Source organism: Setaria viridis, chromosome 3, assembly GCF_005286985.2.
Source record: "Setaria viridis chromosome 3, Setaria_viridis_v4.0, whole genome shotgun sequence".
Taxonomy (NCBI): Eukaryota; Viridiplantae; Streptophyta; class Magnoliopsida; order Poales; family Poaceae; genus Setaria; species Setaria viridis.
In genome coordinates this window covers 1,337,626-1,396,682 of record NC_048265.2, presented here as the reverse complement: position 1 = coordinate 1,396,682, position 59,057 = coordinate 1,337,626, and the positions used below count along the sequence as shown (strand labels likewise).

At 49.6% G+C, this 59,057-nt stretch overlaps 5 protein-coding genes and 1 non-coding gene across 6 annotated transcripts; 2 read left to right on the top strand and 4 right to left on the bottom strand.

Annotated features, from left to right (window-relative positions):
- Positions 1 to 2,479: 2,479 nt before the first annotated feature.
- Positions 2,480 to 7,311, bottom strand: LOC117850844 (probable receptor-like serine/threonine-protein kinase At5g57670). The gene is made up of 7 exons (XM_034732723.2): positions 6,564 to 7,311; positions 6,211 to 6,468; positions 5,962 to 6,119; positions 5,790 to 5,869; positions 5,533 to 5,668; positions 5,288 to 5,437; positions 2,480 to 2,829 (listed from the first exon to the last, which is right to left on the bottom strand). The coding sequence occupies exons 1-7, from the start codon at positions 6,739 to 6,741 to the stop codon at positions 2,629 to 2,631; spliced, it is 1,161 nt and encodes a 386-aa protein (XP_034588614.1). The 5' UTR covers positions 6,742 to 7,311; the 3' UTR covers positions 2,480 to 2,628.
- Positions 7,312 to 24,967: 17,656 nt separating this feature from the next.
- Positions 24,968 to 29,731, top strand: LOC117850386 (plant UBX domain-containing protein 7). Its single transcript, XM_034732211.2, has 10 exons — positions 24,968 to 25,186; positions 25,294 to 25,427; positions 25,501 to 25,632; positions 26,796 to 26,958; positions 27,691 to 27,768; positions 27,852 to 27,920; positions 28,071 to 28,214; positions 28,349 to 28,451; positions 28,977 to 29,254; positions 29,331 to 29,731. Exons 1-10 carry the CDS (start codon positions 25,082 to 25,084, stop codon positions 29,493 to 29,495), a joined length of 1,371 nt encoding a protein of 456 aa, XP_034588102.1. The 5' UTR covers positions 24,968 to 25,081; the 3' UTR covers positions 29,496 to 29,731.
- Positions 29,732 to 36,216: 6,485 nt separating this feature from the next.
- On the bottom strand, positions 36,217 to 39,122 carry LOC117847332 (uncharacterized). The gene is made up of 2 exons (XM_034728523.2): positions 37,773 to 39,122; positions 36,217 to 36,970 (listed from the first exon to the last, which is right to left on the bottom strand). Exons 1-2 carry the CDS (start codon positions 38,614 to 38,616, stop codon positions 36,624 to 36,626), a joined length of 1,191 nt encoding a protein of 396 aa, XP_034584414.1. The 5' UTR covers positions 38,617 to 39,122; the 3' UTR covers positions 36,217 to 36,623.
- Positions 39,123 to 40,563: 1,441 nt separating this feature from the next.
- Positions 40,564 to 40,636, bottom strand: TRNAA-CGC (transfer RNA alanine (anticodon CGC)). Its single transcript has one exon. It is a non-coding gene; the product is annotated as a tRNA-Ala (tRNA).
- A 4,604-nt stretch (positions 40,637 to 45,240) lies between these two features.
- Positions 45,241 to 48,423, top strand: LOC117848048 (uncharacterized). Its single transcript, XM_034729351.2, has 3 exons — positions 45,241 to 46,719; positions 46,799 to 47,131; positions 48,362 to 48,423. Exons 1-3 carry the CDS (start codon positions 45,903 to 45,905, stop codon positions 48,421 to 48,423), a joined length of 1,212 nt encoding a protein of 403 aa, XP_034585242.2. The 5' UTR covers positions 45,241 to 45,902.
- Positions 48,424 to 55,689: 7,266 nt separating this feature from the next.
- On the bottom strand, positions 55,690 to 58,484 carry LOC117850302 (probable adenylate kinase 6, chloroplastic). Its single transcript, XM_034732127.2, has 4 exons — positions 58,079 to 58,484; positions 57,323 to 57,463; positions 56,597 to 56,869; positions 55,690 to 56,175 (listed from the first exon to the last, which is right to left on the bottom strand). The coding sequence occupies exons 1-4, from the start codon at positions 58,391 to 58,393 to the stop codon at positions 56,032 to 56,034; spliced, it is 873 nt and encodes a 290-aa protein (XP_034588018.1). The 5' UTR covers positions 58,394 to 58,484; the 3' UTR covers positions 55,690 to 56,031.
- Positions 58,485 to 59,057: the final 573 nt, after the last annotated feature.

The window sequence follows — 59,057 nt, the reverse complement described above, 5'->3', positions numbered from 1 at the left end:
GATGCCTCAAGGGAGGGGGGGCGACGCTACTGGCGCCGTCGTCGTCCGACCAACACAGTCAAGGCTTTCACCCAGAAGCTCACCGTAGGGGAGGGAAAAGGGGAAAGAATGACGCCTTCAAGAAGGGAAGCGGCGCCCGAGGGCGTCGACGTCATTGACCCGCAAGCAGGCATAAGACTTTCGCCTGCACCTCGTTCCCTCCCCAGAAATCACTGCTGCCACCAGGAGCACGGGGACCGTCGGGCGCGAAGGAGTCGAAGAATGCCATCACATAGTCAGGTGCCCCCCCCCCTCGCCAGCGGAAAATGGTGCAGCCACCAGAGAGGGGTTGGGGGGTTGGGCAGCCACCTGGCCGGTCATGCGGCACGAAGCGCTGCTCCCGACAGACCCGACAGCCAGGGAGGGACGCAACCACCCTCGCCGCTCGCCCACCGACAGGGAAGGGGCGGCAAGAGGAGGGACGCGAGTCCGGCCGCCGAGGAGGCGGCAGCCTCCCAGCCGTGGTCTCCTGTCCTTCGGACGGCGGAAGGGGGAGAACGCGCTGGTCATCTTTGGGGAAGGGACCCCACGTTAGGGATGTGTAGATCCAGGCTCAGGCAAGGTGGATCTGCCAGCAGCGGTCGGCGGCTGGCAGTGAACCCAGGCGACCGGCGATACCTAGGGTTTGCGGAGTGGGAGTGGAGAGGGAGAGAGGAGGAGGGAGGGGGAGGGAGAGAGCGCGACGCGGGAGCCGACTTCAACGTTACCACAAGTCGCCGCCGCCGCCGTGCGGCGGCGGGTGCCGGAGTCAGGCGGGTGGGCGGGCTGCTGGTGTAGGGAGCGGGGTGCGAGAGGCTCGTTATAACGGGATGCACCACTGCACTCTGCATAAAAATCCCATGTGCTCGGCTGATCGAAGTGAGATATGAAAAGATCGGAGACAGTAGCCTATGTTAAGAACAGAAGCCATGCACCCCGTACCGTGTACATGCATTGCATGGTACAGTGCTACATCAGTTGTAGGTATGATTCATCACTACCAGTTTAAGACAGGCTGGTCCTGGTGCTGGTAACAACGGTATAATTCGACACAGACAGCACTAATGTCTTGGACCATTACGGCGTCGATCATGGCCAAGGAGGCAAGGAGCCCCAGAACTCAGACCAATGAGCACTGCGTCTTTTGCGTCATGGCAACGTTAGGTGTTGGAGGAGTCAGGACCATACAGACTAGACTACAGAGACCACTGTTCAGTTCAATCCTCGGTCTGACGAAATGTGTTGTCTGCGTATCAGTACATCACGTAAGCCCAAGCAGATGCAACTGCTTCCCTGTTCATGCTTCATTGGAGGTGTCTTGCAAGGCAGCGTTTGCAAGCACGCACGTAGCCGATGGCCCAGCCTTTTGGCCCTCCAGTTTTCGTCCTTCCTTCGTGTGCTGCTTGGCCATTGACGCGGTGCGTGGCCGATCGTGATCCATCGAGCATTCGAGCTGGTGCTGGTCCTCGGCTTGTGTTAGTGTGCTACAGTGTGGGAGAAAGCTTATGCGCGTAGATCTGGCCGGATCGGAGCTGCTGGCAATGAACGAGTGGCCTAGGTTAGCAGCGACTCATCATGCAGCAGGGCGGCAGGCAGGTCCATGCAAGAAATGGGATCATGATGCAGCTAGGAAAGCCTTTTATTTGTGAACATAGGTAGTAGCATGGTGTATTTGTATATATGTAAATCTACAAGCAAATTATGTGTGTTGTTGTTGTACAAGGGCTTTAATTTGATTAGAAGTACGCCGCCATGGCCTTATATAGCTGATCATGGTTGGTGACTGAGAATGATCACTTATCCGTTGTCCCTGATGAAGTGGACAAGCTGACGGTTAGAGAACACCACTAACAGTAGACTAGTAGTTACAAATTGTCTAAATAGGGGATAAGTTTCACCAATCTGGCCGGTTTCAGTCATGCTATCTGGCTATCATTTGACTGCGAATGAGTACACACGCCAAACGACATAGAAAAAGAAAACGGCCTCTTGGCTGACAGAGCGACTTGCTTGATCTGTCTGAATTTTGCTCAATGATCGACTCCTTGGTTACCTCACTGATCACCTCACTGTCTGGCAGGTCCCTCCCCGAACAGCGGAGCAGTAGGGGCCCGCCCCAACTGCACTTGAGCATGCTAACCAACGGGTTCCCAGCCGTAACCCACCTGACATGCCTGCCGAGCATGTGGATGCAAGCCAGCTCGTAGCCAAACTGCTGCTGCAGCTCAGGGCTCTCTGCATCATCCATAAACTCGCCCACAGAAAACCGCGAACCAACGACAGTTTCGGATTTGTTGGGAACGCGCGGCCCTGCCCCGGCATGCCAAACTGTCAACTGATTTGGGCAGAAACCAGCACGCAGCCACGCACCCGTCACTGTCAGACGCTGATCAGATCGGCTGCTGGAGTTTGAGACGGCTTATTAAGGGGAAGATTCCTGCTGCGATGGCGACACCAAAACTGAAAACCATGGGCCTGAATCTTCTTCTCTTTTTTTGGGTTTTTTTTTCAAGATTGCTATTCTCTAGGAGTGGTGTATGTACAGACTGGTATAATCGCAAGGATCATACCCGCTCGATTAATCTACTGACAGATGCAAATATTTTGGGGTTAATCATTGGGGTGGATGCTGCACGCCGACGAGGAGATCGAGGGGGAATCCGATTCATCGTCGTAGTTGTCATAGTCGTCGTCGTCGTCTTCCTCGAAATCGTCGAGATCGTCGAATTCCCACAGCTCGTCTTGCTCCTCCTTCTCGGGCATCTGCCATTGATCCTGAGAAATCTCACCGGACTCTAATAACTCCAGAACCTGCCCATGGGCCATGGCCATGTGAATCCAGTCAGTTAAGTACTCACAGTTGCAAATTAATAAAGAGCGCTGGCACTGCAATTGACCGGTCCATGAGTAACCTCTGACAATTGCAGCAAGCTAGTGATACAGGCATACAGTGATACAGTACATTGGATTTTTACACTTAATCGTTTTTAAAAGAAAAGGCAAGCCCTAGAACGAAGCACTGAAAATACTGCACGTTTTATTGCTAGAAAAATGACAGTGAGTAGGGTTTTGGAGATAATTCATTCAACTTGGATAAGTTACATTGAACAGCTCAATCATACACAGGGCACTGCTAAGACACTGTCTATAGCCAGCTTCTGAAACAAAGCATCCATCTGATAGTTGCAACGAGCGTACCAGTGTTCAGTAGGGAGATTGTTTATGCGCCGATGGCACAATGAATTATGAATAAAGTAATGCATGATTAAACTTTGATTAGGGTAGACTTGGTCTTTTATATAGTTGTTGGGGTGGCATGTTTTGTACGTTTGCCCCAAGGTTTGTGTTCTTGAGCTGTCCTGTGTCCCCCACACTTCACCTCTTCCCGTGAATCAAATCAAATGGAGAGAAAGAAAGGGTAGGGGAGAAGGTAGGAGGCAACAGAGCATCCTATGCCCCATTCCACAACCAAGAAACCGGCCATGCTTCAGATGTGACCAAACCCTTGTCTGCTTCTAAAGTTTCTAGTAAAGTATAGTAGGGTTCCTATGTCCTACTCCTACTATTCATTTCTCAGCCAATCTCATTCTGATCCTCATGCAGAAAACACAAAATGCTTTTTATATGATTCATAAGTTTGAGGTCTAATTTGAACTTTTAAGAAATAATTTTAGGAACATGGAAAACAAGGTCAATACCGAGATATGTACTGATGATGTGTTCAAGCCACCTTCCCATAAGTTCAACTCAGTTGATATATGCATATGATTTCCCCCATCCATAAGTGGATGGCTATGCTTCTGTATTGTACTGTACATTATCAGTGCGTGAGCGCCCACACACAATACACTAGTACACTGTGGGGGATCCTAGTGGAGCAGATTCAGTTAGCTCCACATTAAAAATTGAGATCTCACCACCACACTGTGATAGATGAAGACAAGCTCTATGCAATCAGGTTGGGTGCAGTGTTACTTGCCAACTGGTCGGTAGATGCCAGTGTGCTAAACAAGAAGCAAGGCGTGCTGTCACAACAGACACGGCAGACGGCACACCGTGGCAGTATTTAACAACCGTAGCAGCCAAGTGGATGATACAGATATACTACTAATATGTGATGCTAGTATTTAGGCTGCTCTCAAATGTCTGGTTAGACGAAGCATATATGGATAATCTGGTTTAATAAGCCCAAACAGACTACGCAGAATTGTGCCCAAGTGAGATAGCTACCTAGCACCAGACATGCATGATAAACTAATGACTGAACCATTACCTCATCTGATTGGATTACTTCCAATTCATGCTATGAAAAACAGTGGTGTTTCTGAGACCACATACTTGGAACATTTTCTGCACCAGCTGTTAACCTCTTCTCTGCTGCCGTTGTTCATCCGATTATATATGGTAGTACTATGATAGAGCTGTTGGACCTAACCGTACGCACTTCGGTTTTGCTAAAGTGAGGGAAAAACTCCTATGAAAATCTAGGCCACAAAATTCTATTAAAAAAGGATGTATTATTGATCTTTTTCTGTTGCATGATTAACACTCCACTTGAAGAAACCTAAAGCTGTTACCAATTTCAGTGCAATGGTATCATTGTCCTTTGCTCAAACCCAGAGAGTTCTATTGTTGGGTTTACCGGAACAAGCAACAAATCGATTAGACCGCCAAATGGGCCGGGAATTAAAGATGTCCCTGACTTTTGTCCTCTGTGATGATGGTTGGACAATTTGATTTTTCAAAAGACGAGAAAAAGGAGATGAGATGATGGTTGGAGATTTTGATCTTTAGAGGACGAGAAAAAGGAGATGATGCTTGGAGATTTTCTTGGTGCTGGCCGAGGCGTTGTAACGACCGGGATGCTATGATCTGTCAGTCAGACCCACCCTAACATTCCAAAGCTACCAGGTCTTTGTACACTCTAGCAGAATTAGGTCACCCACTGTCGAAAGCTACTGTCTGCACTGATGCAGTAGATTACATGGTTGTTTTGACTTTTCTAAATTTATGGATATTATTATGCATATATACATACACTGTATCTAGATGTATAATAATATCTATGAATCTAGAAAAGCTAAAACGACCTATAGTTTGGAACGGAGGAAGTACTTTTTTTTTCTTTTTGAAACGAAATAGTACAGTGGGCTTTTGCTTCTTCTCTTTTAATTCTAAATTGAACTTGGTGAATTCTGACATGTGCGTAGCGTAGGCTTGCACTGAGGACACATCATGTGCAGAGAAAGTTGTCTGTTTCCGTACGCACCTGTGTCATGGTGGGGCGCCACGCCGCGGCGGCCCTGACGCAGAGCGACGCGACGAACATGAGCCGCCTCAGCTGCCCGGCGTCGTAGCCATCGCCGAGCCGCGGGTCCACGAGCCCTTGCACGACGCCGTCGCTCAGGTAAGGCTTGGCCTGCACACGTTTCCAACCCAAAATTAGACGGCCGTCGGCGGCGGTGGCAGAGGAGCCAGGCGGTTGCTGTGAACTGGTTGGTAATGGTAGCTCACCCACGCGATGAGGCTCTTGTGGGAGCCGTCCACCGGCTTGCGCCCGGAGATGAGCTCGAGGAGGAAGACGCCGAAGGCGAACACGTCCGTCTTCTCGTCCACGATGCCGTGCGTGAAGTACTCCGGCGCCAGGCACCTGTCAACCACGTACAGAACGAAGCCGCGACGCCGTCCATCGTGTCAGCGTCGTCGCCAACCACGGTCTCACAAAGTCCAAGGAAACGGGGCACAGTACGTGAAAGAAAAGCTTGGCTCACCCGAACGTGCCCTCGATGGGCGCGATGGCGTGGTGCGTCCACTCCGACGGCAGCCACCGGGCGAGGCCGAAGTCCGAAATCTGCGCGTCGTCAGAGAGACGCGGACGGAGTTAGCCATGGCATCGACGGACAAGGCCACGAAAGCAGAGGACGAGCGAGCAGAGTGCCGCACCTGAGGCTCGTAGTCGGCGGTGAGGAGGATGTTGGACGCCTTGATGTCGCGGTGGATGATCCGGCGCGCGCAGCCCTTGTGGAGGTACCGGAGCCCCCGCGCCGTGCCGACGGCGATCCCGTGCCGCTGCTTCCACGACATCACCGGCAGCTTCAGGTCTGCGATTCCAAATTCCCAATCGTAAGCTCACTCTTACACCATTGGGCAATGCGGCAATGCTAATGAAGCAGCGCGCGGACGACGACTTGCCGTGGAGGTTGGCGGAGACGGAGCCCCGGGTGGAGAACTCGAAGACGAGGTGGAGGCCGCGGTCGACGCAGCATCCCAGGAGCGCGGACACGTTGGGGTGGCGGACGTGGCCCACCGTGCCCAGCTCCGTCAGGAAGTCCTTCTCCTTCTTCTCGTCCGCCGCGGCCGTCGGCGCCAGGCGCTTCACGGCGACGGCGCGCCCGCCGTCGAGGACGCCGCGGTACACCTCGCCGTACCCGCCCTTCCCCACCATGTTGTCTGCGGCAATGCCAAAGCAAATTACTACTACTCTGAACGCGGCAGCAGCATGAATGGCATCAGGACAGAGGCCATGGTTTTGTCTTTTACTGTACCTTGGTGGAAGCCATCGGTAGCCTGGTGGAGCTCGTCGTAGGAGAAGCACCGCCAGGTGGGCTTGTACGGCGGCGGCGGGTCGGCGATTTCGGCGCACTCCTCGGCGGACTCCTCGGCGTTGCTCCGGCGGCCGAGGGACAGGAGCCGCTTCAGGCTCCGGCTCCTGAGGTAGTTCATCTTTCTTCCACCGAGGAACCAACCAGGAAGAACCCAGAAAGAAATGCCCGGCGGAAACCGGAAGGAAAGACTGAAGGAGCTCAGCAGAGAAACTCCATGAATGGCTAATGAATCAATCCCCCTCTCCTCTCGCGTGTGAGCGACACGCAGCGCAGCGGTCGTGTACTGAAACCGGCGTGCACAAGCACGTACGAGTAACAGTGACACGAGGCGGGGGGTTAAAGGAGGGGAGGTTTCTCAGTCAAGAGGGGGGGCATTGAATGGCGCGGCTCGAGCCAATGGCGGAAGAGCTCCCCGCTTCCGTTGTGCAGGAGCGCATTGAATTGGACCCGCCCGAGCAGAAGCAGAGGGAGGGAGGGAGGGAGTAACTGCCGCTGCCGTGTCCGCGCACGCCGCGCTGCTGAGCAGCCCTCAACTGCACGCGCGAGAGGCAGAGGTAGGAGGGGATGTCACTGTCGTTGCCCGTGCCCCGCAGCGAGCAGAGAGGCGAGGCGGGAAAGCGAGGGAGCAGCGGGAACGGAGGCGAGCAGCCAGCCACAGACAGGGAAGCGAGCGAGAGCGAGCGCGGCCGTCGCTGCGGCCGCTTCGTTTTTATGCGCTCCTGGCGCGGGACGGGCACGACACGAGTCGGGGCCCAGCCGCCAACGGAGGAGTGGGGGGCGCACGCGGCACGCATATGTCTCGTACTCTTGGCACGGGATCGGGATGGCGGCCTCTGTGCGTGGATGCATGTCCGGGCGCTTCGGATCGGGGCTCCTCGCTCGGCTCCATCTCTCTCTCGTCAGCCATCATCACTGCTCGCCCGTGTCCTCCTCCCCTTCGCTGGCCGATGATTGCCGTGCGCCACGCCAGACTCCGAATCGCCGATCCGTGTCCGCGCGCCTGTGACTTCGTGAGCGAGTGGCACGCACTGGCAGTGGACGCTTGTGTGTGGGGGGTGAGCGTGACATGTCAACCGTCTGTCGCGTCCCGGCGGGGGGCGTGGGACGGCTTCATGGCGCCCGTGCCGTGTTCATGTGCACACGTGATGCGTTGTTTTGTGACTTTGTGTTGCGACGGATCTGGGCGATGCGAGGGGACGGTTCGGTAAACAGCAAATGTAGATGTGGCTGCATTTGCATTTTGCAGGCAGGGATCCATGGATGTAATTTACGCAGAAGAAGAACAGCTTGGTAGAGTTCATGCTTCGATTTTCTGGTACGTGTGCTTGCAGTTGAGCTGTGTCCTCTCCAGCGGTTGTGGAGCCAACGGACGACAGGGAGGAAAGGAAAGGAGCGCCCAATCTACTGACAGATAAGGCAGGTGCGAGGTCGGTTGCGGATCAGGCGGTGTGGCCTGGCCTGGCCTTGGCCTGACACGGTCGTCGTCGTCGTTGGCCGGTGCTGCTGGAGGATGGGGATGGAGCCGGCGCCTTCCATTCGGGCGCGTTTGGCAGCCGACTGCCTCAGCCAGGCCCGCGAACCAAGCCCGAGTCAGCCCAGCTAGGCTCATGGGATGCAGAATGTTGATTAGCAAATCTGTAGCTTATGATGCTAGTTGGGCTGAGATAATGTTTGCTAGGCTGGATGAATTGATATATATACCTTAGCCACGGGCCAAGGTACAGTTACCCCACCTCCCCGTCTCCCTCTTCGCCTCCATGCTCCTATTCACCGTAGCCGCCACCTCCCACAACCACCACAGTGCGTCGGGGACCCACGCCCACCTCCTCCACCACCACGGACATGGCCACCACCACCGCTCCTCGCGCGCTTCGACACCGCACCATCCATGCACCAGAACCACATTGAGTCGGAGTCGGAGAAGAACCACCGGTCGCTACGCATCCTCGACCCCTTCTTCACCCCCGTGGCGGTGGCATTGCGGCGGCGGTGGGACGACATCACTGCGGCGAGAGGACGGCGTCGCGCCGGCGACAGGACGTCTTGCCCCTTCCTCTGCTTCCTCTTCCACCTCGTGCGTGAGGAAGACCGAGGGTCACGCTACCAGCTCGCGAGCATCCCTCCGAGCCTGCATCGCATGGAATGACCGATTTTGGCGTTCCACATGGTGCAGCCTCTGTAGTACTTTGAGAACCGTGTGATACAACCACATGTCCTGGTTCAACCTACCAAACATGCCATGTTGCAGCCCTGACCCGAAAGCTCATCCGGCCTAACAATTTGTGGGCTATGAGACCGCCGGCAGAGAGTTTCTAAAACAGGGCCGGCCCGGCAGGCAGCATAGAACGCTTCAGATTTTCAGATGAGAATCAAGTTTCCGGAGCTTTTTTTTTAGATAATATACAAACACAAGCCTTCGGGTGTTAACACAGATGCCATACTGTTAGTAGTACTCTAGAAAATTGTTCATATAACCATCAGCTACTATTAACTTTTCTTCAAGTGCCTCACAGTTGCCAGGTGGAGAGCCTTATTAACAAAAGGCTTACTGCCCAATTAGACGCAGTTCGGGTGTGAAGATAAAAGACATGAACATTTCTTTCAGCAAATGCAGAAGAGAACTCTCGGATTGTTCGCCTGTCCAGACTTGTACTTCATGAACCAAATCTCGGTGACACAACTATCTTAGTTAATTATCCATGCTGCAGATCGTGATAAAAGCATCAACATTTCGCTTAAAGAAATAAAAAACAACAAAATAACAATTACATTCAAATTGCAATTTCTGAACGCAGAACCCGATTCCCCCCCCCCCCCCCCCCCCCCCCCCCCCCCCAATTGTATGGTCCAATCAGGCGAAGTGGGGGTTTCTAGGCGACGGCGCCATCAGACTCTCTGACCACCTCTTGGCTTCCTCCCCGTCAACATCTCCTGGCTGCCACCACGGAAGCATAGCTTGCCCCATGTCTTGAAGGCGCGGATCGGCCAGGGAATTAAGCTGACTGGTCACCGTGATCCATGGCCGGCACACCCGCACGCTCGAGGGCGAGGGCGCAATCAGGTAACAATGTTTCATGATTCTTGAAGAATCGAAGAAACGCCAGCTCTGGTTCGCAAGACCGGAGAGCTCGCCGGCGAGGTCGGAGAAGAGCGCGGCGGGATGACGAGAGAGCACGGAAGCTCTCAGTTCTTGCTGTGCGACTACAAGCGCAGCCACCGCTGTCCGCGGGCTTCGCCTCGCCAAGCTGCATGCTTAGCCGCGGCCGACGGAGCTAGCGGTGGTCGGTGGCGGCGGCGCGAGCTCCTGCCTTGTCGCCGGCAGGAATATTTGCAAAAGTACCCTCAACATTTTACAATTAACCCCCTTATTTTGGATCGCTATTAATGGTCACGATCCCACTATATGCAAATATACCTCTACTATTTACATATAACCCCCTAATTTGGATTGCGAATAATAATCGCGATCAATTATATGCAAATAAACCCCTAATCTGAATATTTATTTCAAAAGTACCTCTGGTTCGGCGGCAGTCGGTCTCTCCCTTATCCTCCGGCTCTTCACTGCTGGTCGTCGTTGCCTTCCATCCTAGCTAGAAGCCCTGCAGACACGCTGCTGCTAGCTGCGCCCCCTCCAATGGCTAGAGTCCCCGAGCCCTGAGCATCGGTGATGAAGCCGACATGAGAAGGAAGAAGAAAGCGTCCGCACGAGGGCAAATGGACTTGGGCCCTTTGCACGCATCATGCTCGATCCGGGCCTCCCTTTGGGCCTCCGATGCCTTAAGCACCTCGTGCCCACATCTGCTCGCACCTTGGCTATTGAATAATAGGGAGGATAGATAGCGGAAATCCTATCCACCTTTCGTAAGATTTTTTTAAGTTACCTTTCAATGTTTAAGATTCGTGCTACGAATGAGATGCGTTAGATCTACATCAAACTAAACCTTAGCCTCCACTCCCTCCCTCCCCTGCACACGCCGTCGCCACCGCGCCGCTGCCGCGCGCACTTGGGTGCCGCCGGCCGGCCAGCCCCCGCGCGGGCTCGCCACCGGCCACCGGAGCCGCAGAAGAAGATTGAAAAAATGTTGGATCAATTTTTTTAAAATGTTGGTGCAACTTTTTTTCAAGAAATGTTGGTCCAACATTTTTTAAGTTAAATTTGTTAGGTTTTTGGTAGTCATGCGTTGTTGTGCTATAATGGGCTTTCGTGGGCTTTACATTTATATCTCTTACGCATCTTTCACAATATGTATAGGAGCCCCCGAACAGATGGTGAAGAGAAGTCTTCTATCTTCGTCTTTCTATCTTCGTTCCGCATTCCAATCGCCGGCCAGACTGTCTTGTCCATGCATGAGAGCCACAGTCTCCAGATGACAAGAGTGTCAGCAGATACGCATGTCTTCTTGCATTTCTAAATCAATCGGCGACAGCGCTTGACCTCGCCTCCGGGTGGCGCAACCAGGAGATGTCGCCGGACTTGATCAGAAAGAGGGGGACGACGCCGGGTGGCAAGGAGGAAGAAAGAGGCGACGGCGCGCCTGCCCTGCTTCAGGTACGCCATGCGTGTACGCCGGCCAGCGCAGGGAATATCAACCGCGGGTTGGCACATGGCACTTGCACGCTCTTGCTCCAGTTTTATCTGATGCACTGGGCTGCAAAATATGCAACGATGATGATTGACCTCGACAGGATCGGATGCAAATTAAAATGATCAACTGACATCGTCCGAGCGGAAAGGTTTCTCAACAGCAAAGTGGCTGCAAGGAGAATGTCAAATAACACACTACCCGTCCTGATCTCGAAGGTTGGGTATCGGTGTTTGACTGCTTTTCCCCGCAAAAGATTGTGCATTTTATGTTCCCCCCATAATTGTGCATTTTGTATAAAAAGTAGGAAAAAGCTGACTGCCCGATCTCATGATGTTCGTACGAAGCCCAGCCCGGAGAAACCTTGTAAAAGGAAGAAAAGAATTGCTGCAGGTCTGATACAACAAGACGCAGAAGTTGAGAACAAGAGGGGAACGAAGCAAACAAATGATTTTTTTTTCTTCTGAAAGGGTTAACCAAGCTAGCTAACAAACTGAACCAATACCGCTGGCCAAAACTCTTCTAAATGTACTTTCCCATTGCAAACTAAATCTATTTTTATTAGATGAAAAATCAAAATCAGGTTGAAGTCAGTTGAATGCTTAAGCCTCTTACCTGTTCAGATATAGGAGCAAAAGATTAAAAGACACACGTCCGTAAGAACTTCTTTCGGTTCCCTCTAACATCTTAGGCTACTGTTTCCAAGCCAAGTTCAGTGAAGGAATTAGTATCACATCGCCTCACGACCAAGTAAAGATATGTTCCATAATTCTACAATTATTTATGAAATGCAGGGAAGAGCAAAATATTTTAAATAGAGTAGTTCATAACAAGTACCACTCCGAACCACAGAACGAGCTGATGGACATTGGCTCATTGGCATTTCCCCTCTAGCCCCCTCTGTTCGTGTCATTCAGTGTTTGTAATTGCAACGCATGCTTGATACGGCCTGTTTATTCAATCTATATAGCAATGGCAGGTATGTTTACAGCTAACAATGGAGGACCAAAGCGCTTGTTGATGCCGTCCATGAACGCCGGCCACTCAAGTACGCTGCGGTCATTCTCCAGCGGTAGTACCACTAGCCCGCCGCGGCCTCCAGGTAGAAGGACGCTGTCCAGACCTTCTGGTCCTCCAGGGTTCCTTGCGAGTGGAAGAATTGCTCGCACTTGTGCAGCCAGCCGAGGGGATCTTCGGTGCTGTCATACTTGGGAAACAGAGCTTGTGGACCGACGACGGCGGGTGAGGCTGCTTGCCGTTGGCGCCAAACGAGGAGGAGGATGAATCGAACCGGCCCTGTTTCTCCAGGACTTGCGTCTGCACATTGCTGATGGATGTGGATAGGTGGCCTTGCTCCTGGCGGACGCTGCCCGCTCCACGTCCAACTTCTTGCTGATATCGTTCATGTTGGAGATCATCCTCTCGATGGCCTCGTCGAAAACCACCTGGGTGATGAACTCATCACCCATTGTTGCTGTGGAGCGATGGGTTTGGTGACGCAGGCGGCGGATGAAGGTTGAGGGCGCAGGAAGGCGAGGTCGCAGGAAGGAACAGGCTGATACTAGAGTTGATACGTCCTGTTTATTCAATCTACATAGCAATGGCAGGTATGTTTACAGCTAACTCGCCCTCTCCTTGAGAGGCTCTGAGATTAGATATAAACTACTGCCTAATCTCTCCCCCTGCCGTGAGGCAGATACATAAAGGCCTGAGCCCAACTAATTTCCTATTATCTAGCCGGCTAATCTAATCCGACCTAACAAACTCAAACAAATATATCTAAAGTAGAAGCCTGGACGGCTTTCTTCCTGCGCAGGAACTTCTTCTCAAAGGAGTCCACAACATCTGTATTGAGTGATGGACATGGGAATGGATGGAAACAAACGTGCAAATGACTTGGTCCAAATTGAAACAATTTTCAGGAACTGCAAGGCAAGCAGAAAAATAACAGCAAGCAGAGCTGCAGAGTTTCAGGGGACACGCTTGTTGCTCTGCTACTCTGGTCTAATGCCTTTGCACTAGCCATAGTAACAGAAAGGCTTACTGCCGAATTAGACGTCGTTGGGATGTGAAGATAAAAGGCCTGAACATTTCTTTCAGCAAATGCAGAAGAGAACTCTCAGATTGTTCGGCTGTCCGGGCTTGTACTTCATGAACCAATTCTTGGTGATACAACTAGCTCTGTTAATTATCGATACTGCAGATCGTGATACAAATATAAACACTTACCTTGAGGAAATCCAAAAGAACAAAAGATTTGTTCCATCTGAATTGCGATTTGTAACTGTAGAACGCGATCTTTTCTAGTTGTATGGTCCATTCAGGTGAGGTGGAGAGCATCAGTTTGTTGCTTCTGTTTTTGTCAGAGATCCATGCTGAACGCTTCCATCATGATGCCTGCCCAGCTGTCATTGGCCGTGGTTTTTAGTTGAAAGCACCATAAGAGGATAAACCTTTGCCTCCTCCCCGTCAACATATCCTGGCTCCTGAAGACGCCGATCGGCCATGGAATTAAGCTGACTGGTCAGCATGATCTTGGCTGGAACACCCACACGCTTGAGGGCGAGCGAAATCAGGTAACGAGGCTTCATGATTCTTGACGACTCGAAGAAACACTAGCTCCGATTCGCAAGACCGTAGCGCTCGCCGGATAGCGGCGGCGAGGCCGGAGAAGAGCGCGGCGGGATGACGAGAGGGCGCGGAATCTCTCAGTTCTTGCGGGACGAGTACGAGCGAAGACACCGGCATCCACGGGCGTCGCCTCGCCGAGCTTCATGCTTATCCGCGGCCGACGGGGCTAGCGGAGGTCGGCGGCGGCGGCGCGAGCTCTTGCCATGTCGCCGGCAGGAATATTTGCAAAAGTATACTCAAGATTTTGCATATAACCCCCTTGGATCGCGATTAATAGTCGCGATCCGATTATATGCATATAGATCCCTATTATTTACATATACCCCCTAATTTGGATCATGATTAAATATCGCGATCCAATTATATGCATATAGCCCCCTATTTTGAATATTTTTTTTTGCAAAGTACCCCTGGTTCGGCGGTTGGTCTCTCCCTATCCTCCGGCCCTTCACCGCCGGCCGCCGCGGCCTTCCGTCTCTGCTAGAAGCCCAGAATGTTACCATGGGCGCTCGCGCCGCCGGAGCACTATCACTCGCGGTAGGCCGAGCGCGCCGCGGATGGTCGAGTAGCGCTAGTGCTACCGCCGCTTGCTCGTCCGCGTAGGCCGAACGCGCCGTGGTGTAGCGAGAAGATGGGGATGTAGGATGTTGGCGACGGAGAGCGGGCGGAACAGTGGGCGCCCGGTGTCGCGTGGAAGGAGGGAGTTGGTCAATAGAGGGGATCGACGGCTCGACGACGGGTGTGCGTCCACGCGGCGAGGAGGAAGAGAGAGGCGACCCAGAGCATGGCGACGGTGGGGCGCGGCCAAGCTTCAGTTTGGGGGTTGGGGTTCTAAGCATGCCCTGCTTCAGGGCAGGGTCGGTGCCAATGCCATGAATGTACGCCGGCGGCGCAGGGAACATCAACGGCGGATTCCGATTGCCATTTGCCAATCCATGTGCGAGCTATGGCACAAGGCAATTACACGCCCTCTTGCTCCAGTATATCTGATGCACATGCCTGCAACGATGACGATTGACTGCGACTGGGTTGGACGCTGTATTAGTCCGAGCTTAAACTTCTTTTCCAGGAATCGCAACAGAGTGACAGCAAGCAGAGTTCGAGGCAATTGTCGCCCTGATATCGAAGGCTGTGCATCGGTGTTTTTCACCCAAAAAAAAATTGTGCATTTGTATAAGTAGCAAAAAAGTTGATTGCCATGTTAATGTATTATGAAACCTAGGCTGGAGAAACTTTTTTTTTACCGAACGGGCACGAGCTCCAAGCTGCCGCTCGCTTTTTGATTTTGGCCATCGGTCCCGGCTGGAGAAACTTTGAGAAAGGAAGAAAAGAACTGCAGGTCCTCTAGGTCGAAGAAGCAGGCGCCGGCCTCGGAGAGGTTGGGGAGGCAATCGTGCAACTCCTCGCTGTCGGCGGGGGTGAGGAGGGCCGAGCGCGGCTCCGGCGTCGGTCGCGAAGTCGGAGCCCAGCATGACCACGGAGAAGTCGCCCCCACCGCCGGAGCCCGACGCCAATGGTTTGGTTGGCTGCCGCTCTGACTCGGCAAGCCGGCTGTCCGTCCACTCCCCCGACGGACAGCTGGGCTGTGGTTAAAACTCGAGCAGACCGCAGGCCTTCTTCATTTTGTTTGGGGCCGTGACGCGATTTTTGTGGGCCGCGAAGTGGAGTGGGCGGCCGAAAGGCCTCGAGCCCAAACAGCTCTGCCGCGTTGTCAGTTTTTTTTAAAAAACGGACCTGGTCGGGTTATGGCAGCCCGCCCGCAGAGACTAGCTAGGCCCATCCTTTATTTATGGGCAGCGACGCGTTTGTGCGGTGGGGGATTTGAAGGCGGCCTTGAAAGGAAAAGACCGGGCCCGAAAAAGGCCTCGCGGTTTCTTGTCGGCTGCCCGCCCGCGCAGAGAGACCGGGCCGCTACTAGCTACAGGTCCGTCTCCGTCCTGTTTGTAATGAGCCGCGACGCGCTTTATGTGTGGTGACCGGTGGGGATTTGAAGGCGTCCTTGAAAGGAAAAAAGAGCACGAGAAAAAAAAAATGGCTGCGGCGGTGGACAAGAAGCATTGGGCCAGGCCGCTACTAGCTAGGTCCGTTCTGTTTTTAATGGGTCGCGACGCGGTTTTGTGTGGTGGGATTTGAAGGCGTCATTGGAAGGAAAAAAGAGCACAAGAAAAGAAAAAAGCTGCTGCGGTGGGATAAGAAGCATAGGGTCAAGAAGGGCCGCGACGCAGTTTGTGTGGGATTTGAAGACGTCCTTGAAAGGAAATGAGCCCAAGAAAAGAAAAGATGGCTGCGCGGAGCAGAAATAGCAAAGGAATGAAAAGTGATACAGTGGGCAGTGGCCGAAATCCGCACCCCTCCAGCTACAACAAGCTACGTGCAGCTGCACTTTCATGAAAAGGAAAGAGGAGTCCATTTATTTGCACAAGATAAAGATTGAAGACTGCAATCTGAAAAAAATATTATTTGCATGGCAGGTCAGTGGACCACTCAGGGAATCCATCGTGATCAATAAGACTTAACCACGTGAACTTAGGGGTGTTTGGTTTCACGGACTAAGGTAGTTACTGTCACATCAAATGTTTATATACTAATTAAGAGGACTACACATAAGCTAATTATAAACGATGGAGGCTAATTCGCGAGACGAATCTATTAAGTCTAATTACTCCATGATTTAACAATGTGTGCTACAATAATATATATGCTAATCATGAATTAATTAGACTTAATAGATTCGTCTCGCGAATTAGCCTCCATCTGTGCAATTAGTTTTGTAATTAGTCTATGTTTAATACTTCTAATTAGTATATAAACATTCGATGCGATAGGGATTAAACTTTAGTTCGTGGAACCAAACACCCCCTTATTTTCACGGCAAGCAGCAATCTATGTGGACAGTTAAGTACTACCGTTGCAGCTTGTGCCCAGGATGTTCTAACTGCTTGTTACTCTCTCCATCCTAAATTAATATTCGTTTTGACTTTTTTTAGTACATAATTTTTAATATGCATTTAGATATATACTATATCTAAATACATATCAAGGTGCATATATGTTGAAAAGCTAAAATAAATACTTCCTCCGTTCTAAATTGTAGGTTGTTTTGACTTCTCTAAGTTCATAGATATTACTATGTATCTAGTCATACACTATATTTAGGTGCATAGTAAAAATTATGTAGAGATTTTAGGATGGAAGGGAGTAGTATTTTAGGACGGAAGGAGCGTGTGATTCTATGTGTCCTTTTTGTCTTTTTTTGCAGGGATCCATGAACCAAATGGTTGACAGGAAACACGCTCATACGGGATTCAGAAATCATTTGCTGCAGTTCTGGAAGGACCAGGACAAGAGCAATGGTGCTGTTCAAATCCGATGCATTCTTTTTGCAATTGGGAGTGGGCGTTGGCAATTTGAGATCCCGTTATGGTAGGATGTTAAAAAGATCCCCTCACCAACTGCTGCTGCTGTTTTGTGGTCTGCATCGGCCACCAACCCAGCCGCTGGTCTGGAGTCTGATCAGAGTCACAGTCTCAAAGAGGATTTGTTCTTTGGCGACTGTATACGCACTCCGATGCGCCTCCATCCAAACCATCCAACTCCAACCCGTGAAGCCTGCCTTAACAGCGTCCCAATTTAGCTGCAGCCTGCAGAGAGAATGCGGTAAAAGTACAAAGTCTCCATTTGCATTTTCGTCCATGATCACTCTGTTCTCTGTAGTTGTAGTAAGGATGGCAACAGGTCGGATTCGGATCGGATGGAGTCTCTGGGCACAAAAACCGAAACCTGATCTGAAACCGAAATCCGCCCCGAACACCAATTCGGTGAAAATCCATCCCTGAAATCAAAACCCGCGAATCCCTGAAACCCGACGGATTATCCAAAACCCGAAACCTGCCCCCTGGTCAGGTTCAGGACGACGCAAAGCAGAGCAGAGGAGCTCGGTGGCCGACCGATTCCGGCGGCTGGGGCAACCTCCGTCGGGGGACGTAGGGCGCTGCGACCTCGCCGGGTCCGCGCGCACCTACCGGTGGCGGCGGCTTCGCCGGAGGCGGCTCAGGGCTCCTTGGCCACGCACGCCGGCGGCATGCAGCGGTGGCGGTTGCTGCTGATTGCACTCTGGCGGCGGCGGCGGCGGCTGAAGAAGCGGCAGGGGAGGTGTGGCGATGTGTGGGGAAGGCGGTGGCGTTGTTGGCTTGGGCGGAGGAAGGCTGGAGGCAAGAGGATCGGGCGGTGGCCGACGGGTGGATTTGGATCAGGTGGGGTGCGGGTGACCGGGTGAATGCGCGGAGGCGGCGGCGGTTTGGGCCTCCCGGTGCGCGGTCACGCGGGGGAGAGGGAGAGGGAGACGAAGGGGAGGGGGGTTGTGGCGGAACCGTCCAACTTAAACTGGTTTAAATGCGCCTAATTGCTGCCGACGCAGCAATTATCCGAAACGCACTTAAAACAGTATAAGTCCGGTCGTCCGTCGAGTGTCCCTAGGACTCCTCGAAAGATCCACGTCGTGTCTCATAGCCATACATCAGGATAGTATTCGCGATGGGATAGCATCAACAAATATTACATTTTTACATACATACAATAGGTACGAGTTATTACAAGACTTAGTTTGAAGCAAACTTAATAGTGCAGTGTTAGACGGAGTTCTAAGACTTAAAACATAACGGTTCAGGTGGAGATGAGCATTTTAAAATTTCTTCTTAAGGGTATTGTGAGACTCATAACAATACCCTAGGTCTTCGGGGCTTCCTCCTCGGTAGACTCCTGCGGTACTTCTGAAAGATAGCCACAAGGGATAGCCCTGAGTACGGGGTACTCAGCAAGTCTTACCCGACTAACCAATATAATAGCTTTTCTTGGAAGTACATGATAGCTTTTTGGTGTACTTGGCTGATACATTTTTGCCGAAAAGCTTACTACAAGTGATGCCTTAGTTTTATCTTTTATTTGGGTTAAGTCATTACCTAACCATTCTAGATGATGAGAAGAAAGTAAACACAACAATAGATATTAAGTCATACATCAAACATTATCAGAAGAATATGTCATTCATGAATTTATACTACGATGCTCAACAGTGATCAAGTGCATTCATAACTGAGAATTGCGGCGATCCGGATCAATTACATCCTGCAGGAGAGTACCCCAATCACCAGTTATATACGACTGTCCAGGTCGTACACCTTTCGATTAGCAAAATCAATGATTGGGAATAAGACTACCCGGACCCAGGGACGCACCCCCACATGGGCCCCCACGTCTGGCCCGATCACCATGTGAGTTTCAGGCTACGCCCCTACCAATCTCTAGCACGTCAAGCGCGGTTACGAAGTATTCCCGATCAGAGAGTTTACTAACCTACTAGGCTTTACTGGTCCCATACCCAGTAAGCGATCAGATGCTTATCACTTGATCAAAGGTTAAGACAACGAATCGAGCCTTAACCAAATTAATCTAGCAGACAGAACTACATCCCTAGCTTTTGTCCGCTTTTCACTTTCCAAGTCATCTTCCCATAAATAACATGTATGACTCAAAGTTTTTCCTAAGGTTGGTAAACCAAGCATTTAAGCAACTAAGCATTTCTAGACTTGGGATATCTACTAAGGTTTGAACAAGTGGCAAAGATGTCCTTAAAACAAGGTATGATCACGCACAAGAATAGGTTTCAAGCAACTCCTAGACTTAGTGCATACATATAGCAAATAGCTGAATAAAGGACACATGAAGTATTGACTTCAAAATAATAGGTGTAATGCACCGGGGCTTGCCTTGTTCGCTTAAAAAGTTAGTACTGTCCGACGGGTTGACCTCGCAGGGGACCAATTCAAAGACATCTTCAAACTCCGGCAATCCTTCTGAAAATTCCAAGTAATCTCCTTCTGGTGCTTCGGGGTCTATAGCACAACATATGCAGGGGTTAGGAATGCAAATTTTTGAATAAAAGACCATACAACTTTCCTTCATGATAAAGTTGCAAGCCAACAAGGACTATACAATTTATCATGATAAAGTTGCAAGCCAACACACAAAAACCCAAAAAGATTAGCACACAATTTTTATTTTCTTACCTAACCTTACTTAACGCCTTCCTTTTATTTTTCGAAAAAAAATTATAATTATTTTCTAACTTGAAAACCTAATTTCCTATGAGTTAAGAATAATTTGTGATTATGAAAATGTTATTCCATATTTTGTGCATTTTATAAAGATTAAGTATTTATTTAATTACCTTAAAAGAAAGGCATTAAATAAATACCTAAACTTTTATTATTTTCTTAGGGTATAAAAATTTTAATGCATAAAGGAAAATAAAACAAGCCTAACAAAATTGGTTTCACTAATTTTGGACGCTCCTAGAAATTTCTGTGATTTAAATGGTGAAATTCGGATTTAAACTAATTATTCTATAAAGGAAATCTAATTTTCCCCGAAAAACTCACTTTTCTCACGCGGCTCGACTCTACCCCCCTCTCACTTGCACTGGGCCCGTGGCGGGGACCCACCCCTCCTCCTATTCCTTCTACCCGCCGGCCTACTTCTCCCCCGGCCGGGCCTTACTGGGCCGATTCTCCTCCTCTCTTCTTTTCTTTCTACCGGTGACGGCCCAACGGCCCACTTTTCTTTTTCTTTTTCCTCGCGAGCGCGGCCTGTCTTTCCCCCTGGGCCTCCGGCCCTTTTTCTCTCTTCGGTTAACCGCGCGTGCTCTTGGGCCTTTAAGGCCGCGGCCCAACTGGCCTCTGCGTCCGGCCGGCCGACTCCTTCTCCCTTTCTTCCCCACTGACGCGCGGGCCCAAGGCTCCAGCGCCTTCTTCTTCCTCCCGCCAAAACTCGCGCGCGACAGGGGGCGGCGCGGCTCGCCGGCCGGCGCCCTACCGGCGGCGGGACTAGGTCAGGACAGCACCTCCGTGCCTTCACGCACCCGCACGTGGCAACAGCTCCTTGGGAGATGGCCGGAGCCACTCCCTCCACGGCGGCGGGCGGCGGCACCCACGGCCGGTCGCGGCTACGCACGACAACGGCGCAAACTACCCCAACGACTACTGCTACACCATCCTAGTATCCTAAGGACCTGCCTAAGACTACCCAAGAAGGAAGAGAACAAGCGCAAGGGGGTGCTCACCGTGAGCGGGAGGTGCGGCGACGGCGGACAGAAACGGCGGCGGTTTAAGGCGTGCCGGCGGAGAAGCTGGGCAACAAGCTGCTAGGGTTGCTGGTGGGGTGTGGGTGGAGGTGTGGATGGAGGGAATCGACGGGAGCGGCGGTGTGGTGGGAGTATTTTGCTCGGCGGCGGCGACTTGGACAGAGGAGATGGCGGCGGTAAAAAGGCAGCGGTAGAAACGGCGGCGCGGGAGCGGTAGTTATTCAAGCTTTCACCGCGCGCATGGTTGCCACCGTGGTCTACTTGTAGGCTTGCGTGGTGAAGAGGTGGCGTAGCTATTGCGCTGGCGAGCGACCGACGACGGCGGCGGCGACACGTCCTGCCTGCTGTGTCATTGTTCCCCCCCCTTTTTCTTCTGACGCCCGAAACTTCAGAGCTCCACCACGACCGATTCCAAATTCGATGGTCCCCAAGTGTCTTAACCAAAGTTGTAGATAAACTTGAACCCTTCAACTTTTATTTTGGCTCTACCCCGAGATAAACATCCGAGCACAGTGAATTTCGAATTTTCCTTTCTGCTTCAACTGAATTTCACTGAACTCAAGTTCAGTTCGTCAGTTATCTGACAGTGCTGTTTATCTCACTTTGTGATTGAGTTCAGTGATCCAAATCCTTTCCTTGTAATCCAACTTATACCCAATTGTGTTCTACTATCTTCAAGGTTTCCATTTTGCTCAAGAACACCTACTCCTCTTGATCTACATTTCTCTGAAATCCATTCCAAAGTTGACCATATGATGCTGTTTTTAGACTTAACCATTTTCAGTGATGCCATTTACAATGACAAGATGCTGACTTTAGGCTTCCATTTGAAATAGCTCCCTCTATTATTCTTGATCGACAACACCCAATTCTAGGAGTCCAAAGTCCACACTTTAATATGGTGTAGTTGTTCTGATTCACTTATTTGAAAAATTCATCAGAAATCAATTTTGAAAACAGACTCTGCTGCTGTTTTTTTTTTTGAATCCCTATTGTCGGATGGTGAATAGTGCATTTCGGTTTTACTTTCTTTCTTGATTCTTTTGAGATATCTAGGACCAATTCTGTTCCAATTTCTTGATCCTCAAGTTCTAATCACCCTTACACCTTTATTCCATATTTTTGCCGAATTTTTATGAATTTCAAATTCAAAAATCAAATTTCGGTCAAATTTGACCCGAATTTGATTTTTGGCCAATTTCTTTTTTTCTTTTCTTCGCGAATTGCTGCCAATTCTTTCAAGTCACTTTGGTGACTAAAATGGCAGGTATTACAGGGGTGGGGATGCGGGCGGCGCTGATGCAGCAGCATCGACCGGCGGGGGTGGGAGCGGCGGAGCTGTGGTGGTGCGGGAGTGGAAGCGTCGGGAAGGGCTGAAGGGGAGAGTGGACGGGCGATGAGAGGAGGCGATAAGATATTTTTGGAGTGTTAATGGGCTCTACTGTTTCGGGGCCGATGGTGCTTCGCGGGTGAAAATGGTGATCCGCCCCGAACCCGCAACCTTTAGGGTATCCGAACCCGATAATTTGTGGGTGCAAAACTATCCCCGAAACCAAAACCGCCGAACCGAACCCGATCCGTTACCATCCTTACTCTGTAGTCTTCTGGGGAGCGCGGAAGTTTTTGTTCGGGCAGGACATGAACGGAACTTTGTTTTGTTAAAGTAACATGAACATTTTTATGAGTACTACTGTAAAGGAGAAAAATTCATAAAAAAACATAGGACAAAAATTGCAGAAACCACCGTGAGGTGGAAAATAGACAAAAGGCCCACAGCCACAAGGGCCAAGCACCGCCCACCAACTTCCTCTCTTCCCTTTTTATATTTTCCCGATTTTGCAAAAAGAAAAAGGAGAATCGAAGCCACCAAACCGAACGAACCCAACGATGGAGCGGAAGCAGCGGCGAGCAACCCCTCCCACTCCTTCTCCGCCGCCGCGTGATCATAGCCATGACCTCCTCCTCCAGGATTTTGTGGGTGTCCCGTGCCGCTGCCTACCTCAGGATCTCCACATTCCCCAGGGCCTTCTCCACCGGTACATACATTTCTCTCTTAGTCTCTTCCCCTCTCTTTGTCGTTACCTTGTCTGCGTTTGTTGTTCTGTGCCGCGGTTGTTGGGATCACAGGACATTGGTGCCGGAATGTGGCACGTTCGTGATGTCTGTTCTACACAAAGATCAGATTTGGCTTCATTTAACTATCTACCGTTTTGATGGTGATTCAGTGTGATTCGGGATGTCATAGTTCAGGTGCGCTCCTCGCCCCATGTTGTTTTGTCTGGAAAAAAAAGAACCCACTTGCAGATTTCGGAATATCATGTGACGGATACGCTTGGGAAACCAACGGTGGATTAGCCGACGCTGGTTTCTTTGATCCCTTTTTGTTTTCATATTCTCTTGATGACGAATGTTGTGTCCATTGCAAAGAATTCGATGGTTACAGAGCGCGGGTGAAAACTCTTCCCTGTGCCTGTTGGCCTGCTCGCCCCTGCCTCCCTGGGTAAATCTGGAAGTTTAGCGCCTTTAGCGCCATGGACAGGATGGAGCCGCGGGTAGCCAATTTTTATTTCTCCGGCTTCATCCATCGACACCAGTCATCGGGTTTCGCGGGGCTTTCGGGGTGGAGCCGTTTCCTTGAAGGCCATTTGGTAAGGTTTCACTTGAAGCTGGTGGAGAAGCTGGTTGGAAAGCCCTACTAAACAGGTCTTAATTATCGAGTGACACATCCATATCATCGTATCATATCTTTTAACAGGGCATTAGTTAAGGGGTTAGTTGGATTCATGCCATTAAATTTTCAAGAATTGGAAATTTGCCATCGATTGTATTACTGACCAGTCACTGATAATGTCATTTTTCAAATTATTGAAATTAAGAGGTATAGAATCGGAAATTTGCCATCCATAGTATTACTAACAGGTCAGTCGCTGATAATGCCATTTTTCAAATTATTGAAATTAAGAGGCATAGCACAACGTTGGATGAACTTGCATGAAGATTAGTTATTGAAGGCGGCAATGAAACGGGAGCTGCTCACGGCGCGTGCTTTGGGAGAGCCTCTGGCGCTTGATTCCCGATAGCCCCCTCCCTTTCTCCGAACTTTCCCTTTTTGAATGTTTGATTCCCGTAGCTTTCTATTTTTGAATACCATAATTTATACACATAAATTCAACAATAATTTTATATTACAAACTTCTATATTACAAACTTCTTATGGATAATTTTTTAGCACAACGTCATGACATAGATAACTTATACGTATAACTTGTACACAAAACTTACATGTATAACTTCTTTATGATAGTTTATTACGTGATAATTTTGTAGCACAACTTTTATAATACATACAATTTATGTAAATATCTTTTGTCACAACTATTGCGAAAATATTGTTAGGCAACTTATGCACAATACCACACGAGTACAAAATAGAAAGACAAAAAGAAAATGACTGAATGGAAAAAAAGAAAAAGAAAAGGAAAAAAAATCGGAACACAGATGCGCAGGCGCCACGGGCTTTTGCGCGGGCGTGGACCCACGCGCGTGGACGTGTCGTCGCGCACCAGGAGCGCTCGCGATGAGCGCGCGCAGAATCATCATTGCGCAATGAAACGCTTGTACGCTCTGTGCCGTGGGCAAAATTAACGCAATCTCAGATAATGTCACAGTAAAAACACAATCACAGAATGAAAGAATGCTGGAGTACAAAATGCAAAGTGTGCGCATAGTAGGCAGGCATTCGGCCCAGGTTCGCGCCACTGGCGCCCATTCTGTACAGTTCCTAGCCCATTTGCACCCTAGCCCATGAGACATTACATGATGCCCATGATGCGAGCCCACTGAGGCGTTGGGCTCTTTCTTCCCCTCCAAGCTGGTGGACCAAACCCCACGAGGCCACACGACCCGCACGCGCTCCTCCGTTCGTCCGGCTCGTCTTCATCATCCCGCACGTTTCCGCCTCCCTTTCCTTACTTCCCACTCCTTCCCATTCCCATCCCACCCAACCCCCCCAACCCACAGTCGCCGTCCCACCGAACCCTACCTCACCAACAGACCGCAGGAGAAAGGGGGAAGAAAAATCCTGTCGAGGAGACCACGCCGCCATGGCCGGCGATCCCCCGACGGCCGCGGAGAAGGAGGCCCTGGTCTCCTCCTTCCTCGAGATCGCCGCCGGCCAGACCCCCGAGACTGCCACCCAGTTCCTCCAGGTTCGGCTTCCGCCCCCCGGCCCCCCTAAACCCAATTCCCTCAGCTTCTGGGCGATTCGATCCGGTCCGAGTAGTTTGATGTGATCCCTGGGGTTTCCATTCCGCAGATGACGAGCTGGCACCTCGAGGAGGCGCTGCAGCTGTTCTACATCGACGGCGAGTCCGCCCTCGCGGCGCGTCCGGCGGCCCCATCGGCCGCGGCGGCGATGGCGGCGGCAGCCGGGGTGGAGGAGGCGTTGAGGTAGGCAGGAGCGAGGTTTTCAGGATTTTGGGTTTGGTTTTGGGTGGATCATGGAGCGGGTTTCGATTTGCAGGTTCGCTCCACCCCCAGCGGCTGCACTGGGCGATCCGATGCTGCAGGGACTTGGGGTTGGGGAGGACGACGACGTCCGCGCGCCGCTGCCTGTGAAGCGGGAGACTCTCTACGGCGACGGCCCTGTGTCCGTGTAAGTAACGGTGTTCCAGACAGCCTCTTTGCATGTTAGCATTGGATCCTCGGATCAGGTTTATTCACCAATTATTTGATATCAGGCAGAAGCGAAGTTCTTATGGAACTGAATTGATGCGCTGCATTTGCATTTTCGTGCTCTGTTGCTAGATGATGATAGCTTGGCGCTTTCTGTTCTCTAGCGTAACGGACTGAAGCCTTGCATTCATTCTATTGTATTAGAAGTTCACATATATTGCGTTAAATATGTAGAGTGCACTGAGCAATAAATGTTTCCCAACAAGGTCTAAGAATGTCACATATATTCGATTGGTGTACAATGAATGTCACACCGATTTTGCTTGCTAAGAGTATAATTTAACTTAGTGAATGTCAATGTTTGGGGTTGGAGCTAAGTTTTTATGGAACTGATTGATGTGCTTCATCTGCATTTTCATGCTTTATTGATACATGAAAGTTTGGCGCTTTCTGTTTCCTAGCGTAACTGACTCAGCTTCATGTAGGTCCAAGTTAACATATATTAAGCGTTCAGTGCACCAAGCAATGAATGTTCCCAAAACAAGGTCTCAGAAATGTTCAACTGGTGTATAATGACTCTCATGCTGATTTTGCTTTCCATTAATAGGATTCAACTTAGTTGATGTCCATGTTTGGGGTGCTCATCCAATCTGTCATCTAGCCAAATATTGCCCCATTTGGTATGCTTACTGTTAGATCCATCGTCTAGCAGCAGCAACTTGCAGCAAATTGTTATATGTGTTTTTTTAATACCAAATGGGTCCTCGTATGTCTGTTTAATAGTTCATAACCAATGAAATTGTGCATGCTTATATTTGATGATGGAAATTTTAGTATTTTGTTAGTGATAGTTGTTGCTCCTCTTGTTATCCAGATATGAAACTATTTCTACATTTGTTCTTTCCTTTGTGTTAGATTGGGAATGCATGTAGTTTTGCAGTGCAAGTGCTATCATAACTTTTGGTTTGGAATGGCTTGGCTTACGCATGTGATCTTGCTTTAGAATTTAGATGTGGCAATATTTAATACATCTTGTGTTTCTGGACTATTGTTGTGTTTGAACTTTTATTATCATCACTGTTGCTTTGCTACATCTTGATTGTTTCATCAATGTAAAACAATTTGCGCCCTTCTTTTTTCCAGCCTTCGACCTAGTACAACGGTTGCATTCCGTAACTTCGAACAGGAAGCAAGACAGTCCGCTGTTTGGGATTCCGATCAGAATGCTACTTCTAGTTCTCGTGATAACCTTGCTTCTTTATACCGTCCGCCTTTTTCTTTGATGTTCAATGGACCCTTTGACAAGGTAAGCTATATATCATTTATCTTATATTTTTATACCATGTTTGTCTTTTGTCTTTGCAATGGCCATATGCAATATATGTTGTTAAAACTGTATCGACACTATTTTGGTGTTTGCACTACATATAATAGACAAACCCTTGTGATGGCTGGTGAACTTCTTGATCATCGTAGCTATAGAGCAATTAGTTTGGATGTGGTTGGTTAATTGCTCCTGAAATCATCTCGACTCCTCTTAGGCTCTTACAACAAAAAACAATGTCATAACTTTGTGTTTTAGGTTGTGCTTTGTTGTTATTATTTATCACTGAAAGTGACTTGTTGTATAGCACTGGTGGAGCCGTTATCACTAAAGGGGTTTCTGTGCATTCTCAGTTAGTACCTTGAAGCACAATTTATTTGTTAGGTCCTTTAGTTGCACGAATGCTTGTGCATGCACAATATTTCTTAAACGTTCTCCTAATTTACTGATATTTATTTCCCAACATCCTCTTTCTTTTGCGTCAAATTACTTTGTATACTACTGTTGTTTGAGTATGTTTTGCTATCATGACATTTGAGCCCCACTTGTAACGTCCATATTTGCTGTCATGACATTTGAACCCCTCTTGTTTTAATTTCAAATTTGTTGTCCTGTTTTTATGCGCATAAACTACTTTAGAGCTGAAACTCTAGCTAATCCTTCACTGTTACTAATATTTTGTTATGCTTCTGAAAAAAAATATTCCAAATGAAGGCAAAGTTAGAGGCTTCTTGTCTGGACAAGTGGCTGCTAATTAATTTGCAGTCAACAGAGGAGTTTAGCTCTCACATGGTAAGTGCTGTCTTGTCTAGCTTTATGTTGGCCCTACAATTTATCACTTCAACTTTTGACTTTTGAACCGATCTTTGTTGAAGCTTAATCGAGATACTTGGGGAAATGAAGCAGTGGCGCAGTTAATTCGGTCAAATTTCATTTTCTGGCAGGTGTGACCTTTCTGCTTCCATGAGTCTCTCCCATTTGTTTTGACACGCTAGGATTTATTATAATGCCATCAAGTTCTCTGTTAAATAGCTCACCTTTTTACACTATCAGCTGTCGGCTCTCTATTAATATGTTTTAATGTGTTCAAATAGGTGTATCATGACACCAGTGAGGGGAGAAAAGTATGCACCTACTACAATTTGGTGTCCGTTCCTGCTATTCTTCTAATTGACCCCATTACTGGACAAAAAATGCGTGGTTGGAACGGAATGGTTCACCCAGACCGTTTGCTTGAGGTATTTTTGTACCCTTCTTTCATTTCTCATACTTCACTGTAGCTCTAGGTTGTAGGATTACGTGGAAACTTTGTCAGCTGTAATATGACATAGATGCTCCTTGTTAATTCCATCTGATCATGTACTGTACCTAGGATTTGCTGCCTTACCTGGATAAAGGTCCAAAGGAGCACCATGCAGCTCAACCTCAAAAGCGCCCAAGGAAAGTTGATCAGGAATCTTCTATGGCCAAACAAGGTTGGAGTTGATTTTTTCCCCTTTCAAATCAGCAGTTATATCACTTTTTGTTCTTGTTTGAAAATATACTGACAAGGAAGTTTCAGTTTTGCATACTATATGACCTAACCATATCTTACGCATGGACAATCATATAAGTTAAAATATCCAAACCTTTCAAATTTATGGAGCACTTCTTGGGAAACTAGCTAGAAGGCTGCTTGTCGTTTTTATTTCACTAGTATCATACTGCTCTCTTATGCCTGTCTACATGATTTCCTGGACAGTTTTCCCATAGGGGCTAGTTACGATAATGTAAATATTAGTTTCTGGGGATGGCACATGCTCTTGCTAGACTTTTGTTGTTTTCAAACTTCAGGAAAGCAAATCAAGTTTTATCCATTCAATAATTCTTGACAGTTTTTTTATTTGACGGATTGGTAAAATGATTGCCCTAGCTGTCATCATCTCACTACCTGCAAGATATTTCCTACCTTGCCTGGTTACCAAAAGAATTATGTTCACAGTTTTTTGTTTTCTTTTTAGGCAAACCAACTGTGGAGGATGAAGATGAAGAACTAGCACGGGCAGTAGCAGCTTCCCTAGAGGGGAGCAAAGAAGTTGCTGAAGAATCAGGTGCTACTGATGACATGGCTGAAGCTGAACCTGAGGAAGACAATGAGCCCAGCTTAAATATCAAGCTTGATTATCCTCCTCTCCCTGAAGAACCTACTGGAAGCAGGGACCTTCTCTGCAGGGTTGCGATTCGGCTACCGAACAACCGGAGGATCCAAAGAAATTTTCTTCACACAGATCCTATTAAGGTTACACACTTACACCGCCTTCAAATGTTCTTGTCTCATTCCCTTGGTTCCCTCACTGATGGCCTCTTCACCGCAGCTCCTGTGGTCATTCTGCGCTCCTGAGGTTGAGGAGGGGGAGAAGAGGGCTTTCCACTTTGTGCAGCCCATTCCTGGAGCATCCCAGAAGCTGGAGTTCGCAAGCGATCTCACTTTCAAAGAAGCCAGGTTGGCGAACTCCATGATCAACCTGTTGTGGGACTGAGAGCCTGCCTCCATCTTGCACTTTGAAGCCGCGCCGTATTTCAGCGTGGGCTTGAAGATGGTTTAGTTATTTTCTTTCGCTTAGGATTAACTCTCATCTTTTGCTGTACTGGAGCTTGGAGCCGAGGACAAATTTGTCGTCTGGGTTATGTGTGGAAATGCTCCTTTTGCCGTTGGTTCCTGTGTCTGTAAACATCCCAGGTAGGACTCAGCTCTATTTAATGCACATATTTATCATACCCTGGTGCTAGTACTACTAAACACTGATGCAGGCCACTATGCATGCATGGCCTGGTGCTTGCTTTCCTCTGGGTCTTGTGAAATGCTGAAAGAGAGGCAGGCAGGCAGTGATGCACTGCCCCATATGCCTTGGCAGTTAGAAAAATAGACGGTGCGACGATTTGTATTTTTCTTTTTGTGATCTGCTACTTTTCGGATTGCTTCTCCAGAATGGCAAATTCGTAGCCCATGCGTGCTTTCCGTTAGATCTGGATGCGTTGTGCTGATTTCTGAGCCGCATAGGCAGGTGATCAAATTGAGCTTGATCAGGTGCGGCAGTTGCCGCTGGAACTGCGCAGCAGCAACTGAGCGTCATGTGAGGAGAGCCATCGATTTTGCAACAATGGTGATGGCGCGACTGCACAGAATCCTGGCCCAACGTTGTCATCGTGTCAGCGGTGTGCTCCGGAGTCCGGACCGACCCGAGATGTCTGGAGCATGCCCAGGACTTTCAGCACGCTGGTTGGCCTGCACTAGTAGTACTCGCTCGCTAGCACAAGTACGTCGACATCAAGCGAGGACCGTAACATGGTAACTACTGGTATAATAATTACAATAGGTCTTTGAACATGCTTTGCTAACCAACTCGTGAAAGAACACTGTACCTCAACTCATGATGGCACGGGGAGGCCGAGGGCTGGAACTTGGGCACAGGCGGCTCTGTCTCTCTCTCTCTCTCTGTGGGTGCAATTACCTCCTCTGGCTGCTGAACTGAACGGTGTGGACTGTGGAGACAGTATGTGCAGGGAGAGAGAGAGAGATGCGCAATGGCAATGGCACTTGCAATCGTACTACTCCCCTAGTGTGGGGTTACGGGGCCTGTGGGAATGGCGGAGTTTTGACCGGGCACGTTTGACTGCCCGTGTGGGCCCGCCGCTTATGATTTGCCTGCTGTGGTGCCTGCCGCTGTTGCACTGGCCGGTGCCACCCTGCCACTCGCAAACACACACTGAACTCTCTCTCTCACCCCTTCCTCCTCTCTCTCTCTCTCTGGCCAGTGTGACAGGCACAGCAACTGGCCCCGAATTATTGCACATCTCTCTCTCTCCCTCCCTCCCTCTCCTAGACTGCCTCCAGTCTCCAGTGATCCAGTCCAACGCAGCAGGAAGAGAGACTAGAGTGAGAGACACGAGTTTGGTTTGCTCGGCGGAGCGCGCATTTATAGAGCCTGCCGGCCGGTGCCGGCATCTCCGACGCACCGGCATGAAGCCGCGACGCCATTCCAATTATTTCTCCGGAGATCGACTAGCCGGCCGATCCATCATCCACCGGTCGAGCACTACTGTTCCCTCTCACACCGCACCACACCACCCCTCCTCCATGGCTGCCGTCCTGCTGACCTCTGAACCCTGAATTTATCGGCGTCCAGTCACCCCGTTTACGCCCCTGCGCTCGCGCTGCATTTGCATGCACTCTCTCCGTTCTAAAATAAACGCACGTCTCGTTTCTCGAAGAGTTAAATATTTTTAAGTTAACTAAGGATATAGAAAATAATATCAATATTTGTATCTCCAAATAAATTTATTAGGAAAGTATACTCGAATTTATTATACGTCATAAATAGTAGGGTGAGTAAACGCAAGCCCCGCAGTAGGGGATTGGACCGCCGCCCCTCTCCCCTCTTCAGAAATCAGACCCTTCAACTGTTTGGCGTTTTTCGGCCGGCCGGGTTTGTGCACCGAGCACGGCCATCTACATCGCCCAAGTACTGCACTTTTTGGCCGCATCTTTGGATCCCTTCTGGCCTTCTGCACGAGCTGACCTCTGGCCGGAGCTCCTTCAGCTGCTAGCTGAACGGAACGGAACGGAGCTGCAGTCTGCAGAACGGGACGGGATGCTGGCCGGGGATCGCTGATCGATCATATGCGGTGTGCGTGCGTGGAGGATCGTGCCTTTTACAGGTTGCATGCGCGGGCCGGATCCACTGCATGCCGCCCCGCTAGCTTTTGCAGAGGCCGGCCGGCCGGTGGCCTGAGTGGAGGGAGCTAGCATCCAATGCTGAGGGCTAGCTGCTGCGCCACCACCAGCCCTCCTGCACCACCAGTACTACCACCTAGCTTGCTCTTGCTAGTAGAGCTGTTGTACGCGCGTGCAGGGCCCACTAGCGCGGTGCGCCGATGCCGCTGCTGCTGCACTCTGAAGCACACCACTTGGCCTTTGGGCTCTTTACTTTCTTCATGAACTGTGGCAATTGTTGTTGCGAATCTCTCTGCTTTGTTTATTCTATTCAATTCTATTCAGGAGTTTCTCCTTTGTAACACCTGAGGATCTTGTGCAGGAGTACATGTAACATGTGTGTTGTTTGCACATGCGTATATGCTTCACTCAGCACTATAGAATGATTGCTGGTTGTATAAAATTTTGAGCAAAGGGGAACTGCCGACAGAAGGCCACAAGTACTACGGCGATCTCTATAATTTCTCACTTTGCCATCACCAGAAAGCTTGAAGGCGACACGGTGAAGGCGGAACGGAAGCCCATACTAGATTGCTAGTGGACACTACTATGCTAGTGCTAGTGCTACCAGCTAGTAGAAGCTACACTGCAGATAGGGGCGAGTTCACGCTTCACACTGGGAGTGAAGGGTGGGTTAGCCGTCAGAGCAGCTGTACCGTGTATGGGAGGGCAGGGGCATTTTGGGGAGAAGAGGGAGCTGAGCAGCTACGGTGTGGATGGCGATGGCATATGGCATCTCTCCCTCCGGTCAAGGACTTTGACTACGGACCTGAGAGCGGTGACAGCCGAGATTGTCAGGCTTTTCTGACATCAAAAGGACAAATCCATACGTTCACCACCGCCTGTGTCCACCCAAAATCATCACCCTGCGTGGACACCCTAATCAGGATACACCGTGGGCCGGCTTAGCACTACCTGATCCTCTCTTCTCTCAGATGTTTAGCTCCCATGTTCTAGTCTAGCTACTAGGTCATTATGGAGGTAGGGTAGCATGGAAGCTACTATGCAGACACATGTTAAAAAACAGCCATTGTTTTTTTAGAAAATGGAGATATATCCGCGGAAAAAAACAGCCATTATTAAGTCAAAACAAGCAACTATTATTCTGAAAAGAATAAAAGGTCTTTTTATGTTCAACCTGTTCACTTTTCTCACCTTTTTTAATTGCCTCAGGACATTTTAGCTCAATAGTTACTCCTTGCCAATAATTAAGCAACTATTACTGGATACCTTAGCGTGAGTGTGGAGGTATTATTACACTATTAGAAATTTAGCTTTTTGTGAAAGTGAAATATCATCGTAAGAAAGTCAAAATCGTCGTAATATCTACATATCGCCACAACTTGCGTGGTCAAAAGATTGGGTCATGACTTTTGTTTTCTTGCCATAGCTATGCTAATTTCCACGGAATGAAGCATTGCATTAGACAATGTCATGGCAAAAAAGAGAAGAAAAGAAATGAAAACTATAAAAAATTGTTATCGGTTATTCCCTCTCTTATCAACAAGAATACACTAAAAACATGACATTAGTTAAAAACGTGATGATAGTAATACTTCAATCATGGCAATAATATATTTTTCGTTGCAACCAATTTTTCGGATTATTGCAACGCTTGTAGAACGTGGCAAAATAATTTCCTTAATACAAGATATATTTTTACGTTACAATACATACCAACCACTTGCAATGGAGGTTGAATATATGGCCACACTAGATATTCTTGACAACATAATCAATATATTACCATACAATTTCAAACTGTTACAATATCACATACTTGTTGCCGCAATTTTTATGTTGTTTTAATATTTTTGTTGCAAAAGTTCATTATTTTTTACTCCCAGCGGTTTATTAGCTTGTTTAAACATGGTACGTTTAAATTCCTTTTTTTGAAACTATTGGTACGTTTAAATTCTATTAGTACTCTCAGGCCGCGCCTCCAGGTCCAGTGGAGTTGAATGGTCGAATAGCTGAACTGATCACTGAAACAGTGATCTGGCTAACCACTCCAGTCCAATCCAATCCAGCGGCGCGCGCCAACTGCCCAGCAGGACGTCCTCCCTTCTGCCGCGCGACGTGTAGCCTTGCGGTGGCGAAAAGACCGGTCTGCCCCTCCCGCCGATCCAGCCAGGGAGGAGAGAGAGGGGAGGGAGGGAGGGAGAACGGGACAAAGGGCCACCAGGCAGGGCTGGTCCTTGGACTGGGAGATGATGGGCGGAAGCCGACAATGCAGCGGTCCACCCGTCTCCAGCTCCGCCTCCGCCCACGCACCCGTCTCTCTCTCTCTCTCTTCCTTCTCTTTCCTAGTAGGAGACTAGGAGTAGTCCGTAGGCTACGCTACGACCGACGTTTACCACTAGCGCCAGCCACCGTTCCGGCGAGGGCATTTCAGTCATTGCCTCGAACGAAGACGAAGACCCTCCGGCGAGCGCGGTAAGTTTCTTTTGCATTGCATTGCATGCACGCGTGTACCGGGCTCTGACAGCGTACGAGAGGGTTGGGTGTGCCTGCCTTTCGATGCTAGCTGTAGCTGATCGATCCCTTTGGTAAAGAGAGCCAGGCGAAGTGGAGAAAAGAAAAGGAGCCGTCCAAGCTCCATGCACCAGGACAGTCAAGAGCCACACGACGAGCTAGAGATGGGGCTACGAGCTAGCATTCTTCCATGCATCCATATCATGGAAGACCTGAGCTTTCTTGCTCCAAGTAGGAACTGTGAAGAACCTTGTGATCTCCTTCGTTATCGTGTGTGACTATGACCCTATAAACACATGCACTGTGCTGTGTAGGAGCGAGAGCCATCATGTGGCCGTAGTAGTGTTGACCGTGTGTGTGTCCATTTAGCTATAAATGTTTTTATTTGCAATAACAAGAAACCCAGACGAGACGCGCGGGGCCGAATTAAATTACACACGCGGCAGCTCGTGCATGCGGTCATGCGCGCATGTCCCTTACGTGTCGGCGCCGCCTAGGCCGGGCACGGTCGTCGTCCACCTCTGATCCGGATCGGGCGCTAATATAAGATGCCGTGCGTGCCCTTAGCATGATCGCCTCACGCATGCACCAAAATCATCTGCTTAACTATACTATTAATTATTACTGCTGGTCTGGGCTTGATTTATTCATATCTAAGCACAGGGCACAGCACAAAGCCGGTCGCCCGCCGGCCAGCTAGACGGCGCCGCCGTTGCTGCCTTGGTGCCCGGTCGCCGGCGCAAAGAACGACGACGACGTACTCTACCCGGCCTCTACGTAGTAGTACGTACAAACTGAACCATCGTGGCAGCTAGTGCCTCTGTCCGTGACTTTGGTACGGCGCAACTGTTGGCGTAGTGCCTGCATGTGTGGCCGATATAAACGTGCGCACAGTACCAGCGCTATACGTACAGCGCGGTTCTGTTCATGAAGCAGCATTGCGTACAGTAGTTCCATCGATTGCAAGGTACTTTACCAGGCCAGTAGTGGCAATACTTGTAGCAATTCATCAGAGATATTTTTTTTAACTCTAATGTAACTTCACTACAAATTAAATGAACAAATCTAGTACAGATTGACTGTAACTAGGAATCTCGATGTCGTTAGATGCCACTTTAACAAATTTCGATCTTTTTTCCTCCATGTATAGGAGTACATTCTTTTTTCAAGCAATCTACCGTAGGCGAAGATTGCCGACATTCCCTCCATGGATGCTTGGGTAAAGAAAGCGAAAAGAAGAGGAGGGATAGCTAGAGTAGACCTTGCCTTTTGGTACCACTGTCCTTGGCGATAATATACGTACGTTGGAGAAGACGGTACAGAGATCGACCTGGTGCCTAAGATCTAATACGAACGTGTGTGTGAGTGGCGAGAGAGAGGACAGGTGGCGAGAAATAAAGCACTAGCCGGGTTTTTTTATAAAGAATATATACTAACCGGGTTGAGGTAGAGATCGAGTACAGGAGCGATCGACAAAGGTGCGTGGCTAGATATGGTACGGGGGATATACAAGTCGTGTCGCTAGCCAGACGTACGACGGCGGTGGCGGTCTCATGAGCACACACGTTGAACGATCATCATCCCATCTAGGTAGAGCCGTAGAGATACGTACACACGCCATGCATACACGAACGAGGGGCGGAACTGCCATTATTCATTGCACGAGAGCTAGCTCTAGCTAGCTAGCTAGCTAGTACTTCGTTCCAAGCCAGAGCAGTAGAGCTAGCATGAACTTTGATTCCATCGTCCAACGCGAGAGGAGGGCGAGAAAGAAAGCCATGGCAGGCGGCCAGGCGCGGAGCAGTGGAGTTCTGCACGCCCCGCAGCAGCCAGCACCCAGCAGGGAGGAGATGGAGGCCCCACCCCACTGCGGGCGATACGAGCCGAGGAGCGAGGAAGGCCACGGCCTCGGGTCTCCTCTCTCCTCTCGTCTCCTACCCCCCCTGCGAGATGCGTGCGCCGCTAATGATCGTCGCCCGCGACAAACCCAGAACCCAAGAAGCACCATCAGGTACGAGCAGGCTCGTCGATCATAATGAATACCCCCACACCATTCCACAACACCAACAGTAACAACAGTGTCAAGTCCACTGCTGCTGCTCAGTACTTAGCCCAGGAGATCGAAGACGAACTCATCAAGCCGGCCAGAGGAACAAGACACCCAATTAAGCTAGGACATGTACATGCATGCCGCGATGATGCCTGCATGCATGCGACCCACCAATCTCCAAAAAAATTTCTAGTCACAGCCTCTCCAGTGTCTCCAACACAATCAATCATCATCATCCACCTTATTTACATCTGATGCCTCATCGGTCGTCGTCGTCGATCAGCCGGCCGGATCGCACAATGCGAGAATGCTAGGCTGCTAGCTAGGCATGAGGGCATGCACGACGACGGCGATCGGCGGCGGCGGCGGTCACCGGGATGCGGAGTCGCCGCTGCGGTGATCGGCGACGAGAGCGTGGATGGCGCTGGAGAGGCTGTTGACGGCGGAGATGAGGCCGGCGAAGCCCTGGCGGCGCACCTCCGTGCGCTGCTCCTCCAGCCGCAACCGCCGCTCCTCCAGCTCCAGGACCTCCCGGTGCCGCCGTTCCCGCTTCTCCTCGCACGCCACCAGGGTGCGCGCCAGCACCGTCGCGCTGCGCACCACGCTCGATCCCAGACGGTTCAGCCGCCGCCGCTTCGGCTCCGGCTCCTCGCCGTCCTCCGACCCCTCCTCCTCCTCGTCCTCCCCGGACTCCGACGACCCAGTCAGCTCCTCAGCTACACATCATCAAAACGTAACAGCAACAGCAGTAAGTTACCGTATGTAAAACGTAACAGTAACTGCAGCAAGTTAGCATATATGTTAACAATGGAATACTCGCTGATGAGCTCAACTATGTACTAACACTTGTAGGAGTTTTCTGGTTGATGAGCTCAACAATGTACTAACACTACAGCAACTAGCATATATGTTAACTACGAAAACAAGTGTCAGAGATGATGACAGCACAACCAGACCGATGCGTGCGTGATCGAGGAGAAAGAACAAAAGGTGCTTTGCTAGTTCCTTGCATGCTTGCACAGTTGCTCCAAGCTTTCAGGCTTTACAAATGAATCTTGCCGATGCCTTTTCAAAGTGATTGCAACCTTTGTTTCTTTGCAAGCCATGGGTTTCTTTCTTTTTTTCTTTTTTACCTATGCAATGCAATTATGCAAGTAAACGAAAACACCATAAACTATAAGAAAACTAGCAGGATTCGCCACCTACAGCTACAGCTTTGCCATGCATGAGATGAGCTGCACGCAGCTTTATTCTCGCAGCCAGCATTATCACCACTGCCACCCTCCCGGGAAGAACCCACAGTAAAAAATTAAAAGCGACCCCCCGGTGAGGTAAATAATTACACCAGCAGCAAGGCTCAACGCGATCTCCCCCAATCATAACGGCCTGGGTCTAAGCTTAAATAAAACTCGTCGCGATCTAGGGGCCCATGTGTCAGTTGAGACGAACAGTAAATGGACGGGTAGATAGATGTAACAGCAGCTGGTATTAAGTACGGGAGGCGCGCGCCGACCATACCGGAAACCGACGTCGCCGGCGGCGCCACCGCTGTCGGAAGCGGCAGTGGAGGCGGTGGCGGCGGGGCGCGGGGCTGCACGAGGAGAGGCTTCGGCGGGGATGATGGCGCTGGAGGTGGTGGAGGAGGAGGCGGCGGCGGGAGCGCGAGCTGGGGTGGCGGGGCGGCCGCGATCGCCGCGCCCCCGCGCCGCGCGGCTCGGCGGGAGAGCACGTCCGTCAGCGCGTCGAACACCTCGGGCGCCAGGTTGGTGGGAAGGTTGCGATCCTTGCGCTCGTGCCGCTCCATGCTCCAGTAGGACGGGACGGCGCCCGCGCCGCCGCCGCCGGGCGCCGCGGCGGGTGCGGCAGCGGCGGTGGTGGTGGCGGTGCGGGACTCGTAGTCGCGGACCTTCTTGTAGTCGCGGAGGAGGTTGTCCCACTTATCGTTGCACTGGTTCTGGCTGCGGAGGCAGCCATGGTTCCAGCAGTAGTTCTCCACCCATTTCCACCGCTGCTCCGCCGACCGCGGCGTCGTGGGCGACCCGTGGCCGTGGCCTCCGACGCCAGCGCCAGCGCCAGCGCGGCGGTCGTCGTCCAGCCGCTTGGCCGTGATGAGGATGAGCGTCTCGTGGAGGGTCCAGTTGCCCTTGCGGTAGTCCCGCGGCGCGGACGCCGGGGACGGCGGCGGCGGCGCGGGCCCCGACGCCGGCGAGGGCGGCGTCAGGTGGCCGGCGTGGGCGTGAGGGTGCTGCCGGAGCAGCGCCAGCGGTGACGCCGCCGCGGACGAGGACGGGGAGGGGTCGGAGGAGCCGGACATGGGCGCCGCCGCCGTCGCCGCTGCCTTGGCCATGGTGTTGGCCGACATGAGCCGGCAGCCGCGCTACGGCGTTTGCGTCTGGCTCGGCGCGCTGGCGCTGGGCATCGGGATGCGAGGGTGGAGGTGGTGTGGTCGGGTTGGGTGTGGGCGAGGAGCCGAGACCCCCCCGTATTTACATGCGACGGCGTTCGGTTCCGGAGCTTGGCGTTAAGTGAGGAGCGAGCTGCGGGGCGTTTCAGCTTGGGTTGAGTGGGTGAGTGTGCAGTGCGGAGGCTACGAGTGTGGCAGGGCGCTCCATGTGAGTGGGGGCTGCCTGCGCCGCTGAGAGCCTGAGCTCCACACCACACCACACCTCACCTCACCTCCCACGGTCATGTGAGGGAGGGAGGGTGCCAGAGCCAGGGCGTCCAGGCAGGATCATCTCCTTTCCTCCCTCCATCTCCTGCTCATTTCCCGCGGATTCTTTTCAGTTTCTGTAGTAACTTACAGCTAACTTGCTTAGGGCCTTCACGCACTAGACAAAAAAAGGGGGTTAATCAAGACGTGTAAGCTAGCCTCTAATCATTTGTCAGCACAGATTAGGCCTTAGGCGTGTAAGCTACTAACTACGCTGGTGTGATCGATTACCGATCACTCTAGCTAGCTAGGCGCCCGGCCGGCCAAGCAGGAGGAGGGCACACAAATTTGGGGCTTGTCGTGGAGCCGCGGCGAGCAGCACCGGGTGGTGTCCCGTAGCTGCCGGCGTGTCGTCCTCATTTCCGGGCAGGGCCGGGGCCCCTCTCCCGGCCACACCATTTCATTTCTACCGAGCAGGGGCAGAGTGCCCTATTCCGCCTAGGAAAAAGGACTCACTGTTCCCCGAGTGATTGTGCGTGCTTGTACATACCTCGCGGCGCCGCAAACAGTCTCCGCACGAGACCCGCTGTGATACATCTTTTGGACGTGCTCGGATATAGTTAGCCTGCACAAAAAAAAGAAGCTGAAAACAAAACCACGGTGCCGTGTCAATTGACCCAAAAATACCATGCCCTTTCCATTGAGGAGCCTCCTTGGATCACCGGCAGCCATTGTGTACATGAATCCAGCACTCGATCTCAGAAGGAAATGGTGCATGGCAATCGTGTACTTTACTTGCTGAAGTCCCCACAAGCTGCGCTACGCTACGCTTATTTTCTGAACTGGGAGTTGTGCACGGCACTTGGAGGTTGGAGCCAGCAGAAACGGAAGCACCCCTTCTAGTTCTAGCTAGGCCCAGGTCCACCACTCCGGAAATTCTACTTTTTGCCGCTCTTGTTTCCTTTTCCTTCCTCTCCATCCATCTCTTCGGGGAGTCATGCGGTGATGCCTAGCTGCAGAATGAGGGGAGAATGAATGGGAGGAAGAATGATCGCTGATCCCTAGCGGAATCGGCCTAGTGCCGAATTGGGCACCACCCTAGCGATGGCTAGATTGCTAGCAGGAGCAAGAGCAATCACTGCACAACATTCTTCACCAAATCCTGGATTTTTGCTTAGTAGGATGCGGGGCGTAGAGATAGATGCTGGCTGGCTTTGGTGGTGGTTTGCCTTTTGAGGCATAAAGAAATCTAACCAAGTGGAGGCTGAAACGCAAGCGTTTTGGGGTCAGGTGAAGCGAAACTGAACGGATGATGGACAAGGGAGTTACGCCGGGATCGCGGCCCAGCCTGTTGCTCGCCGTCCTTTGTGGTGGCGCGCATGATGGGTTGTGCTCAGTGATACATTTTTTTTTTGAGACGACACGACACGCTCTCTTTTTTTAGTTTCAGGAGTGTTGTTGTTTCCAGTTGCGACGCGTTGGATGGCTTTTCTCGCGGGATGGACGCTGGGCCTCAAGCCTTCAAAAGAACACAAGAAAGGTGAAATGCACTAGTCCTTTTGGCATTTTTCCTGTTCGGAAATAGGAAACTCGCTACAGTTGAAGTTTTTTTATATATATAAAAAAGTCACTGCAAAGGATTGAAATGGCAATAAAAAATGGAGGTGCGGGGAATCGAACCCCGTGCCTCTCGCATGCGAAGCGAGCGCTCTACCATATGAGCTACACCCCCGTTGTGAAGGGAACGTAACTTGAAAATTATATCACCATTATTTATGCACGTTGATGGAAATGATTCTACCTAATGGCTACGGGCCTCCGCGGACGAAAGGCCGAGTCCGCTAGTTTGGGCCTCCAGTTGGCCCAGAAAACGCTTCGACGCGTGGTTCTCAGTTTGGATCGCGACCGTTCCATATGGATCCGACGGTTCAACTGACCTCAGGCCTGGACGGTAAATGAAATACCACCCACCCCTGACCTCGGTGCCGCGGGACTCCTCGCCGGCGCGCTCTCCTCACCGTCGGCAGCACCGCCACGTAAATGCGCTACCTGTTCATCTTGTTCCTCCCCGCACCCTGTACCGCAGCCTCAGCGGCGCGGCGCCACCCGTCGCTGGACCGGACCTCTCCCCTTCCGGCGTCGCGCGCGCACAGCGGCAGGCCGGGGAGCACCACCCTCGCGGCCATCTTCTTTGCCGGCACCAACCGTGTTGGCTGAAACATCACCTATTATCGCCTTCTCCTCGCCTCAGCGTGCTTCATGATCGCCGCCGCAGCCGGCTGGGGGTCTGCGAACGGCCTTGACGATGGTGACCGCGTCCGTGGCCGGCACCAGCACTGGCAGGGCGCGCGGCGAACGGCGGCATGCCATCACCTGCAAGCGTTTCACCTAGAGAAGTTTTTTGTGAGAGCGAGCATGCATAGTGCCCTCGATGTATTGCAGTCTGCAGCTTTCTCAAATTCACTTTTATTCACTTTTGTTGAAGTCTCTTGAATCAGGCAAGTTGGAGATCTGATGCCCAGCTTACTGCCTCAGTGCAAGCATCAAACTCGGTTGTAAAACCTGAGCTGACTGAATCTATGCTATTTCTATCAGTTTACATACAAATTGGACGCTTCAGACTCGAGAATACGCTGAACACGAAGCAATCGTTGAAGTCAGGGAATTTGGTATCTTCAGAGGTCAGCCTCTCAGGCTCACAAAGCTGTCAAGATGCAAGAGCATGCTATGATCTAGCATTCTAGCTAGCTACCTCGCAGTGGCGGAACTAGGATTTTACTATAGGGTATGCTGAAAAAAAAATCTTATGCAATTCAATAAAACCATTTACAATTCGATAAATTCAAAGATTAAGCTAGAGACAATAACAAATCACAATATAAATAGTTCGGAATATAGCATAAAAGAAACTTACAATATTACTTGTCTGCTTTGTTTACCCGTCGCTTTTTGAATGACATGAATGTCTTGATTATATCTTCTTCATTCACTTGGAAGAAAATATCCCGCTCAATGAATCATGTTTTAAACTTTCGGGTAGAAAACTTACAAATCACAGGCTTACAAGATATGGATTTAAGAATGTTGATGGATTGATGATCCGTTCAATAAACTCACGAACTGAAATAAAAAAAACACACATATATAAATAAATAAAAATATTTAAGAATATATTTTTTGCAAATAAGAAAAAAATAGAAGATAGATTAATCTTAAACCTCCGTCGCCTGTCGGAACTCTCGGACCAATAATCCACGTCTTATCCACGTCTTAGCGAGTCAGCGGCAGCAGCGTCGCTGATCCGCAATTCGTAGACCGCCGAACTTTCCAGCTTCCGCAATCCGCAGACAGCACGCAAGCCGCAGGCGATCGCCGCACTACTTGCGCCCTAGCCGCAATCTTGCCTGGGCACCTGGCCATCCACAAGAGAATCACGAAGGCCGAGGCGAGGCGTCCACCCAGCGCCCGCGCCAGGAGAATCGCGAAGGCCTAGGCGAGGCGTCCGCCCACGCTAGGAGACTCGTGAAGGTCGCACCGCCGCAGACTGCCGCTGCCAGGCCGAATCATGAAGGCGGAACGGAATGCAGAGCGGAACGGAAGATTAATCTGACGATTGACAAATCCACGGGTGAAGCGGAAGACGAATCGTATCGACGGGCGATGGCCGAACGCAAATCGTTGTTTACTCGTTTTTGGCTCCGCGGGGTGCGCGCTATGCCCAGGCTAGGCGTATACGGTATACCGACTCGTTAGTTGGGCCCAGGGTATGCCGGGGCCCACCCGGTATACCATGTACCTTGCAACAAACAAAGAACAAACATCTGAAAGAGATGCAGAAAGCACGCGATGACGCGACGCTGACCTGAATTTAGCACAAATCTCTCTCTTTCCTTCGTTTTCTTTTCCTTTTTTTTAACAAGCCGCTGCCAACGAAAGAAAAAGAAAACGTTTGACAATCCGAGCAAGTAACTGTTTCCCAGAATGCAGATGTTGCGGCAAGCCCACAACCACGAGGTATGAAGTGATGTCTGAAGTCAAATGAAAGATGCGATTCAGGGGAACGAGGAGCTAAGGCCCTGTTTGGAGTCGCATATTTCCCGCTTATTGGTGAAAATAAGCGATAAACCCACCCAAACGCCTTGCTTATTCCCCGCTTGTCACATAAGCCGCTTAGTGGAAAATCTGAAATACAACTAGCACCCAGCTTATCTCATACGCGGGTCAGACCACGCTTCTGGGGCAAGCGGAGCAATTTTCCCCCGGGTACCCTCGGGCAACGGCCTCCAGGCGACCGCCGCCGCTCCTCCTGCAACCGCCGCCGCTCCAGATCCCGCCGCCGCCGCTCGGGTCGCCGCCTCCCTACCTTCGCCGGGCTTGGCCCCCACCGCGTCTCCCGCAACTGCCGTCGCCTCTCACCCAGATCCCGGCGCCGCCCCCCTGCAGATCCCGGCGCCGCCCCTGGGGTCGGCCGGCCCGCTTCCCTACCTCCGGCGGCCGCCCCTGCCAGGCTCCCGCCGTGGGCCGCCCCGCCGCTAGACGCCCCCGCTGCCGGACGCCCCCGCCGCGGGCCGCCAGGGCGCCGCCCCCCGCCGCCGGAAGCCCCCTCCGCCCCCGCCTGGGCGCCGCCTCCGCCGCTCGACGCCCCTGCCCCCTGGGATCCGGCCCCGCCGCCGGACTCGCCCGCCGCCTAGGCGCCGCCCCGCCGCCGGACTCCCCTGCTGGAGCCTTGTGAAGTTGATAGAGAAAGCAAAGGTTAGCCTGGTTCATTCAGAAGTTGGGCAAAATTCAGACATCACTGCACTCATAAAGAAACCATACGATGGAGCCCTTTTGCCCCTGTGGTCTTTTGTGCTGCTTCGGTCCGCCGTCGGTGCACGCAGCCAGGCACCCCCGGCCTTTTTCACCTGCTAATACTTGAAAGATCACGCTGCAGCTGTTTGTTGTGCACCAACGCCAAGCGCATCGCATCGCATGATAACGTCCCGGCTTTTCGTTTGATGCTGTGTCGCCTTTTGTATGGAGGAGCGGTCTGATTAGCGGCCGGTTTGTTTGACGTTCATGTGTTCCCTGCCTGATTGGAAATCCGTTTTCTAGTGACGGGGACAGAGACTTGTCAAGGTTTAGAGTCATTCGAAGACATCACTGCATGCAAACCACATCAGTGTAGCAGCTAAAATATTTAAACTAAATAATTAACATGACAACATTTCATGTGCACTAGAGGAGTTGAGGAAAGCTACTTACTAATCACAGGAATGTCCTTGCAAACTTTGTGACTTGTGATTTTGCTAAGCAGACCGATGCCAGATAGACAAGGCATGAAAACCTCAGTCAATACAAGGTCAATGTTGTTCTGCCAGATAGATAAAATCTTCCACTGCTCATGATTAACAACCAAACATGATTCAAGGGATAGAACATAGAATAAAATGGATTGGCCATGTTAACAAATACATCAAGGATACAGCTTATGTTTTCAATATCCATGAAATTTTCTTCAAGAAAGAATGTAGGTATTATTTATCCAAAAGCCATACCACAGGAACTGGTGGTTACCAGTGTAACAAACTAGTCAGGGACCAGTGGGAGGACGCGTAGAAATAAGACAGTGGCAAAAACAATCTTTTTCATTAATTCTTTTTTCATTTTGCATTGGAGTCTCTTTGGACCTATATGATGATGGAGTAGCTCATAACAATTTTATGCATGTGTGCAGTTGCTGCGAAGGATCTGGACAGCTGTAGCTGTTACGACTGCAAGGCCGCCAACAAATAGCAAGGTAAAATTTGTGTCACTTCTTGATGGATTGCTAAAATGACAGATTGTGGTTTGTATGATCAGTGAACAAGCTCGTAGATTTGTATTTAATTCTACAATACTGTAATCAAATTTTAGATGGAAAAGTCGTCAAAGATTGTGGCAAAATGGGATTCATTTGCCGCGAAAGCTTTCAATGATATTTGTGTGGAAGAAGTACTTGCTTTCAATCGACCGCAGCAATGTTTGAATGCGGTGGGATATGCAAACCTTATTAGAAAGTTTTATGAGCGTACCAAGAGGCCATACGGTGAGAGTCAAATGAAGAATAGGTGGGATATATTGAAAAAAATGTATACCCAATGGAAGACTTTGAACTTGAGATCAACCGGATTGGGAAGAGATCCTGTTACTAGTTGTATTGTGGCTGACGATGAATGGTGGGAAGAACAAAATAAGGTGAGCCCACTAACAATCATACTAGAGATATAGTTCATATACACGTTGTTTATTTTTTTTTGAATTGGAGTATAATAGCATCGTGTTTTGATGATATTTTACAGGCTATGCCAGGTTGTATCCGGTTCAGAACAGCTCCGCTTGAATATGAGGATCAGATGCGAATCATGTTTGAATCGGTCATTGTTACAAATGAAACTTCATATGTTCCAAGTGGTGATGGAAACGTTGATGTTGATGAACATGATGTTGTTGATGTTGAGGGCAACAATGATAGAGAGGCACATAAGGCCCCATCCAGTTCTGAGCGGAGGGCTTCAAAAAGGCCAGCTCCTAGTTCCCCTAAAGGAAAAAAGAAGAAGACTTTTAGAGACCAGTGCATGAAGCGGTTGGTCGATGCATATGAGTTGAAAGCTCAAAGTAGTAAACATTCAGCTACTTCACAAGTTGTTGATCATGTTAGAGATGAGATTGGAAGTATGTTGGAGCAAGTCATTAAGGATGGGGCTGAGGAGGGGAGTGATGAACATTTCTATGCCACACAACTTCTTCAAAAAAAGGAAAACCGTGATGTGTTCATTACATTGAAGACACCAAATGGGAGGTTGAATTGGCTGAGGAGGGCTTGGGAGATAAGGAAGAAGCATTAGGGTGTTGCATTAGTGTGCCATTTCTCTTTCATTTCTCTTATGTTGTGGGACACATAATTTCACTATTCTAAGTATGCTGTGTGAGACTATGAACCTTTTATTAGTTGTGTTGTAACAATAAAAATTCATCTGATGACTTGGTCAGTGCTTTTTGACAGGCTTGCATTTGTTTTGATGAGTACCTCTAGTGCAACTAGTGAATGTGAAGGCAACAGTGATTCTATTCATACCATGGATGTTGATGAATCTGATGACACTGATGATGATTACATAGTGGCAATGCTTGGTCTGGACTACATGGCATCATCTGGTATGAACAAGAAGAAGATTACTACTACGATAGCAAGGATGACTGGAATACAGTGGGTTGAGTTGCAACTACAAGATCCAGTGGAGTGCTTTAACATGTTCAGAATGAGGAGGTCAGTTTTCTTAAGCCTTCATGACACTTTGGTGCAAGATTATGGATTGAGATCAAGTAGACAATTTTGTAGCAAGGAAGCACTAGGAATGTTTCTATGGGCTTGTGGTGCACCTCAATCTTTTAGGCAATGCAAGAATAATTTCCATCGCTCATTAGAAACTGTGAGTAGAAAATTTGAAGAGGTTCTGCAATCTATCATGAGATTAGCTGTTGACATTGTGAGGCCTAAGGATCCACAATTTTCTACTATTCATCCTAAACTACAAGAACCAAGGTTTTGGCCTCATTTCAAAGATTGCGTAGGAGCAATAGATGGTACCCATATACCCGTAACTGTGCCATTAGCTGATCAACCGAAATACATTGGTCGGCATGGGTATCCTTCACAAAATGTCATGGCGGTATGTGACTTTGATATGCGGTTCACATTTGCTGTCACTGGTTGGCCTGGTTCTGTCCATGATACTCGTGTATTATTGGACACGCTTCTCACATACAAGGATCAATTTCCACATCCTCCCGATGGTAAGGACGAGTTATGTTGCAATTTATTTTTCAGGGAATATTTGCTTATTGTGATATAACATATAAATATAACATGCAGGGAAGTACTATCTTGTTGACTCTGGATATCCTAATAGAAAAGGATTTCTTGCACCCTACAAGGGACAGAGGTATCATGTTTCTGAATGGCAGCATGGTCAGCATTCGGTAGGATTGAAAGAAGTGTTTAATCATGCACATTCATCCCTTAGAAATGTGATTGAGCGATCATTTGGGGTTCTAAAGATGAAGTGGCGCATTCTCTTGAATTTGCCCAGTTATCCGGTTAACAAGCAGTCGAAAATTATAGTTGCTTGTATGGCCCTTCACAATTTCATCAGAGATAGTGCCGTACATGACGTGCATTTTGAAGAGGATTTTGCGGAAGATGATGGTAATCCAACCCAACCTAGCACAGATGGTGGTGGTGGTGCTTTAGGAGATGACATTGATATGGGTGCATTGCGTGATGCTATTGCTGTCGCTATGGTTTCATGATTCGTTGTTGTACCCATGATGGATGTTTCCATACTACACCGATCTATCGTATGAATTTCATATTATTGTAATGTAATTTCTATTTAACAAACTCCAAAAGCATTAGAATTATTGTCTTCTACTCAGATTCACAATAAAAATGAGCTATTATCAGCCTTAGGGGCATTCAGGTCAATTTACCAACCAGGACAGATAATCGACACAAAATAATCAGGATTGCCAAACACCCTGCTTATTCAGACAGCAGATTCTCCAAGCAGCAGGCTTATCAGATAAGCTTGCTTGCCAGATAAGCGAGTTCTAGAAAAGCGACTCCAAACAGGGCCTTAATTTGGACATGAAAATCAGCCTCCTGAGCCCTCCCAAGGGTGCCTCAAGAGGCGATAGCTCCGTACATCGAGGAGGGGGGGCGGAGCTCTGTCCCTGACTTCCCCCGCCCAGCTCCCGAGCTATAGCAGCCTGGCCCTTCTTTCATCAGCCCTCCCGGATAAAATCCCATGATCTCGAGCCACTTTCTAAGATCCAAAACTTCAAATCCCAGATCCCATTGTGGAGCTTTCATCCTCTGCTCTCTGGTCGTGGGGGCATGCCTCCCCCATGGGTGGCTCCCACCTTCGGGATCTGGTGGCTTGTCACCGGCCCGTGCTGCAGCAGCTTCTCCGTTGCCGCCGGAGCTGCGGGCTTGGCTCCCGTCATTTCGGCACCCCACGTACGTACGGCCAGTCTTGCGCTCCCCCCGTCGCCGCCAACCGTGGTGCTCCTTGTGATCAACCTCCGGAGATACCTCCCGCGTCCCTCTGTTGCTGTGGTCCTGTGGTGGCTGCAGGCTTGTAGTTGTTGCTCTGCTGTTGTGGGTCGTCTTTCTCGCCTCTCCGTGAGCGACCCACCAGCGGATTGGCTGTTGTTTGCCCGTGGCCATGGGTTGGCTGTTGCTTGCGGCTCTCGCTCTTCTTGCCAGGACCTAGCTTCGACCACCAAACCTCTAGGTTGTGTCACTGCTAACAACCATTTGGCGATCTATGTCGGCTATGCAGCGAAAGCACCGCACCTGATGTGCGGGGAGGTTCTCCACCTTCGCGCAGCGTAGATCATGATGTTGGCCATGGATCTGCTTGTTATTGTGTAGCGAAAGCATCGCACCCGGTGCGCGAGGAGGCCTTTGTGGTGCAACTGCCCAACTTAAACTAGCTTAAGTGCGCCTAATCACTATCAGAACAGCAATTATCCGAAACGCACTTAAAACATTGTAAATCCGGTAGTCCGTCGAGTGTCCCTAGGAATCCTCGAATCAGCCACGACGTGTTCCATGGCCATACATTGGGATCACTTCCGTGATGAAAAAGCATCAACAAATGTTACATTTTTACATACATATCAAAGATACGGATTATTATAAACCATAGATTGAAGTAAACCTAATTGTGCAAGTTAGTTCAATACTAAGAGTTTAAAACACAAACCAGTCCAGGCAAATAATTAAATAGTTGAGTTTTATTCTAGGGTATTATGAGACTCGTAAAATACCCTAGTTCTTCGGAGCTTCTCCCTCAGTGGACTCCTGCTGAGTTTCTGAAACAGCAACAAGGATCCCCTGAGTACGAGGGTAATCAGTAAGACTAACCCGACTAACCAATATAGATAGATTTCAAATACTGGATGATAGCTTTATGGTGTACTGGTTGACTCACATTTTGCGAAAAAGCTTACTATCAGTGGAACCTTGATTTTGTTATTTTATTTCAGTTTATTTTTTACCTAACCAATCTAGATGAATAAAAATTTTGAGCACTCAGTGGAACTAAGTCATACAACATATTAATTCCAGGAACAATATTATATTCAACTTGATTACACTACGATGCTTAAGCGATGATCAAGTGCATTCATAACTGAGAATTGCGGCGATCCGGACCGATTTACATATTGCAGGAGATACCGGACGACCAGCCATGCACAACTGGGTTGCACACAACAACCTTTCGATTAGTCGTACTCCAAGATTGGGAATATGACTACCCGAACCCAGGGACACACCCCCACATGGGATCCCACGTCTGGCCTGATCTCCATGTGAGTTTAAGGTTACGCCCCTGCCTTTTCATTGCACGCCAAGCACGGGTACAAAATATTCCTGATCAGAGAGCCAACTAACCTACCGGGCTTTACTGGTACCATAACCAGTAAGCAACCAGGTAAAATCACTTGATCAAAGGTTAAGACAACAAACGGGCCTTAACCAAATTAACTTGGCAGACAGAACTACCATCTCTAGCATCTGTCTGCATTTCCAAAATCTCAGGTCATTTCCTTGATTAACATGTATGACCATCTTAGCTTAGAGTTGAGTAACCAAAGTTACTCACAGGTATCTAAGCATTGCTAAGCATAGGATAGTTACTAATTAGTTGAACAAGTGGCAAAGATGTCCTGAAAGACAAGGTATGATTATGCACAAAAGTGGGTTGCAATCAACTCCTAGATTTATTGCGCACATAAGGAAATAACCAATAATTGGACTCATGATAGTAATTTTCGAAAGTAGATGGGTTTAGATGCACCGGGGCTTGCCTTGATCCACAAAAAGGTTAGCATCTTCAGACGATCCTGCCTCGCAAGGGATCAACTCGACAACCTCCTCAAACTCCGAAGGTTCTTCAAAAAATTCCAGAAATTCCACTTCTAGAGCTTCAGTTTCTACAATTTAGAACATGCAGAAGTTCGAGATGCAAACTTTTGAACACACGACTATACAACTTTCCTTCATGATAAAGTTGCAAGCCAACACTAAACTACCCATTAAAGATTAACCTACAAATTTTAGTTTCCTTACTAACCTAACTTAAGCTTGTTCTTTTATTTTAGAAAAGCATTATAATTATTTTCTAATCTCAAAACTTAATTGCTATGAATTAATAACAATTTGTGAATAAGGAAACATTATTCAAAATTTTATGCATTTAATAAAAGTTAAGTATTTACTTAAATACCTTAAATAAAGGTACTAAAAAAATACCTAATTTTTATTATCTTTTCCTAGGGTTTAAGAATTTTAATGCATAAAGAAAAAATAAACAAGCGTAACAAAATTGGTTTCACTAATTTTGGACAACTCTACAATTTCCAGTGAATTAAATGGTGAAAAACGAATTCAAACTATTTATCTGCAAATAGAAAAACCTATGTTTATCCAAACCCCCCGGAAATACCTTTCTCACTCACCCCTGTCCCACCCCCTCTCTCTGACCGGCGGAACCGACCCGCGCACAGTACTCCCGCCTCCAACCGCGGGTACAGGCGCTGGTACGCGCCGTTCCTCGCCGGCGGTGAGGTCTCCGGCAATGGGGCTTGGCTGGCTCGACTTGCCTCGACATTGCGCACACACTTGTGGTGGTGTTGGGGTGGCTCGACCGGCGACGGTGGCGAACGGCGGTGAACCGTGGGTTGAAAGACGGCGCTAGGGTTTGCGGCGGCGGGCGGCTCAACGGCGGTGACTCGACTGCAACAAGCTTGATCAGCAGCTTTGCCTCAACCTACAACGCATGGCGCTCGCCCAAACCAGGGCTCCCCATGGCCGAAGCTCAGAGCTCTCCTACGGCGGACATGGCGGCGGCGGACACACGGTGGTGCTGGCGTTCCGGCCACACCGGCCATGCTCCAAGCCAACGGGCGGGTCCTACACCATCTACGACCTATGCGCAGCTCACCCAAACCCTTGGACGGTGACCTTAGCCCTGGCAACCAAGACTTCCACGACGACGGGTTCCTTACTGAAACAGAGCAGTGGCCGGGTGCGAAGAAGACGATGGCGGGGTGGCGCTGCGGTGGAGAGGGTGGAGCGGTTGCTAGCGGCGGAGGTGCAGGGTGCTCAGGCGAAGCTTGGGGTGGAGGGAAAGGGTCGGCGGTGGACGGACGTTAGCAGAGCGTGCCAGCGACCGGGGTGCGGTAAAAAGTGAGCAGCGGTAAACGGATGAGCAAGACGAGCAGGAGCGGTACTTATCCGAATTTTTTCACCATGCGCATGGTTGCCACCTCCAGCCTAATTGCTCGCGTGGATGCTGGCCCTGACTTGCGCGTGGCACGGCGGCGTCACGCTGGACAGTGAGCTGGCGCGCAGCTGGATTGCATCGGCGGCGCTTTGCTCTGCTTCGCTCCCCCGTTTCTTCTTCCTTTCAACCAAAAGTTCAACTCACAAATTCGCCCAAATTCAAGTCCAAACTCTCAAATTTCCTTTATGAAAACTTGTAGAGGATCCCAAATACTCTATTTGATAGTTTTGCTTCAAGTCAAAAAGATTGCTCTAAGGCTATGAATTTCGAGCTTCAAAGTTCGGGCAAAACTGAAACTGTTAACTGAATCACACGATTCAGTTTCGTCAGATATTTTGACAAGGCCATTTACCCCTCTTGGGGCTCGATTTCAAATGCTCAACCTTCTTTTGTTTTGTCCAACTTCCACTTGTCTTTGTTCAGCAAGTAATAAGGACCTATTTTGCACATAATCACATATACCTTTTACACTAAATTTCTCAGAAATTTGCACCAAAAACTGCTAAACAACTCTGTTTTTCTGGGACTTAAACAAAATTCCTCTGACAGCATACAGTTTCAATCTTTGGGCACTTAGAAAAATTCCAATTCCTGCTTATCCTTGTCCAACAACACCTTCTATATATTCCTTGATCCTCATAACCTATTTGGGCTCAAAATCCTTTAAAGGTTTATATGGAAAAATTTTCAAAAACGAATTTCACCCTCGCATAGTTATCACTGTTTTCAGACTTGGGAAATATCTCAGCAGCTATGCTAAAATCTGCTCAACTTCCCCACTTTGAGGTTCATTTTAAATTTGAATCCTTCACTTTGTTTGGCCAACAACATATCCAAGAGATTCTTCATGAACCATAGCTCACTCATGTTCCATAATATCTGCCCACTTAAATGAAAGATTCTTCAAAAACTAATTTCAAAATGGGGTACTCATTGCTGGTTTCAGAATTGCATATTTTCAGATTGTGAATCGTACTCAATTTCTCTCATTTCTGATTTTTCATTTGTAGTATGTATAGCTAGAATTTAACTCCAAACTTTATTCCTTTGGGTTTGAAATACTTGTTAGGCTTGACCTGCATTTTTGCCTATTTTTACCAAATTCAAATCTTAAAATTGAGATTTGACCAAATTTGGCTCCAATTTGACTTTGCGCATAATCTTCCCTTTTCCTCCAAATTTCACCATTAACTTCTTAATGACATTCTTAAGCTACCATTAACACGGGGTGTTACAGCCTTGCCTCTGCATGGCTTGCAGTTGGCCCTCTCTTCACTTTGTTAGCGGTTCGGCATGGTTTTCGCTACGTGTTTCTACCCCGTCGCCATCCTCTCTGCTTGGCTATCCAAGGCTGCTAATCTCAGTGTTCTCTCCACCTTTGGGGCTTCCTTCCCTCGAAGGGCGTCGAGGAAGCATTGCTCTCAGCAGCAACATGTGAAAGCCAGTCCCTTGGCTTGATGCGGCCGGCCAAAGACAACCACGGATATGGGAGTTGCTCGGCGCCTCACTTGTGTGGCAAAGATATCATTCAGATAGGGATCTCAACCCCCCCCCCCCCCCGTTGCCAATCCTCTTTGCCGTCAAGTTGGTCTGCCTTGGTTCTTCTTGTCTGGTCAGTGGAGTAGATGTCTTCTTGTGCAGGTTTACATCATAGTTGTGCCTGCTGACGATTTATTTTGCACCTGCTCTATTGTGCGGCGGCAGCATGTAATCTTCTCTTTCTTTGCTCTTGCTATCTGTCTTGTTTTGTATCCTTCTGGTTGTGTATGCGCTGCGATGTAATCCCTTGTGGCTCCTTTTCCCCTTCTCTTTGTACCCTGATCACTATCTTCCCTTGCAAGAGCGGGTGCCCGATCTTCTAAAACTCTTTGTCGAATGAATGTTCAGGTGGGCTAGTTTAGCCCCCCCCCCCCCCGCCCCCCGCCCCTGCGTTGATTCAAAAAAAAAGACACGATTCATCAGTGTCGGTTCCAAACTGCCCAAGAAACAGAATCAGAGTCTATTCCGACACGGATTAATCAAAAGATCTTCTGACACCAAGTTGACATGTGCCTTAGTCTATTTGTGATGAGTGATTGACTGGATGATTTGAGGCTTTACCGGTTGAGTCCATATTTCATATGTGCTTGATTGCGCTAACGGCTAACCAGAGGTGTGCGTTGTGTTGTGGTGTTGTGTAAACATATCTTGTGTGCAATGTCTCTTGGCTTGTGATGTGCAAGTGATGGATACGACATGGCGGTCGGCGGCATGAGGTGAAGGTCAAACGAAAGGTTCATACCGATATACTAGTTTATGAAGGGTGTACACCAGTAGGCTTGGACCGAGGGACCTGAGGAGTCCGGGCGGAGTCATGGGCGATCCACATGGTGCACGGAAGAGCAAGAGTACACTAGGTTGAAGACGGCGTCGGTCGAGTCAAACGGGACGGACGCGAGTCGAGTAGGCGGCCCGGGAGCCGAGAGCGAAAGACTTGGAGGAGTCAAAGGCTTGGCGGAGGCTGGACACGCGTCGACATCAGTGAGTCACGTCATGCGCGGCGTGCAAGAGGGTTTAACCGGTTTGACCTCAAAATCGAGGTGAGTTACGTCTGCAGGATGTGCAAGAGAGTTTGACCGGTTTGGCCTCAAAACCGGGGATGAGTCACACCTGCGGGGTGTGCAAGAGGGTTTGACCGGTTTGACCTTAAAACTGGGGGATGAGTCCAGTGCAGCTGGACGGCGTCGAGTCGGAGCATGCATGGCACTATCGCGAAGCTTGCATCGAGGCAAAGCTAAGTCGTGAAGTCGCCGGGTCCGTCCGATGTACAAGGAAAAAGTTGGACGATTTTACACCTGTGGTATTTGGGTTGTATGCTTAAAATACCTACCCAGGGGTAAAATTGTCCAACTTTTTCCTCGTACATAGGACGGACCTGACGCCTTCATGACTTAGCTTCGCCTCAACACACGTTTCGCGATAGTGCCACGCATGCTCCGACTCGACACCGTCCAGCCGCACCGGACTCATACCCCGATTTTGAGGTCAAACCGGTCAAACCCTCTTGCACACCTCGCAGGTGTGACTCATCCCCAGTTTTGAGGCCAAACCGGTCAAACCCTCTTGCACATCCCGCAGACGTGACTCACCCCAATTTTGAGGTTAAACCGATTAAACTCTTTGCACGTCGTGCACGACGTGACTCACCGATGTTGACACGTGTCCGACCTCTGCCAAGCCTTTGACGCCTCCAAGTCTTTCGCTCCTGGCACCCGGGCCACCTACTCGACCCGCCTCCGTCCCGTTTGACTCGACCAACGTCGTCTTCATCCCAGTGTACTCTTACTCTTCCGTGCATCATGTGGATCGCCCATGACTCTGCCCGGACTACTTAGGTCCCTCGGTCAAGCCTACTCGTATACACCCTTCACAGCTCTAGTACATCGGCATGAACTTTTCACTTGACCTCCACCTCATGCTGCCGACCATCATATCGCATCTAGCATATCACAAGCCAATAGACATAGCACTCAAGATATGTTTTACACAAACACCGCAACACAATGCACACCTCCGGTTAGCCGTTAGCATAACAAGTGCATATGAAATATGGACTCAACCGGTAAAATCTCAAATCATCCAGTCAATCACTCGTAACAAATAGACCAGGCACGTGTCAACTCGATCCCTCTTTGCTGGCCGCGTTGCCGGCGACGGCGACGAGCGCCGAAGGACGCCGGTTGTCGAAGAGCCTGCACCCCGGCCGTCCGGCCCGGAAGCACGAGCCGAAAAGGCCAGAAAAGTGCGGCGGGCTCCATTCGGCCCATCTACAAGCTTCTTGAAGTCGTCGAATCCTGTTCGCAGCCTTCAGATCCGACGGCCGGCCCAAGGACCTCTCGACCCTGGACGGTAAAATTAAAATCCTGTGACCACCTCGGCCGGGTCGCTGAACTGCTCGCCACCGTGGCCCGCGCCGGCGCGCTCTCCCTCTACGCCGCCGTAGGCGTTCGTCGCGCTTGATCGACACCACCAGAGGCCGAGAACAAGGTTGCGGCAGCCGCGACAGCGGAAGAGGATGGGGCCGGCCGCTGCCTCCCTGCTCACCAGCGGTGATCTCTTCGGTGGAGGCGGTGTGTGTGCAACTGCAGCTCGCGCGGATCCATTGCCGAGATCCAAGCAGCGCCGACGACCGCCGATGGCTGCTTCTGTGCTCTCCCGTCACTTCGGGCGGCGCGTGCGACCAGCCTAGCAGGCGCCACGTGCGGGCAGCGCGAACCGGCGGCGGCAGGTGCGCCCGGCCGAGCGGAGGGTAGATTCTCGGCTAAGGATTAAAAACTGTGGACTATGGAATCTTCTTCTTCTTTACTGACTGGACTACCGGGCCCACGTGCCAGCGTGATTCGGTAAAAGAGTTCATCATATACGGGAATAACTTCAATCATATCCACCAGCGGTTCCATCCGCTTCTGGTGTATATACCTCTTTCCACGAGCACGAGTATGATACAGCCATACATGCTACAAATGAATGTCTCAGCGTTGAACAATTATTCCTTGCCTTTTACAGACATTACTCTTGAGAATAACAACCAACACACCCATCGATCTTGCCCATCGATGATAAATCAGCTATACAATTGAGTGCTACACCAAAATAATTTGGACCCCCCAAATGGACTACTTTCTAGTTTATTGAGATACAAGGAATGCTCATCAATAAACTAACTTTGGCATAAGCTACAAATGTGTTACGAGCATTCCTGAAACAAGAATCATGCTGCGGCAGATCTCTCATTATCGGGGTCTTCTATATTCAATGCTCGCAATAGCTTTGGCCAGGATTCAGGTATTCCACCAGGTAGATTAAACTCCAAGAGTTTCCCGCGCGCCCTGTAGAATTCCTCCACCGGCTCACTCTGGAAAGACGACAGCTCACTTGTAAGGATATTGTGATGCCACAGTGAAACATGTTGGATCAGACATACAAGTATTCAAACCCTACCCGAGTAAGAAGAACTAATTTTGAGATTCATATAATATAGGCATTTCTGCTGAAACAACTCACACATAACTTATAAACGCCAAATCAACTACATGGTTCTAATTTCACAATATAGATTAACAGCACAGCGTTAAAAAATGAAGACGTGTTCCATACTTCCACATATAGAAATATTAGGTATCTGTTTTCCATTGCAAGAAAATAGGCTAACTGACCTATATATCAATGGCAAACACGGAAAAATGGAGTACTCAGATAGCATAGATAGATATTAAAATAAACATACTAAGCAAGTTAAAACTCTCAAAAAGCAATCTCAGGCCATGGGAACCTACCAAATCATGGTACACACGCAGTCGCTCCTTTACCACCTCTTCAGTATCATCTGGTCTAGTAATCAGCTTTGATTCACATTGTGGAGGAGGCAGTAGTGGAGGCATGTACATTCGAGGTCCACCATTCTCACCCTCAATATCAATGGAGGCCACATTGAAGTTTCCTCCACACTGGCTGCACATCCTTCTACCAAGGCATTTTGCAAGCAGAGCTTCTTCTCGGAGCTTGAGATTGATCACCAAATCAATATCTGTGACTCCTTCCAGTATTTCCTAACAGAGCAAATGATATAAATAATATCAGGAACTAACATTCTATACCACTGTCTAAGCTTCAACACAAGTTAATGTATGTTGATGGCTAGAAATCCAAGGGTCCCATCCTATATTGTTCCTTGCTGAAGGCTACGGAAGAGGAAATCTATTTGACTCTAACCAACTTGTGCTTGGCTAATGAAATTTGGCTAGTCAGCTTTGAGACAGCTATCAAGTTAAAGGAAATGACTGAATTGACGATATTACAAAGGTACCAATATACTGAAATACTGTAACTAAGACCGCACTATGATCAAGCTGCATGCAAGGTCCCAAACAGCAGATACAGCATGTTAGTAACCAAGCTTCAGATACAATAAAATCTCCAAAGAAAGTGCAATTGAAAATGCTTCCTGGTAAGAGGCAAGTATGTGTTTGCATACTTACGCTCAGGTCAAATAACTAGCTCACCGCTTGTCTTATGGTCCGAGGAAAGCCATCAAGGATGAATCCTAATTCACCCTTTTCTTCTCCCTCTTCCAGGCGTCTTGACAGCAGATTTATGATGATCTCATCAGACACCAGTTTTCCATGATTGACAATCTCAGCAAGCTGGAAAAATAGCACACAAACAACACAATCAAGAAAATGGAACTAAAAGAAAAACGACCAAAGACAGGAGGCACAAAAAAGAAGGTTCTTATGGCCTATGTAGAATTGAATTCAGCACAGTTTATGGTCTAAGCAAAACTAAGCTGTAATGCTAAATCATTAGCTTCATATTTACACAGTTTTTACTGAAACAACAAACAACATATGCAGCCACTTATCTTTACAAGCTTCTGAGGGTTCATAAATTTTCCATGTACTTCTTTCTCGGGATCGCACTACAAGTCAACTAATTTGGTTGTTTTCTATAAGCAAAGCAAGTCATCATGAAAAACAGTCAGCAGCTTCTTCCTATTTAACAAGGCGTTGCATATCGACAAGGGAATTCTGGAGAACTAGTTTCAGTGGTGACGAGCTGGATAATATTTTGCAGAGGATAATAAGGATTGTACAATACTGTAATAGGCTAATAGAGCAACTTTGATCTCTGCGCGCGCAACATGATTGTTTGGAGCTTAGTAGTGAATTAGCACTTGAAGCACCGGATCCATCTACCCAACTAACCAACTAATCTTGGTGCCTGGTAACCCGTGAGGTTTATCCAAGAGGCTGTCTCACCTGCTTGGAGAAGGGGCCAGGGGACGCGAGCGCGTCGCGGACGAGGTCGCCGGTGGCGATGTGCGGGACGTCGAGCAGCTGCGAGAGGCGGCTGGCGTAGGTGCCCTTCCCCACCCCGGGGCACCCCAGGAACACCCACTGCACACGCCTCCCGTCCTCCCGATCCCGCCCCTTGTGCCCGGCCACCGCCGCCGCCGCCGCCGCTCTGACCCCAGCCGCAGCTGCGTCCTTCGGCACCGCTGCCGCCGAAGAAGCAGACAGGCTCCGCCGGGACGCGGCGGCGCAGGCCCGGATCGCGCGCGAGATCCCCGCCATCTCGCCGACTCACCGGGGGACGAAGAGATATTTCGCGAGTTTTTTCTTTTGTCGAGCGCTCGTGACTTTGGAGTTTCGTGTTCGAGTTCGACACGCAGGAGAGAGAAGAGGGAGGAGGGGTGTGTTAGGTACAAGGACACGCGGTTTCGGTCAATGACGAGTGGGCCACGGCTTAGATTTGAGCGGTAGTGTCACGTGCTTGAATTGAGGTTGCCGTTGTCCTTGGAGGAAGGGGATCGTCGTGGAATCTTGCGAGATTCTGCCAGCTCGATTGCCAAACCCGGCCACGCACTCCATATTCTAGAAATCTTCCAGCAGCCCAAAAGCAACCACGAAATGTCTCCATCAAATTTAAAGGAAAGATTAGTCTAAACGAGACGTCACGGCCTCACCCTCACGGGGCTTGACCGCTTGAGAGGGAATGTGCAGGGATCCACGGAGCGTTTAGAAGGCATTGTGTGGCATACCAGCATGTGTTAGAAGGAGATATGATGTTTGCATAATTGCATTATCAGTATTATGCGCTTTACAATTACAGATTACGCTTGACATGCGCAAGTTCACAAGAAAAAAGTAGGCGTAGGTAGGTTGAGTAACATTCAGACCAACCAATATTTGGGGCTAATGGTCAAACCAAGTTGTTGCCTCGCGCTAGGACCTTCCC

Bases quoted from the DNA above. Each gene is read 5' to 3' on its own strand.
- LOC117850844 (XM_034732723.2), bottom strand. From the start codon at position 6,741: ATGAACTACCTCAGGAGCCGGAGCCTGAAGCGGCTCCTGTCCCTCGGC. The intron at 5,870-5,961 runs GTGCGGCACTCT...GACGACGCGCAG, and splicing joins CCGCCGACTACGAGCCTCAG to ATTTCGGACTTCGGCCTCGC. The intron at 5,438-5,532 runs GTGAGCTACCAT...AAACGTGTGCAG, and splicing joins ACAAGAGCCTCATCGCGTGG to GCCAAGCCTTACCTGAGCGA.
- LOC117848048 (XM_034729351.2), top strand. From the start codon at position 45,903: ATGACTTGGTCAGTGCTTTTTGACAGGCTTGCATTTGTTTTGATGAGT. The intron at 46,720-46,798 runs GTAAGGACGAGT...TATAACATGCAG, and splicing joins ATTTCCACATCCTCCCGATG to GGAAGTACTATCTTGTTGAC. The intron at 47,132-48,361 runs GTAATCCAACCC...GTTATTGTGTAG, and splicing joins GGATTTTGCGGAAGATGATG to CGAAAGCATCGCACCCGGTG.
- LOC117850386 (XM_034732211.2), top strand. From the start codon at position 25,082: ATGGCCGGCGATCCCCCGACGGCCGCGGAGAAGGAGGCCCTGGTCTCC. The intron at 25,187-25,293 runs GTTCGGCTTCCG...TCCATTCCGCAG, and splicing joins CTGCCACCCAGTTCCTCCAG to ATGACGAGCTGGCACCTCGA. The intron at 29,255-29,330 runs GTTACACACTTA...TCTTCACCGCAG, and splicing joins TTCACACAGATCCTATTAAG to CTCCTGTGGTCATTCTGCGC.
- LOC117847332 (XM_034728523.2), bottom strand. From the start codon at position 38,616: ATGTCGGCCAACACCATGGCCAAGGCAGCGGCGACGGCGGCGGCGCCC. The intron at 36,971-37,772 runs GTATGGTCGGCG...GATGATGTGTAG, and splicing joins GCCGGCGACGTCGGTTTCCG to CTGAGGAGCTGACTGGGTCG.
- LOC117850302 (XM_034732127.2), bottom strand. From the start codon at position 58,393: ATGGCGGGGATCTCGCGCGCGATCCGGGCCTGCGCCGCCGCGTCCCGG. The intron at 56,870-57,322 runs GTGAGCTAGTTA...TTGCTCTGTTAG, and splicing joins CTCGGACCATAAGACAAGCG to GAAATACTGGAAGGAGTCAC. The intron at 56,176-56,596 runs GTAGGTTCCCAT...TCGTCTTTCCAG, and splicing joins TGCGTGTGTACCATGATTTG to AGTGAGCCGGTGGAGGAATT.